General features: G+C 38.0%; 1 protein-coding gene and 1 pseudogene across 1 annotated transcript; both read left to right on the forward strand.

The window, feature by feature from the left end:
- Positions 1-28747: 28747 nt before the first annotated feature.
- On the forward strand, positions 28748-28847 carry LOC127109132 (uncharacterized; annotated as a pseudogene).
- Positions 28848-40272: 11425 nt separating this feature from the next.
- Positions 40273-43950, forward strand: LOC127105765 (auxin transporter-like protein 5). Its single transcript, XM_051042969.1, has 8 exons — positions 40273-40678; positions 40759-40944; positions 41011-41123; positions 41398-41581; positions 41706-41803; positions 42468-42675; positions 42773-43030; positions 43394-43950. The coding sequence occupies exons 1-8, from the start codon at positions 40517-40519 to the stop codon at positions 43658-43660; spliced, it is 1476 nt and encodes a 491-aa protein (XP_050898926.1). The 5' UTR covers positions 40273-40516; the 3' UTR covers positions 43661-43950.
- The last annotated feature ends 28139 nt before the right edge of the window (positions 43951-72089 follow it).

A 72089-nucleotide genomic window follows, 5' to 3' on the forward strand; every position in this document is an offset into this window, starting at 1 on the left:
ATAAGAAAACTTTGAGGAGATTATCAGGCAGTTTCTACCTCAATGGCGATGTGATTTATAAGAGGAATTTTGACATGGTTTTGCTCAGATGCGTGGATAGACACGAAGCAGACCTGTTGATGACTGAAGTCCATGAGGGTTCATTTGGTACTCATTCCAATAGACATGCCATGGCAAAGAAGATGTTAAGAGCATGCTACTATTGGCTGACAATGGAGTCTGAGTGCTGCAAATATGTGAAGAAATGTCATAAGTGTCAGATTTATGCGGATAAGATTCATATTCCTCCGACACTCCTGAATGTGATTTTATCACCATGGCGTTTCTCCATGTGGGGAATTGACATGATTGGCATGATAGAGCCGAAAGCGTCCAACGGTCACAGATTTATTCTCGTAGAAATTGATTACTTCACCAAATGGGTTGAAGCGGCGTCATATGCAAACGTGACCAGGCAGGTGTTTATGAAGTTTATCAAGAATCAACTCATATGCCGTTATGGTGTGCCAGATAAGATCATTACTGATAATGGATCTAACTTGAACAACAAGATGATGAAAGAGCTGTGTAGCGAGTTCAAGATAACGCATCATAATTCTTCTCCTTATAAACCCAAGATGAATGGGGTTGTTGAAGCTGCTAATAAGAACATCAAGAAGATTATCCAGAAGATGGTTGTTACGTACAAAGATTGGCATGAGATACTGCCATTTGCTTTGCATGGTTATCGTACATCTGTTCGTACTTCAACAGGGGCAACCCCTTTCTCCCTTGTATATGGCATGGAGGTTGTGATCCCCGTGGAGGTTGAGATCCCATCAATGTGAGTCTTGATGGAAGCCAAGTTGACTGAGGCTGAATGGGTTCAGAGTCGTTATGACCAACTGAATTTGATTGAAGAGAAGAGATTAACTGCCATGTGCCATGGTCAGTTGTATCAGCAAAGGATGAAGAAAGTCTTTGATAAGAAGGTCAAGCCTTGTGTGTTCCGAGAAGGTGACCTTGTGCTCAAGAAAGTTTTGTCTTTCGCGCCCGATTCCAGGGGCAAGTGGACTCCAAACTATGAAGGTCCATATGTTGTTAAGAGAGCCTTTTCAGGCGGTGCTTTGATACTTACAACTATGGATGGGGAGGATTTCACTCGTCCTGTGAATTCAGATACAGTCAAGAAATACTTCGCCTAAAATAAAAGCAGAATAACTCGCTAAGTTAAAAACCCGAAAGGGCAGCTTAGGCAAAAATGAGCGTCTCGGTGGATTGAAAACCCGAAAGGGCGATCCAGGCAGAAGTTAGAGACATGAAAAAATGAATATATCCCGCTAGATTGAGTACCTCACCATGGGGCAATCCAGGCAAAAATTAGGGATTTGGCAAGTAACTGCATCCTGACAAGACTTTGTTCTTCAGCTGTCTTCTGTAAGATTCTCGCTCAGTCATCGTCAACTGAAGCTTCAAATACATTGGATTCAGAGTTGGTGGAGAAAATGGTCATTATGTTCAATGTAGCCCTTTTCCAATATATATCACCAATTTCAAATTTGTAAAGATCCATGGAGTCTTGCCATTTGTAGACTACCATTCCATCAGATAAATTTGAGCCTTTATCCAATTCTTGGCACTCGTATTTGTTTCTATTTAACAAATGTTTACGTGTTTTAATTGATAAATATCATTGTTTTAAATAAATAAAATTTTTACAAACTATTTTTAAACAAAGTGAACATTCACAATGACTAAAAAGGATAGTTGGGACGTCTTTAGTGCTCTCCCAAGGATAGTATGATCTCCAAAAGGGTAAGACATTTGTTCATTATTCCTAGCATACTTGTATCCTCTTCATTATCTTTCAGGTTGTCTCCTCTGCAAGCGCAGAAGAAGGTTAATCATCACCAATTTCCCCAGAGAGTCTGAAGCTCTGGTCCTGATTTGTTTAGAGGAGTATATCTCTAACCCCCCCCCCCTAACTCCCCAAGGAGTCTGGTGTTTGGAGTTTGGCCTTGGTCTTCTAGCTCCCCAGTTGAGTTGAGATTTAGCATTTATGTTATCAAATATATGGTTGTCATCCCTTGTGTGGGGATTGACCTAAAATCCCTTATAGGTTGATAAATTGATATGCTATCTTTTCGAGGAAGTTGGTCTTCCCTCATTCAGATTTGGAATTCTCCCGCAGAGTGAGCAGGAAATCCCAACATGAGTTGAATTTTCAACAAGTGGGTTTGTAGCTTATCCTCAGCAGATTCACGTACTGTGATCTCCAGCAGGCTCACATCCCATTTATCCTCAGCAGGGTTGTTCATATTAGACTTCCCCAGTTGGCCGCCAACAGTTTATCTCCAGCTGATCGCCTTCAGGTTATCCTCAGTTTGATCGCCAACAATTTTACCCCAGGAAAGTTGCTTGGCCAGAGCCTGATTGCTGTTGCTTTCTCTTTGTTGGATGATTTTTCCTCCTAGCAGAGCGGGTGATGAAAGTGTTTATTTTCTATCCCCAATGGAGCGTTGTTTTCCCTTTCCTCAGCAGAGACTATTTCTCCAGCGTATGAGGAATTATGGTGGTTTTTTTTGAAATTTCTGTTTGGTGGTTGTTCCCCACAGAGTTTCCTATCTTGTCTCGGTAGTTCCCTAGTAGAGTTTCTTCTATAAAGGAATCTTATCCGTGTAGCTCCCCTAGCCGAGGCTCTGTTTGATCCTGACTTGGCGTTGGAACCTCTGAGGAAGATGTTTTCTGTTCCTTCCCCAGTGGAATGACTGTTTCTCCTTCTCCGTAGCAGAGATATTCTTCCGTGGCTAGGCGTGGATGTTTTGTTTGATGTGCTTCTATTTGGTGGTTGTTCCCCACAGAATCCTACATCACCTCCTGATAATAGCTCCAGTAGAGTTTTCTTCGCTGATCTTATCCTTGTCTCTGTATACTGTTGGAAGATCCCCAACTTTGGTGATTGTGATCCCTTGGCTTATTCCCAACAACAGTCCCTGATTCCCCGTGATCCTGTCTGTTCCCCTAGCAGTGATCTTTGTCCCTGGCAGCGACTTCGCTCAATTTCTCAGCTTTGGTCTTTATCCCCTGCAGAGATTTGGTGTTTCCTGGTATTGGTTGCCCCCACCAGATTGGATTTTCTCCTGTGGGCATGGCTTTCTCTTTTGAGATGTAGTACCAGATGTTTGTCCATTAATTCCTGGACCTATTTGTGTTAGATATGTCTGTTTGTCAGCATTCATCATACATAAACCACGCATATACATGCATAATTATAACATTTAGATATTCATGTTGCATTCTTTGCCATATATCTTTGTTTGTTGTCTTCTGCTATTCGGTGGTATATATTTCCCCAAGCAGATGCTTGTGTCTGATCTCTCCATATAGAGTCAGCTCCATAGGCAGAAAGTGTTTATCCTTTCTTCCATATTCCCCACTGAGTTATGTCCTCGTGGATGATTGATTGTTTCAGTTTCCTCTCAAAATATGTATTGGGATGGAATTACTCCCCTGAGTCATATCCTCATTGGGTGAGTCTTGTTTCATTGTGTCTCTCTAGTTTGTTCCTAGATTGACTACTCTTGTTATTTCCCCTGCACTTCCCCGTAGTTTAGATGAATGATTGCTCAGTGACCAGTAATTATCCATCTTTTCCCCGACGGATTTCCGTGGCCTTCTACCCAGTAACCGGTAGTTGTAAGTCCTGCTTTTGTGGTTTTCTACCCAGTAACCGATAGTTGTAAACCCCATTTTATCCCCTTTGCAGAGTTAACCCTTGATTTTGTTCATCCTAACCGACGACGATTACTCTCTTCTGTGGTTTTCTACCCAGTATCCGGTAGATGTAATCCCCTCTTTGTTGGTTATCTTTATCCAATATTCAGTATTGATATTCTTTCACCTTTTGAGTATATCTCCCAGTAACCGGTGATATATCTCTTGGATAATTGCTCTGATAAAGCAATTTATCCCCAACGAGTCATCTTTCATTTACCCTTTTGTTGGTAATGGTTGTTTCTCCTTTTGATTGGTCATCATTTTATACCTAGTATTCAGTATCCCAATGTCCTTTCTTCTCGGTCGATTTATCCTTTATCAACCCAGTAACCGGTTGTGAATAATCTTCCATGCGAGTATGTTATCTACATTCTGACAGTAATAGATAATATATCTCATGCGCTCTTCAGTCGAAGTCTTTTTCTTCCCTAGTCGAGTAAGATTCGTATTTCCTTATGGAATCGAATGTCCATCCTGTAATCGAGTTTGCTTTGTCATCCCTCTTTTCGGATGATGAGTGTCTTGGTAATATTCCCTAATTCACGCTCTGGTTGGTCACCTATTATATGCCCAGTAACCGGTATCCCTGGTGTTCCTTCCCTTTACGCTCCCTATTATGACTTTTTGTCCCTTGTGGAGTCAGATTTCCCTGAGTTGAAATATACCTTTTTAGGTCTTCCTCAGATGTTTTTTGGATGATTGATATCTCTCACCCTTATACCGGTCTTAGATATTCATTCTCCCCGAGCGTGTTGTGCTCTCACCCTTATACCGGTGTTTTGATCACATGTCTCCTTGAGCTTATTACCCAGTAACCGGTAATACCTCATTTTGTTGTTTCCTCAGCTGAGTCCTCTTTGGACATTCCCCATCGGAGTCCCTTAGTGGATTTTCCCCACCTGGGTCCAGATTTTTATCCGAAGTATCCTTTGTGGATAGTTTTGTTGTATTGGCATATTCCCCAATACATGCATCTTTGCGTCAGCTCGAGTCTTTCTATTGATTTATTTTCATTGAATCCCTTCGTGTCTCTCAGCAAGTTTCCATTCGTGACTTGCTCACGCATTTTATTCCCCTTTACTCCCCAGTGAGTTCCCAAAGTCTCTGCCCCATTTATGAGTGTATCACTCGTATGGATTTTCAGTTTCTCCTGATTTCTTTTTTCCTTTGTGGACATATATCCCCACAAAGCATTAACTTTTGCATACATACATTTGCATCATGAGGTCTCTTAGGGACCAAAATTCGTCTCTTTGTTATTATTTAAGCCCATTCTACCTCGTCGAGACGAAGATTTTAACCTTCATATCTCCGACTAGAATGACCTTAAATAGGGGCATCTGTAAGACCCTAATTTTGACCCTAAGATCCCTCATGGCATCATATCATTTCACGTTGCATTTGCCTCAAGGATCATAGCATCTTGGTTCCTTAACCCTAGGGTTGGGATTTGTGTGAGTTGGCTTGAGACCACCAAGCATGCTTGAATTGTATATTATTGCTTTTCTCATTTTTTTTACTAACCAAAAGCACAAAAATATGTCACTAACATCTTTTGTTTTGTAGCTTGAGCAATCATAAGATCCAAGGCTCCTAGGAGGCCCCTATGTTCAAAGAATGGCCATATGAAGTTGAAAGCAAGCATGGCAATGGTTCACAAAGCTCTCATTCATCATATATGCCTCCCAAGTATCTCAATTTATCAATTTGATCAAGATAAACCAAAGGGCTTGAGGATTGTTTCCCAAGGAAACCCCAATTCATCTATGCATCAACTGTGCCTTGCTCATGAAGCAACCTCAACCCATGATCAAATAAAATCAAGGGAAGTTGTTTCATTCATCATTTCATGCATATTTGAGCTTATTTGAGTGTCCTCAATCATCAATTCATCAAGATGTGAAGTTTGGACTTGAGAAGTTGATTAGTCAATTCATTTGACTATTTTGAAATCCACTGAGACCTAACTTTTGATGTGTTTGTCAAATGAATATGACCCCAAGATAAAAAATGTTCTTAATAACCATATGAACAACTTTTATTTTCATCAAAAATTTATTTGAAGCTTGGAAGGTCATCATACATTTCAAAACATTATAGGTCATTTTGACTGAAACCCTAATTGTGGGTCAACTTCCCAAGGACCTAACTCACTCATTTTTCATGATTTTGAGGTGGGATCAAATGCATTGGAAAGTTTAAGATGTCTAATTAAGTTTTTATGTTGAACAAAATTTCATAGTCCTAAAATAAACACATGTGATAATGCAAAACATTATAGGTCACTTTGGACCAAAGGCATTGAAATGTGAAAAAGTCCAACTTCAAGTGCCCATAACTTTCTCATCAAAAATTCAAATGATGCAAATTTGAGTCCAAATTTATTGTATTGAAAATATCTACAACTTTTATGTTTAAGGTTTTGTCATTTGAATCTTTCATCATTGAAACATAAGCGGATTGAAGTTGGTCCATTTTGACAAATTTCACATGCACATGTTTTGCACCTTGAACTTTATGATCAGTTTTCATTAATTTCCAAACTCCAAATGGATTTTTGTTCAACATAAAAATTGTTCCTCATGTCAAGACCTTTCCAACCATTACCCACAAGGCCATGTTTCATTTTGGGAAGATGCATTTTCGAAGAGGAGAAGATTCATGTGCATTTTTGGAAACATTGTTAAAACTTCATGCACACTCCAATTCAATTACATGTGCACGTCCAAACCTGCTCAATTACATTCCAGCATGCCAAATCAATTGGATTTGGGCCCTCCATGCGCCTGTACAGGCCCATGCATGGAGGCCCTCATCACACATGCACCTGAAATTCCCATGCCTTGCATCAGCTTCCACTATAAATAAACATGCTTAGCTTCACCATTTCTTAACCTCAAGGCACCTTATATGCTGCAATACTCAATCCGAACCTCACTCAAAAGGAATTTTGCAATTTCATTTCAATTTTTCAGATCCAATTTTCAACTTCCTTGGTTGATTATTGGACTCTAATTCCTTAGCCTAGCCCTATTTCCATCTCAAGAACAAGCTGCTATCAAGAATTGGGAGAGATCGTGCTTCATAGACCTACATTTCAAAGGTTGCTATCCAAACTTTTTCAATTCGAAACTCACTGATTATAGCTCATTTCTTGTGGTTATTGACTCCTCTGAAGTCCTCTCATAAGAGGCAATTGAATTGTGCATTTAATTTTATAAATCCATCAAATTCAGATTGAACACCATTATTTTCCATCTCTGATTTCTCTTCCTATGAGGATCTAGAGTGAAAACCAATGGCACAGGGGTGATGTACATCACCCCAGCTTTCCAATGATATGAGGATCGCTCGCTTTCATTAAGATTTTTGGACCTGCAACTTCCACCGGCGCTGGCATGTTCGCCGGAGAAAACGGTGGTGTACACCACCGTCCCTTTGCCAGATTGAATCCAGGCCGTCTGATTGAGTTTCCAGTTTAAATCGTGGCCTTCAGATCTTATGACTTTTAATAATTCATTGTGTTGCTCAGTTGACTAGAGTCTTTCATGCGCGCACGTCTCTCCACCCTTGGATATGCCATGTCATTTAATGAGATTATATCTAATGCGCCTGTTTTTTTTTTGCATTTCTGATTTATTCATTTTATTTTCTTAATTCTATTTTATTTCAAAAATTCATATCTCTCTCATTTTAAATCCAAAAAATATGGGACCAATTGCATTATTTCCCTTTTTAATTCTAGTTTCTGAAAATGATTTTTAATATTTTTAATTTTGTCATTTGATATTTTTTGTGAATTTTCTCTTTTCTAGTTATTTTTAATTCATCTTAAATAGTTTTCAATATTCAAAAAAATACAAAAATATTTTCTTAACCTCTTTGAATGATGATGGATCTATGAGAAATATTCTCATCAATTTATTAATTTATTTGAGATTTTAGTTCAATTAGGTTATTTTTTATTCATTTTTAATTGTTTAAAAATAGTTTCTGGTTTCTAAAAATGCTGAATTTTTTTGTCAAACTTTGTTTGACCTTGTTGAACTTAGGATGACCCATTTGGACTTTTCCAAGTTGTTTTGAAATGGATTTGAAGTTTGACCTTTAATTATTTATTTTAATTCAAGTATTATTTTAATTTTCAAAAATACCAAAAATATTTTATTTGTTTCTTGACTTTTAAGTTTCATTTTGCTTCTGTTTACTATTGTTTTGACCTTGATTCCATTTATCTTTGGTCAATGTACTTTGCTTATTTCATTTAAATTTCGATTCATGTACATTCTTATTCATCTTTTTCTTTTTCTTTTTGATCAATGAATTAGAGATTGGTGGTTAGCCTTGACATATGGGAGGCTTAACCTTCCTTGATTCAAATCTAATTCATCTTGATCATAGATCAAGTGAATGGCTTTGCATTGAGGATATGTTGCTTCTTGGTTAAGCAAAAAACCTAAATCAATACAAGATCATCCTTCTTTTCTTTTGGCATGGCAAGTTGTAGGAGCTTGGCTTACTAGTCATGGTCTCTAACTTGTGTTTGTTGCCTATAGTTTTATTGACCGACCTCAGATAGGTGTGACTACTACATTAGTCTACTTACGATTGCTTAACATAGCGCTAAATTGCCTTATGGCACACTAACACTAACTATTGACTATTAACTTTTAATTCAAGTCATTTAATTCTTGCAATTTACTTTAATGCAATTTAATATTCTTGTACATTATTTCATTTGCTTTTGTCCTTTGCTCACTTGAGCTCATGTTTATGTTAATGCAATTTGTCTTTTACTCATTTGAGCACATTATTGTGGATATACTATTGTGCTTGTTTTGTTTTGATTGTGTAAACCAAATGCAAATGGACAAAGGACTTAGATTTTAGGACCTTACCTAAGCTAATGGAGTTTGAAGAGCAACTAGGCCTCATGCCTTTAGAGTGCTTAAAATGTCAAAGAGCAACTAGGCCTTATGCCTTTAGAATGCTTAAAGCTTGAAGATGAACATTGAAAGGACCAAATTCTAAACTCCCTCTTGTCCATTCTTTATTTGTTCTGTGGAACTTTTTGATGTGTGTGTTCTTGTGCTAGGGATCCCAAATTTGAGCCAAGTAAAAGAACCATTATCATGAGCATCCAAAGTGAGAGATGCAAAAGTCATTGGAAGATTCCTAGGAGCTTGATTGATTTGTGTGCTTGATTGCTTGAGTTATTTGCTTATTGCTTTATAATTCCAAAGGATGGAGCTACTTGGATCATTACTATGATCTCAAGAAGGGAACTCCATTGTGGTTTTATTTCTCTTCCTTCATATTTGTATGTTTAGTATTTAGCCATTCTTCTTCTTCCCTCCATTCTAACCCAAGCCAAACTTTTGTACAAACATTAACCTTGTTTTCAAAACTAGAAACCTAAGCATTATGCTTTTGATTCTCCAACTTCTTTTCATAACACTTATTTTGAATTGAATCCTTAAGTCAACTTTGACCATACTTTGTGAATACTTTTCATTGGTAAATACAACTCACTCAATTGTTTTTGTGGTTTCAATGGCCACTTTTGCCAAAGCTTTTCATAAACATTAGCTATTAGGTTTGAGTTGTCCTAGAGGTTGATATAATACTCACCTATATCCTTAGTGATGGACTATAAGTTTTCCATGCTTATTATAGGGTTAACCCCTCACTAGCATGTTGAAGCTCTCCTCACATGGTGGATTTGTGGTTTTAGGTTGAGTTTTCTCCCTTTGATAACAAAAGACCTTAAGGCTTTTCGACCAATCAATTCACCAACTTCTTTGAGATTTTTACCCCGAACTACGAGGTTTTGATCCTAATCTTTTTTAAGATGGTACGTAGACAATGGGTTTATCCATTCAAACACAAAATTGTAAATAATTTGTATATTCTTCTCTCATCTCCCCAATCATGTTTGCACAAATATTTTTCACAAATACCAACCTACCTTACAACAATAGTGAAAAGGGCTCCCTTAGAGTACTAAGGATGTTTTGGGTGCTTAAAACCTTCCCATTGCATAACCAACCCCCTTACCCAGATCTCTGACATTTTTATTAGTTTTTGATTTGATAAAACTTCTCGGTTTTTGTTCGCTTTCTAACCTTTCCTTTGGATAAATAGAAGTGCGGTGGCGACTCGAATTGTATGATTTACTCTTGATTTAGTCAATAAATCTAAAGGTAACGAATACCCCGCTACAAAAACGATAGAGCATTTTTTTATTTTAGTATTTTTCTTTAAAAGAGCAATGTATCTTATGAGAAAAATATCACATATTCATCCAAAATTTTAAGATGACAAGTCTTCACATTTTTAACCAATGTAAAACTTCCCCGTACTACTCATATTTGTTTTTCTCATTAGTTAAATGAAAAGTCATTTATGAATATATTTATTTACAATATGTATGAAATAAATTTTAAAATATGGAATAGATAACCAAATCCATTATGAAATATGGAATAATAGTGTCTTAAAGGAGAATGAAAACTTGAGTAAACAAATGATTGTGAGAATTACTTCTAGGCTCATCAAAGAAGAAGAGTAGTTAAGATATTTGTTTTTGAAAGAAATCATCTAAAAATATTTGACATGACAAAATTTCTATTACATGCCACAAAATTGATAGTGTCAATAATATATTCTTGCAACTAATAAATGCTCAATTCAATACGAATCTATTCAAAACAATCCTAGCATATAATAGTCATCATACATTATATCATATTATATTAAAATATATTTTTTTTATAAAGTGTTAATCTTGTATTGTATGTATATTTTACGATACCGTATCAGAGATCAACAATACCGATTTAAAATTTCTCACCATCGATATACACCGATCTTTGTTCCGAAATAAAACAATTATAAATAAATATAATATTTTTTTGACATCTTAACCAATTCTATATTTTTAAAAATGAAATAAAAAGCACGCCTGTAGCAAACATACTTATTCATGGAAGTCAGCTAGGGGCCATTTCCTCTGTGAACTCAAAACTGTTGCAACAACAGCGTTACCCTTTTAAATATATGCTCTGAACTCTGAAGATCTTTTGTTTACATAAGTCTGTTGATTCAATATGCTTTTAATATCGATACTATTTTCCTTGATGAGCCATAAACAGCACAATTTCAAATATGAAATAATACCAAAGGACTTGGCCTAATGCTGTACATTCAATTAAATTCCCAAAATCTATCAATTGTAAAGTAGGCAAAGTAGCTGGCAAATACTGAAGAATATTTATTCGATCTTCATAGTGCAAAAAGAAGGAACTAAAGTGAAGTAAAAGTTGTTGTTTTTATGATAGGATTCTTTTGGACACAGGAGAGGTCCCAACATGGAGGCAATAAAGATGGGATGACATGATGGTGTTTGGGGATAAATTACTTCGTACAATTATCATGCATATGTAACTAAAGTGTAAACATCGACACTCGTCTTATCGGAATCACGAAGGAGTTTCATAGTGTTCGATACCGACACGACACAGACATATGTAATTCAAATTATTAATATCAGGTATGTGTTTTTGTGTAATGTTATTAGTACTAAGGACCTACGTTATAAAATTGAATCTTAAGTCAATGCATGTTTGATATCCCATGCCATAGCTAGCATGCAAAAAGTGCTAATGTCAATACAAGAAAAGAGAGACCCACAAAAATCTACCGGCAAGAAAGGAGATACGGAATTATGAATCACAAAAAGTATTGAGTATACATATATTGACATGTATTACAACTTTTAATCATTTGTAATGCATAATCATGAAGTAAGAAATCCTTCACATTGCCATTGTTTTTCTCATGTTTAAGTGTAGTATATAAGATGGATTAAATAAGTTGTAAAGATTTCTTATGGTTCTTGCTTATACTACATGCTTACAAATTTGGAGTGGATTCTATAGATGATTATGTTATCATCATGTTATAGACTAATATAAGTAAACTGAATGGTTAGCATCAACATTAATCTTTCTAAACTTTAGCCAAATAGAGCAAGAGTTTTGAAAATTTATTGCACTTTAATCTTTATATGTTTGACTTCCAAAACTCTTTATTACTTCCACAACTTTAGCAGGCATACCATATATTATTCTACGAGAAATGCAAAGCATGAAATTGAAAGATTGAAATCTTAGATTTTTTTATGAAGCACAGACACCTTTAGTAGGAGGAAGGTATATTGCGGTATTCGATAACGTATATTGTTATGTATCGATATCTGAGACGCGTTAGTATTCGATAATGTATTATTTTGTAGCAGTGTCATTGTCTTATGTTTTTAATATTATTAATATAGGGTTGCCTATTCCGTATAGTGTCCCGATATTCGTGTTAAATTCCGTTTTTTCATATTCTAAATGTTTGATTTCAAGTGTGAGTGGTAAAGTCTTACGTCGACTAATTACCAAGGAAATGTGAGTTTTATAAGAGATGTGACCCATACTCTTATTACATTATATTCTAGATGTTAGATTTTAAATTTGAATACTAAAGTCTCACGTCGATTAGGTAAGAAGGAATGCAGTTAATAGGTGACTTATATGATGTCAAAGTTTTTTGAACCGCGGGTTTTTAGCACATTAACACTTCCGGATCTCGCTCCTCGAACTTCCCAAACTGTGATATCAGAATCCAGTTGATTCGGTGGAGAAGCGGAAGTGAATTTTAGTATGAATCAAGACTAATGATATATGTGACTAAGCTTCCATTCCCTTGGACTTCCCTAACACTAATATGTAATTGAAGTTGAACAATTCAACTTTTCATTTATGTCCCCTACGCTAATTTAGCAATGTAATTAATACAAAAACAATTTGTAACAAAAATCACTCAAAAAGTCACTACAACTAGACGCCACAATTTGTCATATATGACGCATGAAATCAAGCGTAAACATGAAGCAAAACGTTGCTAGAAATGGGTTAGAAAAGGGTCATTATTGAATCAGAAAATGGAGTTTTTATAAAAATCATTTTGCTTAGAACTTGTTTCAAAACGTGCACAACATACTGAGAATGCTAATTATGCAGATTCCCACGTTAGTTGATCCAACATTGGAAACATAACAACAACATTTTTCTGCATCAGGAACACTAATACACCATCAAGAGCTTATATGAATGGAAGACAAGGATGCTTATTATGCTATTAACACTATATTTGAAACAAACTAGAATGTGTGGTCAAGGAGACACAAGACACAGAGAATGTTTCTGGTCCCATTGGCTTCAAATTGTGACAACACAAGAAGTGGAATGTGGGTTCTCAAAAATACATTATGCTTTTTGGACCCTATGTCTTCTTCTTTCTTATTTTTTATTTTTAAAATTTTAATTCTTTAACTCAACATCTTCAACTCGAATTCTGATTTAAACTCAACAATCAATTTTGATCATTGATTTAAGACCAAACAATTCAAATTATCAAATAACCAATATGTAAGGCTGAGTTCATCTAGCAAATATCGATATTGCTAGGTTTAATATTTTTCGATTCTAAACCTCAAAACTCACAGTTAAATATTTTTGACAACTATAAAACCTAATTCATTTAACAACTATCAATATTGTTAGGTTGAATATTTTTGATTTTAAATCCTAAAATTCACTGAATATGCGCATCACTTCGACATCTATAAATGTGTGTGATGAATTTAGAGTAGGGAATTTATCTCCCCGACTTACTTATGATAAGCAGCACTAGCCTAGGTGAATGATTTTCTTATCTCAACTCATAAAAAAGACAAACTCATCATGGTTTACCATCATGAGGAGAAAGAGAATAATCACTTACTAGCTCTTTAGCCAATTCATTCAAATTTTAAAGAAAGACAAAAATAAAAGCTACTAGTAAAAACTTTGGACCACTGTCAGATTAATATTTCAATGCATTGAAAACGAGGGGTGAAAAAAGAATGAACATTTTACCCTCTGACGAAAAATGAAATGTTAGTATGTTTTTATTTTTATTTTTTATGTTGGTAGTAATTTTAAAGCTTCAAATTTGCTCAATAAATATATGACAGAACTGAAAAAAGTTGGCTTTATTTGTTTGTTTTATTTAAGCTGGAAAAAAACAAGTGATACATTACAAAAGAATACAATTGTGGTAGCAGTTAAATTTGGAGTAGGAAAAAAACATAGAGAATCTACATGATTAAAATAAAATACAAACACTTTTTTTCTTTCAAAGAGACATTAGAGAATATTATAGTACCAAGGAAAATCATGAAAAAGATTAACTATTTATAGGTGCACATAATCTAACATATATACCTATTTTTTTTCTATTTATTTGTTCTATTTTAAATTATTTCCTTATGTCATTATATTATTATTTCTACATAAGTAAAAAAATAGGATGAAATATATCGAGTTGGCCATGTGATAAAAGCAGCTTTTTTTTCGACTTGCAAAGCAACCACGCCCGTTTGGCTGCAATCATGTGGTCTATAAAATTCATTTTTTTAATCATTTTATTCTCTACTTTGTTCTCATAAAAAATATAGCTTAATTTGATGTGCCGTGCTATCTATCCCTTATTTTTTCCACATTCCAATAATTATAGGGTGAAATACGTGTGCCATAAGAATATATATTAAGATAATCGAGTTAGATTCAACTTTGGCAATTGTAAAAATTGTGTTCAAGTTGATGGGTCAAATTGTTGCGTCTTGAGAACATTGAAGCAAGCAATTAAAGACAAATTGGCAGTAATAAAATCGAGTAATTGAAATATATCTAGACAATATGAATCAGATATATACTTTTTAGTCTCGGTTAAACAAAGATAAATGTTTAGATTTATTGAATAAATGATATATATTTGATCATTATCACATATGAAATACATCAATTATTTAAAAAATTGAAAAAATTATTATTTATAATAATGATCATAGAGTGTATTCATTATTTAATAAATTTAAAAAAAAATATTTTTTCTTATAAATAAAATATGAGGTGGTATTAGTTGTAACAAAATATATGGGGATGCGAGAGACTAGTTCATGCGGACAAGCCATCACGCTTCCTAAGTTACCTTTTACCCTATGGTTTAATAAATATATCTATGACAATACTTCTCAATTGTAATTTTTAGTTGTTTCAAGTGATAGATTTTAGAAAATATTTGTATGATAGAATAATATATCTCCGACCATTGTTGCAGTGTTGTGAGTGCACTGACTTTGATTCTTCCAAGCTCTTGCTCTCTCAATATAGATGATGTATTTCTTTTGCGAGGAGAGAAAGCTTTGGGGACCAAAGACTATTTATAGGTTTGATTCTATTATTAAGAATTTAAAGTCATTAAAACTCATTACCACCCAATTAAATGGTCATATCAATTTACATTAAAACCAAAATAAATCATACAATTTTCAGAACCAAAATCCCAAAATAAATCATACAATTTTCAGAACCAAAATCCCAAAATAAATCATACAATTTTCAGAACCAAAATCCCAAAACTATGGACCACATTAAAATTGGTTTTTTATTATTAATAATTATTATAATAAAAATAAGAAACCGATACATTCTCCCACTTGGTCCATAGAACTGATTATTGACATAAATGAATCATGAAAAACTTACTCAAGAAATAAATATGTGAATCATAGAGATAGTCCCTCTTAAAGCGAGTAGTCTCATCTCTGTATTACAACATGTCTATTTTCAAGTATATATCTGTAATGTGGTAACTAACTTGATGAATAAACCAATGTTTACTCTTGGTCCAGATGTAACATATTTTCTCAAACTGATGTGCGCATGAAAATGAGAAAACATCACAATATAAGAGTTTTATTAATAAACTCTATGTATAGAATCATAAGGAGGACCCAAGTCCCATGTTCTCTACATGATCCTTAAATTTTATTGGTGGCATGCCCTTAGTCAAAGAATCAACGATCATTAAATCAGTACTAATGTAATTAATAACTACTATTTTATCTTTAACTCTTTCTCTAATGGCTAAATACTTTAGGTCGATGTGCTTGCTTCGACTTCCACTTTTATTGTTCTTAGCCATAAAGACAACGACTGAATTATCGCAAAAAATCTTCAGAGGTTTAGAAATAGAATCCATGATTCTAAGCCCAGAAATAAAACTCTTAAGCCATACACCATGAGAAGTAGCCTCAAAACAGGAGACAAACTCGGCTTCCATAGTAGAAGTAGCAACCAAGGTTTGCTTAGTACTTCTCCATGAAATAGCTCCATAAGCCATCATAAAAATATATCTTGATGTTGATTTGCGAGAATCAACACAACCAGCAAAGTCGGAGTCTGAATAGCCGATCACATTAAGATTGCCTATACATTAGCATGTAATCTTTTGTTCCTTTAAGATATCTCAACACCTTCTTTGCAGCTTTCCAGTGATCCATATCTGGATTACTATGATATCTTCCTAAGATTCCAACAGCAAATGCAATGTCGGGCCTTGTGCATACTTGAGCATACATAAGACTTCCAACAACAGAAGCATATGGAATGTTCTTCATTTGTTCCCGCTCAAAATCATTCTTAGGACATTGATTCAAATTAAATCTATTGCCCTTGACAATGGGTGCAACACTTGGTGAACAATCTTTCATTCTAAATCTCTCTAAAACTTTATTGATGTAGGTTTCTTGTAATAGACCCAAAATTCCTCGAAGTCTATCTCTGTGGATCTTAATGCCAATGACATAAGATGCCTCACCCATATCCTTCATATCAAAGTTTTTAGAGAGGAATTGTTTCACCTCAAATGAGAAAACAAAATTTACCCCCACTGACCTTCTGGTATATACATTGATCCATGGGGTTTTCAATAAACCCAAATGAAGATATCGTTTCATAGAATTTAAGATGCCATTGACGAGAGGCTTGTTTTAAACCATATATGGATCTCTTAAGCTTACAAACCAAATGCTCACCGCTATTAGAAGAGAAACCTTCAGGTTGTTTCATATAAACCTCCTCCTCTAAATCACCATTAAGAAAGGCTGTTTTCACATCCATTTGATGGAACTCAAGGTCAAAATGTGCAACTAATGCCAAGATGACACGAAGAGAATCTTTCTTAGATACAGGAGAAAAAGTATCAGTGTAATTGATTCCCTCCTTTTGAGTAAATCCCTTAGCAACGAGTCTGACCTTGTATCTCTCAATGTTGCCTAATGAATCTTTCTTGGTTTTAAATACCCATTTACAACCAATGGCCTTTGCCCCATTAGGTAACTCTACAAGATTCCATACGTTGTTGTTTTTCATGGAATTCATTTCATCATTCATGGCATCATACCACAAATTTGACTCTTTGCAACTCATGGCTTGTCTAAAGCTCTTAGGATCATTCTCAGCTCCAACATTATAGTCAGATTCTTGTAGATACACAATGTAATAATTAGGAATAGCTGATTTTCTTGTCCTAGTAGATCTTCTTAATGTTTGATCAACATTTTCTTGTGGATCTTGTTGTTCAACTAATTGTTCATCATCTTGATGACTAACTTGATTTACTGGATCATCAATAGCTTGTGGAGTCTCGATGATTGGTTGATCAACATCCATTTGAACTTGAGGGATATTGTAAATAATATTCAATCTATTACTTGAAGTGGAAGGTTCATACTCTATATGATCATGCACAGAAATTGAATTTTTGATTTGATCGCTCCCACTAGTCAAATGATTTTCAAGAAACTTTGCATTTCTTGACTCCATAATCCTAGTTGTATGAGATGGACAATAAAATCTATAACCTTTAGACCTTTCGACATATCCAATGAAATACCCACTAATGGTCCTCTGATCTAGTTTCTTTTCTTGTGGGTTATAAATCCTCACCTCAGAAGGACATCCCCAAACGCGCATATGTCGTAAACTCGGCTTCCATCCTTTAAATAACTCAAATGGTGTCTTTGGGACAACCTTGGATGGAACCCGGTTTAGAATATACACAGCCGTCTTTAGTGCTTCATTCCATAATGATTTAGGAAGATTAGAGTTGCTAAGCATACTCCACACCATGTTCAATAATGTTCGGTTTCTTCTTTCTGCAACACCATTTTGATTCGGAGAACCGGGCATGGTGTATTGGGCAACAATCCCATGTTCTTGAAGAAACTTAGCAAATGGACTAGGTGCTTGTCCACTCTCAGTGTATCTACCATAGTATTCACCACCCCGATCTGATCTCACTATCTTTATTTGTTTTCCACACTGGTTCTCAACTTCAGCCTTAAAGACTTTGAAGGCATCCAATGCTTCATATTTATTGTTAAGCAAATAAATATTCATATATCGTGAGTAATCATCTATGAAAGTGATGGAATATTTTTGACCATGTGCATCCATATCAGGACATCATATGTCTGTATGAATTATTTCTAATATACTTGAACTTCTATTGGCACCTTTCTTAGACATGTTGGTCTGCTTTCCCTTAATGCAGTCAACACAAGTTTCAAAGTCAGCAAAATCTAGAGTATTAAGTACCCCATCTTTTACTAACCTTTTAATTCTCGATGGAGATATGTCCTAATCTCCGATGCCATAACATATAAGAATTCTCATTAATATTACACCGCTTAGTGCTAGTTTGAACATGCATTGAACTATAAATGAATTCGATTTGTAAATTAATATGATAAAGACCATCAGACAATATACCATTCCCAACATATTCCGAATTATAAAATGATTCAAACAAGGTGTCTTCAAAATTAAAGGAATATCCAAAAGGTACAAGTCTAGAAATTGAAATCAAGTTTCGTGAGAAACTTGGTACATAAAAGGTCCTTTCTAATTTCAAAACGAAACCATTATTCAAAATTAAATTGCAAGTCCCAATAGCTCCCACATGTGAGCCCATCCTGCTTCCTGATAGGACAGTCCGCTCACTTCCCACTGGCTTCCTTAGGTTTTGCATACCCTGTAAGGAATTTGATATATGGATTGTTGATCCAGAATCAATCCACCAGATGCTAATATTAACATCGGTCATATTAGATTCATAACAAACAAATGAGAATAAATTACCTTTCTTCTCAAGCCATTCTTTGAATACAGGGCATTCCTTCTTCATGTGTCCTCCCTTTTTACATAAGTAACACTTTGCTTCTTTCTTGATATCACCTTGCGGTGGTATTTTGAATCTCCCTTTCTGATTGGCTTATGACTTGTCAGTTTTGAAAGCTTTGTTCTTTCCGCGAGTGCTTGTCAGCAATGCACTCTCACTCTGTTCCATTACAAGCCTTTCTTCTTCCTGAACACACATGGTCATTAATTCATTGATTGACCATTTGTCTTTATGTGTATTGTAGGAGATCTTGAAAGGCCCATACTCAGACGGAAGAGAGTTCAGAATATAGTGCACCAGGAAGGAGTCAGACATATCAACCTCAAGTTTCTTAAGTTGAGCTGAAATGTCACACATTTTCATTATGTGGTCACGCACACCTTTCACACTGGTGAGTCGGTAGAAGGAAAATTTCATAATTAATGTGCTTGCCATAGCCTTTTCAGAAGTGATGAACTGGTCGTCAATGGCTTTCAGCAAATCACAAACATTCTCATGCTAATCAACAGAACCACGTATTCCACCTATGACCTTAGTCTTAATGAACATCACACGGAGCCGGTTGGATCTCTCCCACCGCTCATATAGTGCGATTGCAGATGGAGTACTTTCATTTGTAATTGCAGGTGGTTCGTCTTTCCTAATAGCATAATCTATATCCATCTATCCTAAATGGAGGAGAATTCTTTCCTTCCACACCTTATAGTTATCTCCTCTGAGCTCGGGAATATCACATCGGATATCAGAAAAATTAGCAGGTTGAGAAGCTAAAAAGATAAACAAAATTGATGTCAAAATTTGAGGCATGAATATTATCCAAATTGTATGTATTATCAATATAAATATACCATAAAATAAATCTTGCAACATAAAAATTACCTGTGGGCTAAATTTTAATGTAATAAGATTTAAAAAAAAATTGCGTTAGATTTTTCAAACCTCACACTTTACGTGCATGATATAATTTTGTTTTTCTATCCAAAATTAATACTTTATGATAAAACTATCAAATTATGTACCAATTCATAATTTCTGTGGGCAAGTTATGAAAATATTTTGACATTTTATCCTAATTAATCATGCATACAAATATAATAAAAATTCCTGTAGGATAAAATTCATTATACCACGTATAATTAATTATAATTTTATGTCTAATAATTTATGTGATCTCAAAACTTTAAAAAAAATAATCTCAATTAATTTAAGGATGTTGTGGCTAATCCAAATTAATCAAAATTATAACGATCACTAGACATAGTAACTCAATTATATGAGAGAACAAAAATAAATAAATAAGATCTCTTATACAATTGCTTAACAAAATAATAACATTATAAATCAATTTTAATTTATGCACAAATTTAATTCAAAGATTAAATAATAAGACATAATAATCAGTAAAAATGAAATCATATGGATATGAACAGAATCAAAATACATGTTTAACAAAGCAGCGTAGCGGTAACATTCATGAATGCCATGGATCAAGACCTGGTTTAATACCTAGCCATAGTAGAAATAGAAACCAAGTGTCATTCTTTCTATCTCAGACATTATCACTTTTCTCATATAGTTGAATTGTCAAGTTTTGCACCACAATTTTTGTCAGTTCCCATAAATTTGAGAAAGTTTCATCTCATTTATATTTGATTGATTTTAGTTTTATTAACCTTCATGAAGATACTCGAGCATCGACTAACCTCATTGTAATAAATTAGCATATCCGTCGTTTTCATGTTACAACTTACATTATTTTTAAGTGTAAACATATGCCTGATCGCTCGACTGTGTGAGTCGAGAATGGGATACAAACTGCAAGTGCACAGTTCTATCGCGTAGTTTTAAAAGATATCGATCCCACAGGGACTTATGAATCGGTATACCGTTATCTAAGGTTACTTCGTAAAGCTAAGGTGAAAAATGTTTGATTGTTTGGGGAAAAACTAAAGGCTAAACTAAGATCTAGATTAAATATTAATAAAACGGATATCGGTATGTAGTTCGTCAAAACTAGGGAATCAAGTCTTTGTCGGTTTCTTGGTTTTAAAATAAATCATTTCAGTTAACTTTACTGGTTAAAGGTTTTATCTCAAACTCTCGCTCTGTTGAATAGACCATGATTTTATATTAATGTAGCTGTCACTTATAATTAAGTCAAAAACCATATTTTGAAAGCAATAAAGTTGCAGAAACTCTTTTTAAGAAAACACTGACCGTTTTAAACACCCTTATCTCAAACTCTCGCTCTGTTGACTTAGGTTATATAATTAAATCCAAATGCTTAACTCTCGTCCTCACATTCAATCTTTAAAAATACTTTTTGGAAAAGGTCAGAATTTAATTAACTCTAAAACTTGCTCTCGCCCTGATCTAGAATTAATGCCTAACTTACACTGTCCAGTTAAAACCTCAAACTCTCGCTCTATTGATTTTAACTTCTTTATGTCCTTTACTTTTGTAAAAAAAATCTTGTTATTAAACCTGTAAGTTGAGACCGTAAAAAGATTGATTTCAATTTTAAGTTTAAATAGACCGACTCAGTCTTGATCCCTTATTCTGCTTACTTTACATACCGATATCTAGGCGAATTAGCCAGACATGCTAAATAAACAAGAATACATATCATGCATAAACAGACTCATTCCAGGCAGATAATATAGATAAATAATAAAACAAAACATTAAATAATGATTAAAGAACCTGAATGCGTAATACAATAGTCTTGAACACTCCACCACAAGCCGGTAGGATTTGTTCTTCGATTCTTCAATTAAACAATAAATTAAACCAAGGAAATAAAACTAGAATCTAACGTAAGGTTAGATCCGATAAAAAGTTGCACAATAGTTTCCGGTGTAGAAACTATTATGCGAAAAATATCTAAATGCTAAAAAGGGAAAGGTAAATTGCAAGGGAAAAAGAATGTAGAACTTGCAAAAGAAATAAATAAATAAACAATGTTAAGTTGCTGGAAAAGAAAAAATAAGCAAAAGCGTAAAAAGAAAGAAAATTGGAAGAGCTTCGGCAGTATGAGCGTGGAAAAACCGAGGAACCCTTTTAGGTTTTTGAAGTAGCTATTTATATTGGTGCTGGCAACTGCTTTTCGTTTCCCAAGGTCTTCAACGTGGCTAAATGCACGGCGTGGATATAGGACACAAACTCCTCAACGTCTCTTCAAGTCTTCTGAGGGCGTTACTTGCGCCAAAAAAGTAGTGGAATGGTGTGACGCTCGTCACACCATGTGTGACGTCCGTCACAAGGCTGCTTTGCGTGACGCTCGTCACGCCCCTTGTGACGTCCGTCACAGGTAGTGCCTTTGTGTTTTGCGCTTTGGGCTGGGCTTTGGCATTTGGTTCTTTTTCTCTCCTTTTTGCACCTCCTTTTCTTCCATTTTCACTTGTTCTTCAAAATAGACTACCTGAGACAAATAGGAAGAAAATACCACGTAATATCTCATAAAATGCAGTAAACCGAAATAAATAGTCATAGAATTTAATGGAATTAAGTCCTAAAATGTGATATAATTTCGTGTTATCAAACTCCCCCATACTTAGATCTTTGCTTGTCCTCAAGCAAAATTCAGCATAGAAATCGTTTTCAAAAATTTAGCCAGGCGAAGTTTCAAAACACACATCAATTCGTAATAGGTTGCAAGTGGATTTTGTTTAGAAGCAACTTGAGTTTACTCTTGACATCAACAACTACCGTTACAACTTAGATAACCCTACCTTATGCAAATCAGTTCAAGTAATGCCATTATAGCTATCCTAGTTCCTTTACTTTTATTTCACCCGCTTTCATTCTAGCGAAATCACATTAAGCCCTTTACCTTTTCGCGCACATAGTGGAGTAACCGGTTAGTGATTATGATCCGCTTTTAGCTAGAAGTTCTGGTACATAAGTCGGATAACTTCGTTATTCAGTCCATTGCAAATTGTGGGGGATCGAACCGTAGTCCGCCCTACCGAGTTCAGTACCAGATACCTACTGAACCAACTCATAATGGATCTTTCATATTGTGTTTTTGCATGATCTGCAACCTTTAGATTAAATGATCTGGTAAGGATCACCTAATTTAATCAGTGCATTTCCTGATGTATTCATATATTTTATGTTACTTTGGGGATCATTCACTTATATTCATCGGCTCTCCACGTAGTTTGCTATTAAGATGGTGTTGACTTCTCGTATAAACTACTCGGGGTTATTATAAAACTAAAAGTTCGAGGAATCGGTATAATAGGTACTTATCCTGATCTAACATGTTGAGGTTCTCAGAGCGTTGTTATGGTAATGATTTTTTTTGTCTTGATTTCACTCAAGTTTTATAAAGTAAGCGACCTTTATACTTATTGGGTGTGTTAAATTTTTGTTATGGCTAATGAAAATTTTTGAGGGAATAGATAATAGAAATTTTCACACTCGGGACTTAACTTAAATTTTTTTTTTTTTTTTTTTTAATAATAAAGGGAAATAACAATGAAAGGGAAAATAACATACTTGAGAAATGGTGAAGTCTCTAATATTAAATTGGTACTCCATGTTGAACATTCTGAACTGGATAAAACCTCTGCTAATTCCTTTTCCATGGTTGGGTAGATAGATTAATGAGCTAAGGAATTCTAGTGTGAGTCTCCGGTAGGTGGTGAAATGTCTCAGGATAGGGGAGGTCTCCCATCCTATCTGATTCAGCAAATACAGGACACTCTGTCTCAGTCCAAGGGCAGTCATAGCCCAATCATCAGCATATAAACTAGGTAGCATCTCTCTAGTGGCTAATTCTTCAAACTTTTGTTTCTGAGCCATTCCTCTGAACTTGATACCCATACGATCAAAATGTCCCATCTGGTTAGTGTTAGCTAGAGAAAAGAAAACATGAGTTTTAGTCAGGATTTGGCCAAATGCCGAAAGAAGAAAAAAATTATTATTATATATATATTATTATTTTTTTTTCTCTTTTTGAATAAATCAAGAATGAATACTAAACAGAAATTAAAAGAATAATTAAGAAAGAAATAGGGAAATGATAATAATAGAATAATAAAATAACAAATTAATTTGTGGGTTGTCTCCCACTAAGCGCTTTGTTTAAATGTCGCAAGCTCGACAAAGAAACTGTTAAATATAATCTATAGGTCCTGGGGGCGTTTCGTCTAAGTGTAGGATTTGCGAATCCTCGTTGGTTTCCGCATAGTGATAGTGTTTCAGACGTTGCCCGTTTACGGTGAACGGTTCTGTAGATTTTCCTTTTATTTCTACCGCTCCACTGGGAAAGATTTTAGTGATATGAAAAGGCCCTGACCATCTGGATCGTAGTTTTCCCGGGAATAACTTTAGTCTAGAGTTAAATAAAAGTACTGCGTCGCCGTGCTTGAAGATTTTCCTTGATATACGCTTGTCATGCCATTGTTTTGTTCTTTCTTTATAGATTCTGGCACTTTCATAGGCGTCTCTTCTGAGTTCCTCTAATTCGTTTATGTCAAGGATTCTCTTTTCACCGGCGGCTTTATAATTCAAATTTAGATTTCTAATAGCCCAATAGGCTTTATGTTCTAATTCTACCGGGAGGTGACAGGATTTTCTATAAATGAGCTTAAATGGGGTCGTCCCTATGGGGGTTTTATAAGCAGTTCGGTATGCCCACAAAGCTTCTGGTAATTTTAATGACCAATCTTTCCTTGAAGTGGCGACCGTTTTTTCTAGTATTTGCTTGATTTCTCTGTTAGATACTTCCACTTGTCCGCTGGTTTGAGGGTGGTAAGGTGTTGCTATCCTATGTCTCACTCCATACTTAAGTAATAATTTTTCGAGTACTTTGGATATAAAGTGCGATCCACCATCACTGACTACTATTCTTGGGATGCCAAATCTCGGGAATATTATATTCTTAAAGAGTCTAGTTACTACTCGGGTGTCGTTTGTTGGGGAAGCTATAGCTTCGATCCATTTAGATACGTAGTCAACTGCCACGAGTATGTATTTGTTACCGAAAGAGGATGGGAAAGGTCCCATGAAGTCTATCCCCCACACGTCAAAAATCTCTACTTCCAAAATACCTTTTTGTGGCATCTCGTCACGTCTAGATATGTTTCCCGTGCGTTGACATCTGTCACACTCCTTAATAGCCGCATGTACGTCCTTCCATATAGTTGGCCAACAAAAGCCAGCTTGTAGGATTTTAGAGCAGGTCTTGGATGTACTTGTGTGTCCACCATAAGGAGCGGAGTGGCAGTGTTGGATTATATTTTCTACCTCTTCTTCGGGTATACATCGACGGAAAATACCATCGGGGCCTCTTTTGAAAAGTAAGGGATCATCCCAGTAATAGTGTTTTATGTCGTAGAAGAATCTTTTCTTCTGCTGGTAAGATAAAGTAGGTGGAACTATTCCTGCAGCTAAATAATTGACTAGATCAGTGTACCATGGTGTGACGGATATAGCTAAGGTGGTTTCTACTCGCATGTCGGAGTTGTTCTCTTCCAAAGTAGCTATAAGTTTGTCGTACGAGAAATCATCATTAATTGATGTTCTTTCCGGTTCAAGGTTCTCAAGTCTAGAGAGGTGGTCTGCTACTACGTTTTCAGTTCCTTTCTTGTCCTTGATTTCTAAGTCGAATTCTTGTAGCAGCAAGATCCATCTTAGGAGTCTAGGTTTAGCGTCCTTTTTTGTTAAAAGGTACCTGATAGCAGCGTGATCAGTGTAGACTATTATTTTGGCTCCTACCAAGTAAGAACGAAATTTATCTAGCGCAAATACCACTGCTAGGAGTTCTTTCTCGGTAGTGGCGTAATTCATTTGCGCTTCATGCAGGGTTCTGCTTGCGTAATATATAACGTGGAGCTTTTTATCCTTTCTTTGTCCTAAAACAGCACCTACAACATAATCACTGGCATCACACATTATTTCGAATGGTTCATTCCAGTCTGGTGTCTGCATTATGGGTGCTGAGATCAATGCTTGCTTAAGCTTTTGAAATGCTTTTAAACAGTTATCGTCGAATATGAATTCAGCATCTTTCATTAATAGTCCGGTTAGAGGTTTAGTTATCTTAGAGAAGTCTTTGATGAATCGTCGGTAAAAACTGGCGTGTCCTAAAAAGCTTCGTACTTCCCTCACGGTTCTTGGGGGTTGAAGATTTTCGATTACCTCTATTTTGGCTTTGTCTACTTCAATTCCTCTGTTCGAGATGATGTGTCCTAAAACAATTCCTTCTTGTACCATAAAGTGGCACTTTTCCCAGTTAAGTACTAAGTTTACTTTCACACATCGCTCAAGGACTCTTTCTAGGTTTTCAAGGCATTCTTCGAAACTTTGTCCGTATACAGAAAAGTCATCCATAAATACTTCCATGATGTTTTCGAGAAAGTCGGCGAATATTGCCACCATGCATCTTTGAAAGGTTGCAGGGGCATTACACAGACCAAACGGCATTCGTCTATAAGCGAAGGTACCAAAAGGGCACGTGAACGTTGTCTTTTCTTGGTCATCAGGGTGAATTGGTATTTGAAAGAAGCCTGAATAACCGTCTAGATAACAGAAATGTGAATGTTTTGCTAATCGTTCTAACATTTGGTCAATGAATGGTAAAGGGAAATGATCCTTTCGGGTTGCTTTGTTTAGTTTCCTATAATCAATGCACATTCTCCATCCCGATTCGATTTGTTTAGTTATAGTTTCTCCTTTTTCGTTTTCAATAACGGTTATGCCTCCTTTCTTTGGTACAACGTGTACAGGACTAACCCATTTGCTATCAGATATAGGATATATAATACCTGCTTCCAATAACTTGGTTATTTCTTTTTTTACTACCTCACTTAGGATCGGATTTAGTCTTCTCTGGTGTTCCCTAGAGGTTTTACAGTCTTCTTCTAACATGATGCGGTGCATACAAATAGAAGGGCTTATTCCTTTAAGATCGGTGATGTGGTATCCTAGTGCGGTGGGGTACTTCCTTAAGATATGTAGGAGTTTTTCTGTTTCGAGTCTTCCTAGATCTGCATTAACTATCACAGGTCGTTCAAGTTCTAAGTCTAGGAATTCATATCTCAGATTTTTGGGAAGTGTTTTCAGGTCAGGGGTTGGTTTGTTAAGACATTGCGTAGAGTCCGGTGTTATTGCTAAACATTGGTTAGATTTGTCTTCTAAAAGATAGTCTGATGATTTGTCTTCTCCTAACTCTGCTTCTTTTATGCATTCATCGATGATATCCATGAAGTAACATGTATCTTCTATTGCGGGTGCTTTCAAGAATTGGGAAAGAATGAATTCAATTTTCTCTTCACCTACTTCGAAGGTGAGTCGTCCTCGTTTTACGTCTATGATTGCACCGGCAGTTGCTAAGAACGGTCTTCCTAGTATAATAGGTGTAGTATCATCTTCTCTAATGTCCATAATTGTAAAGTCAGTGGGAATGTAAAACTGACCTATGCGTACGGGAACGTTTTCAAGGATTCCTACAGGATATTTGATGGAACGATCTGCTAGTTGCACAGACATTTTGGTTGGTCTTAATTCTCCCATTTCCAGTTTCTTACATATGGATAAAGGCATAACGCTAATTCCGGCTCCTAAATCGCATAAGGCTTTGTCGATGACAAATTTTCCTATGTGACAGGGTATAGAGAAACTACCTGGATCCTTGAGTTTAGGGGGCATGTTTTGGATTATAGCGCTACATTCGGCAGGGAGTGTAACGGTTTCGCTATCCTCAAGTTTCCTCTTATTAGAAAGAATTTCTTTTAAGAATTTAGCATATGAGGGCATCTGCGTAATAGCTTCGGTAAACGGAATTGTAATGTTTAATCGTTTAAGGAGATCAACAAATTTTCTAAATTGGCCCGCATCTTTGGTTTTAACAAGCCTTTGAGGGTAAGGGATAGGTGGTTTGTAAGGTGGTGGAGGTACATAAGGTTCCTTCTTTTCTAGGGTTTCCTTATTTCTCTCTTCCTTTTCCTTAGGTTCACTTTCCTCAGTTGATTTCTTAGGGTTTTGGTTTTCTATCCTTGGGTCAAACGGTCCTTCCACTTCCGTTCCACTTCTTAATATAATTGCATGAGCTTGGCTTCTCGGATTAGGTTGGGGCTGTCCAGGGAATGTACCAGTTGGGGCAGCAGTAGGTGCTTGTTGTTGAGCTACTTAAGATATTTGTGTTTCCAGCATTTTGTTATGGGTAGCCAAGGCATCTACTTTGCTTGCTAGTTGTTTAAGTTGTTCGCCAGCGTGTATGTTCTGGTTTAAGAAATCTTTATTGGTTTGTTTTTGGGAAGCTATAAAGTTTTCCATCATGATTTCCAAGTTGGATTTTCTAGGGGTATTATTGTTAGGCATGGATGGATTCGGTTTCTGATATCCCGGAGGTATAGATGGGGCTTGATTTGGAGACTGTCCAGGTGCGTACAAAGCATTATTACTCTTATATGAAAAGTTTGGATGGTTCTTCCAATTTGGGTTATAGGTGTTCGAATAGGGGCTTCCTTGAGCATAGTTCACTTGCTCTGCTTGGATTCCAGTCAAAAGTTGACAGTCCGTAGGAGTATGACCTTGGATTCCACAGACCTCGCAATTCTGAGTTATAGCAACCACGGCGGCTGGAGGAGATACGTTTAAACTTTCAATTTTCTGGACCAAAGCATCCACTTTTGCATTAACGTGATCAAGGTTACTTATCTCGTACATGCCAGTTTTCGTTTGAGGTTTTTCCACCGTTGTTCGTTCGGTTCCCCACTGATAGTGGTTTTGGGCCATGCTCTCGATAAGCTGGTAGGCATCAGCATAAGGTTTGTTCATTAGTGCACCACCTGCAGCGGCGTCTATTGTTAACCTTGTGTTGTATAAGAGACCATTATAAAATGTATGAATTACTAACCAGTCTTCCAAACCATGGTGTGGGCAAAGTCTCATCATGTCTTTGTATCTTTCCCATGCTTCGAAAAGAGACTCGTTGTCTTTCTGTTTAAATCCGTTTATCTGGGCTCTTAACATAGCTGTTTTGCTTGGCGGAAAATATCGGGCAAGAAAAACTTTCTTCAACTCGTTCCAGGTGGTGACTGAGTTGGAAGGGAGAGATTGAAGCCATCTTCTAGCGCTATCTCTTAATGAGAAAGGAAAAAGACGAAGTCGAATTGCCTCTGAAGTGACACCATTAGCTTTAACAGTATCGGCGTATTGGACAAATACGGATAAATGAAGGTTTGGATCTTCGGTAAGATTTCCAGAGAATTGGTTCTGTTGCACAGCCTGCAACAGCGAAGGTTTGAGTTCGAAGTTGTTTGCTTCGATTGCGGGCGGAGCAATACTTGAATGCGGCTCATCTTGCGATGGAGCGGCATAATCTCTAAGAGCACGAGCTGGTTCTGCCATCTCGGGTGAAAGAAGAAGATCTTTGAGATCAGGAAATTCGATAGGAGGGAGATTGTTTTCAGCACGGTATTCCCGAATTCGTCGTAAGACTCGGAGATATAGTTCGATGTCGTTGATTCGTAAATAAAGTGGTTCGCCTTGTGAGCGAGTGCGTGGCATACAAATCAACGAAAGAAAGAAATAGAAGAAAGAGAAACCTTAGTCTCTACAGCGTAACGGAAGAGTTACGATATCGATTAAATAAAAGTCCCCGGCAACGGCGCCAAAAACTTGATCGCTCGACTGTGTGAGTCGAGAATGGGATACAAACTGCAAGTGCACAGTTCTATCGCGTAGTTTTAAAAGATATCGATCCCACAGGGACTTATGAATCGGTATACCGTTATCTAAGGTTACTTCGTAAAGCTAAGGTGAAAAATGTTTGATTGTTTGGGGAAAAACTAAAGGCTAAACTAAGATCTAGATTAAATATTAATAAAACGGATATCGGTATGTAGTTCGTCAAAACTAGGGAATCAAGTCTTTGTCGGTTTCTTGGTTTTAAAATAAATCGTTTCAGTTAACTTTACTGGTTAAAGGTTTTATCTCAAACTCTCGCTCTGTTGAATAGACCATGATTTTATATTAATGTAGCTGTCACTTATAATTAAATCAAAAACCATATTTTGAAAGCAATAAAGTTGCAGAAACTCTTTTTAAGAAAACACTGGCCGTTTTAAACACCCTTATCTCAAACTCTCGCTCTGTTGACTTAGGTTATATAATTAAATCCAAATGCTTAACTCTCGTCCTCACATTCAATCTTTAAAAATACTTTTTGGAAAAGGTCAGAATTTAATTAACTCTAAAACTTGCTCTCGCCCTGATCTAGAATTAATGCCTAACTTACACTGTCCAGTTAAAACCTCAAACTCTCGCTCTATTGATTTTAACTTCTTTATGTCCTTTACTTTTGTAAAAAAAATCTTGTTATTAAACCTGTAAGTTGAGACCGTAAAAAGATTGATTTCAATTTTAAGTTTAAATAGACCGACTCAGTCTTGATCCCTTATTCTGCTTACTTTACATACCGATATCTAGGCGAATTAGCCAGACATGCTAAATAAACAAGAATACATATCATGCATAAACAGACTCATTCCAGGCAGATAATATAGATAAATAATAAAACAAAACATTAAATAATGATTAAAGAACCTGAATGCGTAATACAATAGTCTTGAACACTCCACCACAAGCCGGTAGGATTTGTTCTTCGATTCTTCAATTAAACAATAAATTAAACCAAGGAAATAAAACTAGAATCTAACGTAAGGTTAGATCCGATAAAAAGTTGCACAATAGTTTCCGGTGTAGAAACTATTATGCGAAAAATATCTAAATGCTAAAAAGGGAAAGGTAAATTGCAAGGGAAAAAGAATGTAGAACTTGCAAAAGAAATAAATAAATAAACAATGTTAAGTTGCTGGAAAAGAAAAAATAAGCAAAAGCGTAAAAAGAAAGAAAATTGGAAGAGCTTCGGCAGTATGAGCGTGGAAAAACCGAGGAACCCTTTTAGGTTTTTGAAGTAGCTATTTATATTGGTGCTGGCAACTGCTTTTCGTTTCCCAAGGTCTTCAACGTGGCTAAATGCACGGCGTGGATATAGGACACAAACTCCTCAACGTCTCTTCAAGTCTTCTGAGGGCGTTACTTGCGTCAAAAAAGTAGTGGAATGGTGTGACGCTCGTCACACCATGTGTGACGTCCGTCACAAGGCTGCTTTGCGCGACGCTCGTCACGCCCCTTGTGACGTCCGTCACAGGTAGTGCCTTTGTGTTTTGCGCTTTGGGCTGGGCTTTGGCATTTGGTTCTTTTTCTCTCCTTTTTGCACCTCCTTTTCTTCCATTTTCACTTGTTCTTCAAAATAGACTACCTGAGACAAATAGGAAGAAAATACCACGTAATATCTCATAAAATGCAGTAAACCGAAATAAATAGTCATAGAATTTAATGGAATTAAGTCCTAAAATGTGATATAATTTCGTGTTATCAATGCCCCATGTGATGCATTATTTATTAACCTGATTTGAGAACTCATGCAACACAAATATCAATTATTGTGTGAGTTGTGTAATGATTACGTTGAAAATAAAAAATTTGTTGTAAAACTCGTTTCTGGCTCACGAATGAGTAAAAACTCACTGAGCTTGTCATATCAATTACCTAAATGGTAGTCTAGCTTTTATTCAACTAACTACAACGCTTAGTTAGCCTTATTATATGTTAACCTCTTCTATAAATAGCCTTAGTTGATCTGAGTTTTTGCCAACTAGTTTATTTATTGCATTCTTCCTCATTGCATTCTCTTATTTCTACTTCGATTGAGGTTTATGCTTTCAAATATCTCTATCCAACAAGGTATGTCATGTCTTTCTTTCTTATCCAAGATCATCTTACCGTCCATCCTTCTACTTCTAATTTATCTAGAGAGATAATCTTTCTTGAACCTTGCCCTCACCTTGATGATCTTTATCTATTACCAATCTCACGTGATTAGACCATCTATAAATGAAAATCCAAGTTATTTTAGAGCCTACCCACATTCAATGAATGATTATTTAATGTGGATGGATTAAATGGAGATTCATAAGACTCGACAATGGAATATCTCGAATCTTTATAATATGATCATGTTATCCAAAATTGACATTAAATACAACATGATCATAGGCCACCATCTTGTAGGAACTAAATTGTTTGTTTTCCTCTAGGGTATAAAAATATATACCCTTCTTGATGTGATTGGAACTCTTTGCTTTCCACGCATTCGTTATGAAGATACTAAAAGCTATGATAATCTCATCTTTAGGTTTAGATTTTATTTTTCCAATGGTAACTCTAGTTATTCAAAACTGTTGTAAAATTAAAAGATTCAATCACACTAAGGATTTCTCATAGTGAAATTTGATAATATCAAAAAAAGAAGAATAATGATGTGTGGGAGAGAAACAACAATAACAACCCAAATAAATTGCCTCAAGGAATAAAGTAATCTGACAAACAGTGTAAACAAATCCACAACAAGCAAGAGAAAGATAAAAGATGAGTACACAAGGAATTTGTTTATCCAATTCGATAAAGCCGATCAACTCTTGGGAGAGAGAAACTCTTTGAATCACTATACTTCTAAGAATTGTAACAAGAGATTACAAAACAATTACAACAAAATAGTATTTCAAGTTTCCTAAAATAAACCTTATTTTCTATTCCCAAGTGTTTTTCAATCTCTTCAACTCTCTCTATATATGAACCACACAAGTCCAAAGTGTTTAGAAGTGTTTCCCAATCCTTTTAGATACCTCCAAATATTTTCCAAATTCCAATAACTCCAAAGAGTTTTTTTAACCATTTCTTCTATAACGAGGATTACAACCTTTTCCCCTTATCTTGTACTCCTCATGTTCTAATAATAAAAGTGATAGAGATATATGTTTATAACTACTGAAATCTAACAGATCTATAACAGGCCCAAAACATGACCTATCACTAAATGAATCAGCCAACATACTAAATTAAATACCTAACCAAATATGTTTTTAATGATACTTTTATTTGAACTTTTTTTTGAATTCTATATTACCCTAAACACGTCTGACATCATTCTTGCAATCAATCATTGACAAGGGGAAAATTTTTGGAACAAATTTATGGATTGACACCGAAACTTGAGGATTCTCCTCAAACATGAGAAAAAGTTATATGTCTTAGAGACATTTGTTCTTGAAGAGGAGCCTCCAAGTTCCGCTCCTAATGCTAAAAGAGATGCTTATAATAAGCATGTTGATGATGCCTTAGTAACTTCCCGCTTCATGCTAGCTACCATGAACTATGAATTGCAAAAACAACATGAAAACATGACAACTTTGGGTATAATCGACACATGAAAATAATATATCAAAAGCATACTAGGCATGACAGTATGAAGTTTCCAAAGTCTTTTTTCAAGGAAATCTAGCCAAAGGGGTCCTTGTAGGTTCCTAGGTACTCAAGATGATTAGGTATGTGAAGGACCTTGAAATTTTGGTTTTTTTCTAGGAAAAGAGCTTGTGGTTGATTTGATACTTCAATCATTGTCAGAGAGCTTCACTTAGTTTACCCTTAATTTTAATATGAATAATATGGACAAAACTCTACCAGAGATGCTTGGCAAGTTGAGAAGTGATAAGCAGAATATGAAATAAAAAAGGAAGACCAATCTCATGGTCAATAATAGAAAGAAGCAGAACATTAGGCCCAACAAGCATCGTAGTAAGAGGAAATGCAAGGAAGTTTGCATGCTCAAACCTACTGCTCGTGCTTTGATTCCTAGCAAAAATATAACTAAGAATGACACTTGCTTCTACTATGGTAGGACTGGACATTGGAAGAGAAACTGCCAGAAATACCCGAAAGGTAAAAAAGAATAGAATGAAGACTTCAAGTTTAGGTATTTTTATTATAGAAATAAATTTATCTACTTTTGTATAATGAATATTGGATACTGGATGTGGTTCCCACATTTTTTACTAATGTGAAGGGGCTAAAAAGAGTAGAGAATCGGCAAAAGGTGAAGTTGATCTACGAGTTGGAAATAGAGCAAAAGTCGTTGCTTTGATCGTAGAAACTTATGTATTAACTTTACTTAGTTGTTTATTAACTCAGTTAGAGAATTGTTATTATGTACTTGAAATTAACAGGAATATTATTTATGTTTGTTGTTTGAATAGGTTTGGTTTTTCATTTATGATAAAAAAAACTTCTCTATTTGTTTAAATGATATATTATATGTTCCTATATAAATGAATAATAGATTACACATCATTGATCTTGAAATACCAATTTATAATATTAATACTAAGAGCATGAAACCTAACAAGTTAAATCTGACATACCTTTAACAATGTCGCTTAGGCCACATAAATGAGAAACACATTCCTAAACTCCATAAAGATGGATTCTTGGAATCTTTTGATTATGATTCATAAGAGACATAAAAGTATTGTTTACTTGGAAACATGACAAATTCTCCATTCACAGGAAAATGTGAAAGGGCTAGTGATTTAGTGGCCCTAATACATACTGATATATGTGAACCAGTGAACACACCAGCCATAGAAGGTTTTCAATACTTCATCATATTTAATGATGGTTACAATAGATATGGTTATGTGTATCTTATGAAACACAAATTTGAATCCTTTGAAAAGTTCAAAGAATTTAAAAATGAAGTACAAAACAACCTAGTAGAGAATATTAAAACCTTTTGATCAAATCGATATGGTGAATATTTAAGCTTAGAATTTGATGGCCATCTAAAAGAGTGTGAGATTCTATCCCAACTTACTCCTCTTGGAAAACCACAATGGAATGTTGTATTTGAGAGAAGAAACCAAACCTTGTTACACATGGTCTGATCCATGATGAGTCACTCTGATCTTCCAAACTACTTTTGGGGACATTCTTTATTGGCAAAAACTTACACAATTAACCATGTACCGTCCAAAAAGGTTTAGAAGGCACCATATGAGATATGAAGTGGCAAGATACCACATATGTATTACAAGAAGATTTGAGATTGAAATGTTTATAAGAAATGACAAATTTCATTTAAGCTTGAGCTGAAATATGATAAATACTTCTTTGTGGGGTATCCTATAGAAACAAAAGGGTATTACTTATACAATTCTTCTGAGGGAAAAATGTTTGTCGCTCAAACTAGAGTATTCTTGGAAAAAGGACTTTATTTCCAAAGGAATAAGTGGGAAGAAATAGAGCTTGAAGAAATTAAAGAATCATAAAGTATTGACACACACCTATGGAGGAATTAGAGCAGGAAACACAAGACATTATGGAAGAGCAACCTGCTCAAGTAGAACAAGATCAATGTAGGTCAAAGAAGATATGTCATCAACCTGAGGGATATCGATATCTCATAACTAACAAAGGTATTTTATTTCTCATGGATCAAGATGATCTCGTGACCTACCAAAAGGACATCACTGGTCCTGAGAGTGAGAAGTGCCTAAAGGCCATGAAATCTGAAATGAATTCCATGTACGCAAACCAGGTTTGGGCCTTGGTAGAGCCTCATATAGAAGTTAATCATATATGATGCAAGTGGGTATTCAATAAGAAGATTTACATGGATGGTAAGGTACATATCTATAAGGCATAACTGTTTGCTAAGGACTATAAGAAAATTCATGACACTGACTATGATGAAACCTTTTCACCAGTTGCAATGCTCAAATCTGTTTAGATTTTATTTGTTATCATTGCATATCATGATTATGAAATATGACAGATGAATGTCATGACCGCTTTCTTTAATGGGAATCTCCTTGAGGATGTGTACATGACACGACTTAAAGGATTTCACATACCAGAAGAAGCTAAAAAAATATGCAAGTTATAATGACCAATATATGGATTGAAGCAAGCTTCCAGATGTTGGAATCTTTGTTTTGATGAAACAATAAAAAGTATGAATTCATTAAAACAAAGATGGACCTTGTGTCTAAAAGAAGCTTAGTGGGAACATGACCGTATTTCTAATATTGTATGTAGATGACATATAACTAATTAGAAAAGATGTCCATACCTTGTAACATATGAAAACTTTTCTAGGGAAATGCCTTTCTATGAAAGACCTAGGTTAAGCACTCTATATATTAGGAATCAAGATATACAAAGATAGATCACAAAATTTCTTGGCCAAAGTTAGAGTACATACATAGAAAAAGGGTTAGACGCTTTAATATGCATGATTCCAAGAAATGATTCATACCTATGTAAAATGGCTCATGTCTATAAAAAATAGAATGCCTTTCAACTAAGATAAGAAATGATCACGTGAATAAGATCTCATACGCATCTGCAATAGGATTAATCATGTATGCTATTTTATGTACTCGCCCAGATGATTCATATGCTTTAAGTGCAACGGGTAGGTACTAGCCTGATCCCGATGATATTCATTGGATTTTTGTCAAGAATATTCTTAGGGACTTGAGAAGTAATAAGGACTCATTTTTAGTATATGGAGGTCAGAAGGAGCTTGTTATAATTGGATACATTGATGCTAATATCAAGATAAATAAAGATAATTTTACATCATAATCTAGTAAATTGTTTTTCTTAAATGGTGGTGATGTGAGTTAGAAAAGTTCAAAGTAGGATACATATGTTGATTCTACAATCGAGGCTGATTATATTGGTGCATCAAATGCAATAGAGAAAGTTTTTTAGATCAAGAACTTCATCAATGAACTTAGCATAGTCCCTAATATTATGGATCCCATTGATTTATATTGTGGTAATAATGGCGCCATTGCACAAGCTAAGGAGCTTAGATATCACAAACGATTCAAGCACATACTTAAGAGATATCAACTCATTTGAGAGATAACAGATATAGGAGATGTAAAGATATGCATAATACCGACACTTAAAAATGTCACTAACTCACTGATAAAACCTTTTGTGCATCAGAAAGATGATGGTCATACTAGATTTATGAATATTATATGTATGTCTGATTGGCTATAGTACTAGTGGGAGATTGTTGGTGTAATCTCTAGTGGCCAAGAGTTTTATTAAAACCTGGTACTTGTATCAAATTATATATTAATAATAACAAGACATTTATTTATTATGTTTGTTTGTTATTCCAAAGTAATAAAGTTCCTAGAATAGCTAGTCCGTTTGATAAAACATTATGTGTGACTTAATAGTGATACCCCATTAAACATAGGGAAAATATTCTTAAAGTATTTGTAGTCTAGATTTATTATGAAGTGAGATAACAATAACACATTGAGAATATTATGTGGATATAATGATGATCATATCTCAGGGGTCATGGATAAATAGTTATCAAATCTTCACATATGTATAAATATTATGAGTAATATTATACTGGATTGATCCACCATGAGAACATTACATAAAATGTTATGCAAGTGTAATAAGTTATTCTCAAGGTGATAGTGGTGCATAACACTCCTCGAACTGAAACCATGATGGACCCTAGATATGGAATCAAGTACTTTAGTTCTGATCAAACATTGTCTAGTATGGCCATAAAGATGGTAGATGGGTACTACATAAATCATGTCGAAGGACATGAGTGACCTAGATGAAATTCGTCTATCCTGCGTAAGAGGATAAATGTCCAAGGCTCCAATATTGAACTAGACAATGGTGACACAGTCTATATTGTGTGTTCAATGTAGACCTGAGAGAAAAAGATAATTATACTCATAAACTTTATCACGAAAATATTTTGTCAGATCACATGACTTTTTCTTGAATTGGGTAGAAGTTATATGTTGATAGATATCATTCACTGTTTATTATAATAAATGTATGATTTGGTATAATTATCAAAGTCACGAGAAAATACAAGGTCACACACATAACGATAAATTAAGGGGAGAAAAAAAAGCTTATTAGAGAGATACGGTACAGCGTAAGATACAATGTACTTAAGTGAAATATGAAACATCATATAAGGTGTATTTAAGTGAAATAAGGAACATTATAAGGTACGATGTAATTAAATAAAATATGAAATGCCATAAGATACCATGTACTTAAATGAAATGCATTACACTATAAGGCACATTGTGCTTAGTGGGCTTGTTCAACTTTCATTCCACCCAAGTGGTTCTATAAATAGAACCTTTGTGTTGAAGTATTTGATGTTTAACTAAATTCAATGTGTGAAACTCTAACCCCTCTCTCTGTCTCTCTCTCTCTCTCTCTCTCTCTCTCTCTCTCTCTCTCTATATATATATATATATATATATATATATATATATATATATATATATATATATATATATATATATATCAGAGTCTTCATTCGTAGTAATTATCACTGATATTGAAGGCACTTTATTCGTTTAATGCTCGTGACCGTTCTTCGAATTCTACATCAACTATTAATCACCACAAGAGGTAAATATTCTATTTTCGTAAGGATCAGGTAAGCGAATTGTTTTTTATTTCCCGATACGTTGTACATCACAATTTCCCTTCAGTAATTATGAAGGGGAAACTCTCAAATGGTTAACGCTCACCTTAAAGTCATTGAAAGGAAAATGGTGGCATGTTAAAAAAAACAAGCATTCATGAAAAGGGATAACACACCCTTCAAACTTTATGCATACCCTCTTATCTGCTTGTGAAAGAAGCACACCCAGCTTGAGGGAGAAACCACCTCGGTGAAAGCATGATCCAAACCATCCTCACATATAAATATGGACACAACATCCAACATTTCCTAATCTACCCACATAGTCAAACTGTCATTCTTCACGTTTTAGGTTTTAGGACGAGCGTGACAGTTCATTGAAGGATTACTACTAACACACAAAAAAGAAAGATAGTAAGTATAAACACAAGATTGAGATTCTAACCACCAAATTACTTCGCTATCTATGGGATCACAACCGAAAGCACGACAATGCACTGTAATTTAGGTATGGGCTTTGCGTTCATGCTTGAAGTCATCCATAGTTGTTGGATTTTTTAGAGGTAAATCGAGAAAACCAAAACTCCTAGCAACCTCCATGAGATCGAGGCTACCATTTATCCTTCCATCTTTAGCTGTAACTCATTCCTTCAAATCCTCCACAAACATCTCCCCAAGAAACCATGGTAAAGGGGAAATAAATATATAAGAGAAAAAGACTTTGGTAGTTACCTCGAAAGAAGTGATATTGATAGACCGCACAAATAAAGGCCACCAGAGAGATACAATAATACAATAAAGACATCAGAACAATGATCAATATGAAGTGTTTGCAGAAACTATAACCAATTAAGGGAAAAATAAGAAAGAGTTTCCAGACCTCAAGAGTGGTGAAAAGGGAACAAGCTATCCTTGAACCCCTTATATATCCCTTGTACATGTGTCACATGATCAACGTTAAATAACACTAAAAAGGACAACCTTGACACCAACAATCTTGACCTCGCCTCGATTTACCCAAGCACTTAAGCACAAAAAAAAGAGGGTCATCATCACTGTTTAATCTAGAATCACATGCCAAATTCGTCCCTCGAAGCGTGACAATTATGTGAACAACATTCAATGCGCATGTTCCCAATGCAACCAACTTTCCCTCAAAATCATTCCATTTTTTTCAATAGGAGATCGACTCAAAGATTTGTTGAATGGTCAAGTGTAGTCTAAGCCACACAACCCTCGATTCAACACATAGTAATAAGGGTTTGGGGGCAACTATTTTGGGTCGTTCATAAGGAACATGGTCAAATGCTCAATCATGAGGCCCAATACGGAAGGTGCAGACAACAAGCATAAACAAGTGAGATCTCAACCAAACACGAAACGTGTGATTCCGACCTCTAACCTATCTCCTACGTCAATCTAATCAAACGACGATCCTCACAACACGTCGGGTTAAACATGAGCGGTCTTAACCGCTCACCCTATATAAACTCCACACATACCAATTTCAAATATCTTTTTCACTTTCATCCTAAATTGCTTATAAAATATTTCATTGACTTAGACGTTGAAGTGATAACCTTGTATGTCCACATTGCTCCACTGTATCAGAAATCACTCACCACTCACCACTGCGATCTCGTTCTCTATTCTCGATTCCATAACAAAACATTGCTAATTCATAATCAATGTCGAACTAATCACTTACATTTAGCCGAAAACTAATTTACAATTTTTTTTAATAATAATTTTCCCTATTGTAGTTTTAATTCTACATAATATCATATTTAAATAAAGATAAAATTAAAATTAACAAGTTATACATCATTTGATTATATCCAACTTTTAAACTAACATAAGAAACGGTTTCCTTTCACTTAGTATTTAATTTCAACCGATTATAAAACATCCAATAGATAGGTAAATTACAAAAACCGTAATTACAAAAAGGGACTCCAAAACCAATGAGATATCGTGAAAACACCTCTGGAAGAAGCTGTTTGTTTAATTAAATTTATTCAAAAAGCGATTTTACTCGCTTCCCAAAACACCTCTCTACAATACCTTTCATACCAGCCTTCGAGAACCCCTTTTGTGTTCTGTCTAGTATATATATACCACCATTCCAACACTCCTTTTTCCCAATCTCAAACACTATCACAAGCTATATTGTGAGTGTGAAAAATCCACTATCACACCATAGAGAACAACAACAACAACAAAAATAGTGTGTGAAACCACACAAAAAACTAAGAGAGTGGAAGTAATATAGACATTTTGAAGAGAATGGAGATGGCTTCAGATAAAGTTGTGGAAACAGTAATAGTTGGAAACTATGAAGAAATGGAAAATGAAGGAAAGCCACAAGACATAAAATCCAAGTTATCAAACTTCTTATGGCATGGTGGTTCTGCTTATGACGCTTGGTTTAGTTGCGCTTCCAACCAGGTTACTATATTTCCATAATGTACTTTTCCAACAATATATGATGTTTTATTAATGTTTTACATATATGGTATTTGACTCAGGTGGCTCAAGTTCTGCTTACGTTGCCATACTCATTTTCTCAACTGGGAATGCTTTCTGGCATTCTTTTTCAACTCTTCTATGGCTTACTTGGTAGCTGGACTGCTTACCTCATTAGCATTCTCTATGTTGAATACAGAACAAGAAAAGAGAGAGAAAAAGTTAATTTCAGAAGCCATGTTATTCAGGTAATTATACTCATCTTTGTACTTAATTAAGGTTTATAGAACTTAATTAACATATTGCATATGCAGTGGTTTGAAGTTCTTGATGGACTCCTCGGGAAACACTGGAGAAACGTCGGCTTGGCCTTTAACTGCACATTTCTTCTGTTTGGATCTGTTATCCAACTTATAGCTTGTGCAAGGTATTATCCTTACCTTTTCATTATTTGTTACAGACACGAGACATAACACTAGCACTGATACACAGACATTGATAATAACTTTATTTGACGATACTTGAGACTTACACAATTTCAGCATTTGATAGACTTTTATTCTAAGGTCGGTGTTATGGAAATTAAATTACTTGTTGAAGCAAGTAAACAACATCACATGCATCTATGTGATTCATTGGGTTTAAGTAATGAATATGAATATTATCTTAATGGATTAAGTAATGTTGTCTGTTTCTTTCAGCAATATATATTACATAAATGATAATCTGGACAAGAGGACTTGGACATACATATTCGGAGCATGTTGTGCAACCACTGTCTTTATTCCCTCATTTCACAACTACAGAATCTGGTCCTTTTTGGGTCTTGTTATGACCACTTACACTGCTTGGTATCTAACAATTGCTGCAATCCTTCACGGTCAGGTAATTAATTAATTCATATATAATTATCAGAATCTTAATTATGTACAATATCTTAAGAGTATCATTAGCAATATTAATTAACTAATGACAAAGTTTTGGATTATATGTTGTTGTTATTATTTAGATGGAAGGAGTTAAGCACTCGGGTCCAAATAAAATGGTGCTATATTTTACTGGGGCCACAAACATTCTCTACACATTTGGGGGCCATGCCGTTACTGTGTAAGACAATCTCAGACATTTATTTAGATTCGTGTCCTTTACGTTTTCACCCCTCAGGGTAGTACTATAGTTGGTAGAGGTTAATTGATTAGTTAGTAATTAACTAAGTCATTAATTAAGATAGTACTATTAGAACAATATCAAAATAACAATTTGGACTTAAAAGTCATTTTGATTGTGACTCCACCTTAACTTCTATAGACATAATCTGAACATGGATCTAATCACATTACATATGTACTTCATTTTAATTCTCTCACTTTCTTTTTGAATATAAATTGTAATTCTATTTCGCATATCATCATCAGTGATGGAAAAAACAGTGACAAAATTTTTACTGAAAAATATAGTAACTTTTTAACCCCAAAATACCCTTGTTAGGCGTGGGAGGCAAAAAGTGTCTCTTTTCTAGAGAATCCATGAGTTTTCTTTTAGCATTTAGCTAGAAAGCCAAGGTTCTTTCTTTCAAATGGTTCTATCATGCTTTTATGCTTTTATGCCTTTTATCATGAGGAAGACCCTCATACCCTCATAGATACATGAATCCACCTTTTCACACTAAATAGTGATATTTATTTTCATGAGAACCATTATTCATGGTAGCTATAGTCTTAGAAAATGAAGGAAATTAATTAATGCTAATAAATAGTATTGATTGGTACAGGGAAATCATGCACGCTATGTGGAAGCCACAAAAGTTCAAAGCCATATATTTAATGGCTACCCTTTATGTTCTGACACTGACCCTTCCATCAGCAGCAGCAGTTTATTGGGCATTTGGTGACATGCTTCTAAATCACTCTAATGCTTTTGCTCTACTCCCAAAATCACCCTTCCGTGACATGGCTGTCATTTTAATGCTCATTCACCAAGTATGAACACATTCATTATAATTATATTTAACTTCATCCATAGTATTTTATTATGTAACACAATTTTATTAAACATGTTGGAAATTTTGTATTGCAGTTTATAACATTTGGATTTGCATGCACTCCATTATACTTTGTTTGGGAGAAAGCAATAGGAATGCATGAGTGTAAAAGTTTGTGCAAACGTGCATTGGTGAGATTACCGGTGGTCATTCCAATTTGGTTCTTGGCTATTATATTCCCTTTCTTTGGACCCATCAATTCCACCGTCGGATCTCTCCTCGTCAGTTTCACTGTTTATATCATCCCCGCCCTTGCTTACATCTTCACCTTTAAATCCTCCTCCGCTCGACAGGTATAACATCATGTCTCTGACTCAAACTTTATAAAAGTCGGTGTGTGAGTTTCTGATGGTTATTATCATTTTGTCACAGACAAAAAAAACATGTAGATATTTTTGTCAGGCATTTACATATATTTATATTTTCCTAAAAAATTATCTTGATGACATTGATTATTTCGTGAGAGTGTAGCAATATGTGAAGCTTTAATTAATTGTAGCAATATTTAAGTAAAGTTAGTAATTTGGCAACAGAAAGAATAGGGATGTGTAAAGGATAATTGAGTTAGCGTATTGTCACCGTCTAGCAGACACTAGACCAAACCCAAGAAATTCTGCCGTATTAATATCATACTTTATTTATTTTTTGTGATGCAGAATGCTGTGGAACAACCTCCCAAATTTGTTGGAAGATGGGTAGGAACATTTGTGATCAATGTATTTATAGTGGTGTGGGTCCTAATTGTGGGATTTGGATTTGGTGGGTGGGCCAGTATGGTGAATTTCATACACCAGATTGATACATTTGGGCTCTTCACTAAGTGTTACCAATGTCTTCCTCCACCGTCGTCTCTTCCAACCATGCCGCCGCCGCATCAGGTGAACGCCACCGCGCCTTCTCCTCATCACCACCACCACCACTGATGGAGAGTTATGTTGTAATCTTGATGAGGCTTTGATGAATTGATTAGTGCATGATGAAGTTTGAAGTGCATGCATGTTCTGATTGTTATATGGAGAATGGTCAATTAGAAAGTACTTGATCAGTCACATCATGCATTTGTTATGTATTGGTTGTGTCTTAAGTTAGTTATAATCCATGTATTCTTCTTTAATTTCTTTTGTTTTATAGCTTTAAGGTAGTTGAGCTTTTTGTCATGGTTAGTTTCATAAGAAGATAAATGAAAAAATAAAAACAAAAAAAGTTCATGAAATTGCTGTTTGTTTACTAGTTAGTATTATTGTTATTCGGTTATCTTATTAGTGACTTGCCACTTTGCTCTTTGAAATATTTTAACACATGGTTCCTATTTGAGTTTACAATTAAGAGAAAATATAGATGAAATTTCAAGGTTAATTATATCATTGATCAATTGAATTCTACAAGTTGTGAGTTCATCAAAAATAGTTAATGTTCAAACTTTGATGTTTTTGGTACACTAATGGGTGTGAATTGTGATCTTAATGTCTTGATTTTTGAGTTTGACGACAGTTTACATGCAAACACTCTCACTATCAAGTCATGTCGAAAGTGAGAGCTTTTTTGGATTTAAATAGTTTGTACCTCTACATGGATCCTTAGTTAGACTTTTATGCGAGAATTATAGGATTTGGGTCATTAGAATCTTCTATTATGGACATATGACTCAGAGAATAGATATCAATTTGCTTTGATATGACAATTAGACTTTCTTCAAGAAACATTTGAACTTTTGTTGTCTTGGCTGCTCCCCTGTTGGGCCTTCGTAGAGTGGTCACCCCGATCTAGAATTCTAGTCCCTATTCTTGGACTATTATCTTGTTATTCTAAACACACATCAGACTTTATGCTTTAAAAAATTATTTTTCAGAGAGGATTAATTTTTGGAGTTCGCCTTGACCTTTATTTGCTTTTCGATTTCTTTACTTTTCTCTCTTAGAATCTGATGGAACATTAACAACTTTATCGCCTTTCTCTTCCGTCACATGGGGCCTATTATCATTAGGGTGATGATCTATGAACATGTGTGCCATGATTACTTCCTGAGAATGGTAATTGATGTTTTGGCTTAATGACATGTTCCCTAATGACTTGGAGTCCAAAGATAGATGAATGTGTGGTCCCGATGATCTTTAATTTTAGTCAGTTGAGTTTCTTCTCCTTTCACCTTTAGGATATGATCTAGGTATATAAATAAGAGGAAATCGTCTCTGATGCTCTCTATAGACGTTTCCATATTCAAAGTGCATTATTCCGTCTTTGAACATATTCAGGCTCTCCTTCACTAGTATGTTTCTGTGCACTGCTTTATTACTTATCTCTATTTTATTTTATATTTTTCCCATTCTAGATTGTGGTGGAAGCCACCCCTCTTTATGGTGGTTTTGTCCTCTTAAGGGCGTTAGTCTCCCCCATTCGTTCTCTCCATGTGATTGGTCGATCAGATGAGAGTTTTAACTATTCGTTTGGGGATTGATTATGAGGGATTAATGTCATAAAATCTCATCGTTCAACACTTTCATGCGAAGTGAAAGGGTGGGTAAACACAGTTCCCTTTCTCAAACTCATTCTTTCTCTTTGAGTGGATATATGTGATGGAAAAAACCATCAAATGTCCTACTTTGGGACCATTGGTGGACCAATGTATGCTTGAGAAATACCTTTTGGTTTAAAATGGTTGTATGTCATTTTCTTCAGGATATAATGATACAAAAGAGTTGTGATTGTATCATATGACCATACATATAGGAAGTCCTCTCAGTGACTGCATTGCCAAATCTCCCTTATCCTATGAGTAGATTCGTTCTAAATATCATCACCCCCAATTTCTTGATGTATGATGTGGTTTTTAGGGAAATGGATTTTGTCTTCCTTTCACTCAGTTTGAGCAACAAATCTTAGGGTATCTCATGGTGGCACTGTCACATTTATACCTTAACTGATATACGTTTGTCCGTGTTTTCAATATAATGTGTCTCCATTTAGGTGTCAGAGAATCGACTATGCCATTCTTTTTTGTATTATCTATTACATGTGATTCCACCGCACTTCCTTATGAGTTAATTTCCTTCAAGCCGTCCCCTAAGACTTTTGAAGTTTTTATAAGTCCCTTAAAAACTTCAAGTTTAGATATGTAAGTATGCATCCCGAGAATGATAATGTCCACTGGACCATATGCAAGGCTAGAAAGGGAATACCTATTGGCGCTGATATACTTGTCTATAAGGCCCTATTTCCTCTCTATTGGAACATATATTGTAACACTCCGATAAAAATAAGATAATTATTTAAAGTAAGTTAATAATATATTTATTAATTTAATTAAATAATTGGATTATTATTATTGGATTATTTTATTATTATTATTATTGGAATAAAAGTTGGAATTAGAAAAGGTCCCATTTGGTAAAAGGGTTATTCTTCACGTGAAAAGGAAAGGAGACAGAAAAGTGAAAAAGGGCAAAGAGCCAGAGAACAAGGGTTGAAGAGAGGAAGAGCTTGAAGCTGAAGGATTGCCGGATTAACTCAGGTAAGGGGAGTTTATCGTCGTTTAATGGGTATTATGGGATAACATGTAGTGGGTAGTGATAAACCATTGATTTGACTCTGATTAGAATGATGTATGCTGAAAATTGTGAAATATTGGATGAACGAAATATGGGTTAAAATTGGAGAAATTCGTAAGAATTAGATGGAATAATGTTAGAATTTGTGAAATTGAATAGGGTATGATTCGTGTTAGATGATATTTATAAATTATGTGTAAAATTGGACTGTGGGAGGTTGGATTTGGAAGATCTCGTAGTAGAGAAAACCATAGCAGATCTGGAAATCTGGTTCTGGTCATACGCGTATGGCACTAGGCAATACGCGTATGAGATGGTCTGGTACGCGTATGGCCCTAGGCAATACGCGTATGGATGAAGAAGATGATGTTTCTAACGTAGTTTTGTCTCTGTTGGTACGCGTATGGGAGAGATGTTACGCGTAGCATACGCGTATGAGATGGTGTTACGCGTATGGGATTTGGTCAGGAGATGGGCCATACGCGTATGGGCATGGGGCATACGCGTATGGGCAGAATTGTGATTTTTCTGAGCTGTTGTTGTGCAGTTTTTGGTCGTTTCAGCTGAGTGATGTAATTTAGCTGATGTATGATAGAGTAGGGATCATTTCCCGTTGTTTTGAGCAGTATAGGTATTAGTAGAGTGTGCTAATACTGTGATTATTAATTGACATGATATGATTTTGTGATAATATGCTGATGATGTATGATGACATGCATAATGCTGTGAATGTATGTATTATGTATGCTATTGTGGAATGGACTGTTTTATGGCTTAGAGTGTGAGCATATGTCCATTGTGAATTGTTGATGTTTGCATGCTAGTTGATTTAGCTTGCATATTGTGGCCTTTATGGTGGTAGCTAATTCCCATGGTGAGGAATTAGTGAGTTAGTCATTTTGGACTGTTGTTGGTGTTTGCATGCTAGGTGATTAGTGTGCATATCATGGCCCTTGGGGTGGTAGCTAATTCCCATGGTGAGGAATTAGTGAGTGAGTCACTAGGTCTCGAATGAGTGGGACTAGTGAGCTTGGTAGCCGTATCTGGATTTGATCGGTGAGGTTGAACTATATGTTCACGAATAGTCGGTACCGCATGCATGGAGTCTCATTGCATAATGTATGTATGGCGTATAATATGAATGGATGTATTCCAATATTATACGTGTGTTTGTGTTGGTATTGAGTATGAGTATGAGTTGTGTTGGTATTGAGTATGATATTTGAGTTGATGTGCCGTTACTGAATGCGTGATATGATTAGGGTGATTAATGTGTTAAATTACTTAACATTACATGATATTTTATAATGCTTATTATATCGATTGAGGAACTCACCCTTACAACTATTTTTCAGGTAACGAGCAGTGATTGAGTAGAAGCTAGTGCTTGAAGTCTAGTGTAGTCTCCTTAGTGGGTCATGCTCTGATAGGTGTAACATCGGGACGGGATGTTTTACCTTGTTGAATAATTTTACATGTAATGTGTTACATGTTTTGCATGATTGATTTGATTTCTATCCGCTGCGAATTATGCAAATGTTATTTTAAAGAGCATGACAGTTATTATGGTGTGAAGTGATTGTGTGACACCCTTAATTGCATATCTACTCTGATATATGTTTGTTGTTTTAATTAAATTTTGGGGTATTTTAGAAGGGTGTTACATTAGTGGTATCAGAGCATAGTCGGTCGAGTCGAGTCGTAATTATTCTGTTTCCCTGTACGTGATAGGTGTTGTGTAACCCTATCAGTACTTATTGTTTTAGCTTGTTGGGATTTCAGAATAGAGATGGCTGGAAGAGGTAGAGACGATGCTGCGATTGCTGAGGCTCTGGGTATGCTAGCTGGAGTACTTGGAGGGAATCCGAATGTTGTGGGATTGGGAGCTGCTCGTCAACTAAGTGAATTCCAGAAGAACAATCCTCCAATGTTCAAGGGAGCATACGATCCAGATGGTGCTCAGAAGTGGTTGAAGGAGATCGAGAGGATCTTCCGAGTGACTGAGTGTGCCGATAACCAGAAGGTCAGGTTCGGTACGCATATGCTGTCAGAGGAAGCAGATGATTGGTGGGTTGCTACCCGCACTGAGTTGGAAGCTGCTGGGAATGCTGAGATCACTTGGGCGGTGTTCAGGGAGAGATTCCTGAGGAAGTACTTTCCAGAGGATGTCAGAGGAAAGAAAGAGATAGAGTTTTTAGAATTGAAGCAGGGCAACCGGTCTGTTACTGAGTATGCTGCTAAGTTCACAGAGCTGTCGAAGTATTACACTCCCTATAACGAGGCTACTGGGGAATTTTCAAAGTGTGTGAAGTTTGAGAACGGGTTACGTCCCGAGATCAAGCAGGCTATTGGGTATCAGCGGATCAGAGTGTTCTCTGACTTGGTTGACTGTTGCAGGATTTTCGAACAGGATACCAAGGCCAGAGCGGAGAGCTATCAGCAAAGGGTTGATAGGAAAGGCAAGAATCAGAATGATCGTGGAAAACCGTATGCAGCTGGCAAAGGTTTCCAGAGGCAGAGTGGAATGAAGAGGCCTAGTGGGGGAGACTCCAGTGCTCCTGCTAAGTGTTACAGGTGTGGTCAGGCTGGACATCGTATCCATGAGTGTACCAGTAATGAGAAGAAGTGTTTCAAGTGTGGAAAAGGTGGTCACTTGGCTGCAGAGTGCCGGTTGAAGACTGTGACTTGTTTCAACTGTGGAGAGGTGGGTCATATCAGTCCACAGTGTCCTAAGCCGAAGAGAGAGAACCAGTCGGGAGGCAAGGTTTTTTCTTTATCGGGTTCTGAGACTTCTGCAGATGATCGTTTGATCCGAGGTACGTGTTATATTAATGGCTTTCCTCTTGTAGCTATTATTGACACAGGTGCGACTCATTCCTTTATATCTTTGGATTGTGCTGTGAAACTTGAATTAGAGATATCTGAGATGCATGGTAGTATGGTGATTGATACTCCTGCGAAGGGTTCAGTGACTACTACTTCAGTTTGTTTAAATTGTCCTTTGAGTATTTTTGGTAGAGACTTTGGGATGGACCTAGTGTGTCTTCCACTAGTGCAGATTGATGTTATCCTGGGTATGAACTGGTTGGTGTTTAACCGAGTTTATATCAACTGTTTTGATAAGACTGTGATCTTTCCTGAGATTGAGGAAGGGAAGAGTTTGTTTCTATCAGCAAGGCAGGTGAATGAAGCAGTAGCAGATGGGGCAGAGTTGTTTATGCTGTTAGCGACTTTGGAGGCTAAAGATAAACTGGTGATTTGCGATCTAGCCGTGGTGTGTGATTTTCCTGATGTGTTTCCTGAAGAAGTGAATGAATTACCGCCAGAGCGTGAAGTTGAGTTCTCGATTGATTTGGTACCTGGTACTAGGCCGATATCGATGGCTCCGTACCGTATGTCTGCTGTTGAGTTAACTGAATTGAAGAGTCAGCTGGAAGATCTGTTGGATAAGAAATTTATTCGTCCGAGTGTGTCGCCGTGGGGTGCACCAGTGTTATTGGTTAAGAAGAAAGAAGGTACTATGAGGTTGTGTGTGGACTACAAGCAACTGAATAAAGTGACGATCAAGAATCGGTATCCTTTGCCGAGGATTGATGATTTGATGGATCAGTTGGTTGGTGCGAGTGTGTTCAGCAAAATAGATTTGAGATCGGGGTATCATCAGATACGTGTGAAAACTGAGGATATTCAGAAGACTGCTTTCAGAACAAGGTATGGACATTATGAGTATACTGTAATGCCTTTTGGTGTGACTAATGCGCCTGGAGTATTTATGGAGTATATGAATAGGATTTTCCATCCGTACCTAGACAAGTTTGTTGTGGTGTTTATTGACGATATTTTGGTGTATTCGAAATCTGAAGAAGAGCATGCTGAACATTTGAGAGTGGTTTTAGGAGTTCTACGAGAAAAGAAGTTATTTGCTAAACTGTCTAAGTGTGAATTTTGGTTAGAAGAGGTTAGTTTTCTTGGTCATGTGATTTCAAGAGGTGGTGTTGCTGTTGATCCTTCTAAGATAGAAGCGGTATCTAAGTGGGAAGCTCCGAAGTCAGTTTCTGAGATAAGGAGTTTTCTTGGACTTGCAGGTTATTATAGGAAATTTATTGAGGGATTTTCTAAGTTGGCGTTACCGTTGACGATGTTGACTAGAAAGGGGCAAGCGTTTGTTTGGGACTCAAAATGTGAAGAAGGTTTTCGAGAGTTAAAGAGAAGGTTAACTACTGCTCCTATTCTGATATTACCGAGTCCGTCAGAACCATTTGAGGTTTACTGTGATGCTTCATTGTTGGGTTTAGGTGGTGTTTTGATGCAGAATAAGCAGGTTGTAGCTTATGCTTCGAGACAACTGAAGGTTCATGAGAGGAACTATCCGACACACGATTTAGAGTTGGCAGCTGTGGTATTTGTTCTGAAGTTATGGAGGCATTACTTGTACGGGTCAAGATTTGAGGTTTTCAGTGACCATAAAAGTTTAAAGTATTTGTTTGATCAGAAAGAGCTGAATATGAGACAGAGGAGATGGTTAGAGTTCCTGAAGGATTATGACTTTGGTTTGAATTACCATCCGGGTAAAGCAAACGTAGTGGCTGATGCATTGAGTCGGAAATCATTGCATATGTCTATGTTAATGGTTAAGGAATTGGATTTAATTGAACAGTTTAGAGACTTGAGTTTGGTGTGTGAGAGTACTCACAATAGTCTTAAATTGGGAATGTTGAAGTTAACGAGTGGTATTCTGGATGAGATTAGAGAGGGTCAGAAATCCGATGTGCTTTTGGTTGATAAGTTGACTCTAGTGAATCAAGGTCAAGGTGGTGAATTCAGAGTTGATGAGAATGGTGTTTTGAAATTTGGTAATCGGGTGTGTATTCCGGATGTTACCGAACTTAAGAAGAGTATTCTTGAGGAAGGACATCGTAGTGGCCTGAGTATTCATCCTGGGGCTACGAAGATGTATCATGATTTGAAAAAGTTATTTTGGTGGCCGGGAATGAAAAGAGAAATTGCGAGTTTTGTTTATTCTTGTTTGACTTGTCAGAAGTCAAAGATTGAGCATCAGAAGCCGTCTGGGCTAATGCAACCGTTGGCTATTCCAGAGTGGAAGTGGGATAGTATCAGTATGGATTTTGTTTCTGGTTTACCGAAGACAATTAAGAATTTTGAAGCTATTTGGGTGATTGTTGACAGATTGACAAAATCGGCTCATTTCATTCCGATCAGAATGGATTATCCGTTAGAGAGATTAGCTGAGTTGTATATTGAGAAAATTGTAAGTTTGCATGGTATTCCGTCGAGTATTGTTTCGGACAGAGATCCTAGATTTACATCGAAGTTCTGGGAAGGTTTGCAGAGGGCTTTGGGAACTAAGCTGAGATTGAGTTCTGCATATCATCCGCAGACTGATGGTCAGACTGAGAGGACGATTCAGTCACTGGAGGATCTTTTGAGGGCTTGTGTTTTGGAAAAGGGAGGTGCTTGGGATTGTTATTTACCTTTGATTGAGTTTACCTACAACAATAGTTTTCATTCGAGCATTGTGTAACACCTCAAAATTTGCCCTCCTCTCTTGGGACTAGCTTAACATATTGCATATCATTTTAGGACATTAGGCATTGCATATTGCATATCATGTGGTTACATTGTGCAAGCCATTCTCCCAAGTCTTGGTCAGAAGATGAGGAAGTCAAAGTGCAAGCTAGGGTTTCATTGGACTGGTCATTAATCATCTGAGGATGTGGAAGTCCAAATTAGGGTTTTGTGGTTCTCAAGGAGATTGGTCTTCATCTTGTTTGAAATGATACGTCATCATCATCACGGTTTGTCATCATCAAGTGTTGGAGCACATTCCTTGAGATTAGGGTTTTGACCACTGGTCAACCCTAATCAGTTGCATTGGGCCAATCAGGGCATGATCAGGAGATGGGGTCTATGATGTACATGGGGATCATTCCATGGTTTTATTGAGATTATTGAGGCTAGGGGTTTCATCCTTGAGCCATTTCATCAGAGGATTGGGGCTCAATTTGATCAGTGCATGGCCAAATTCATCTATCAGTTGAAAAGTCAACTGTGGTCAACTGTGCTTGATTTAATGGATTTGGAGGTGGAGATGAGTTGGATACACTTCATTCATGTTGAAACAAGTGTTATTTGACATGTCAAAGCTCTAGAATGGAGAAAATCAAGTCAGGACAAAAATTGCCAAAAATAGTAAGTGACTTGTAATGGAAGTTTCCAAAAATGGAAAGTTTTTGACCTTAAAGTTACGTGTCCAAAAAAGCCTCAAATGAAAATTTGTTCAACATGAAAGTTGTAGATCTTGGTCTCACCTTTCCAAAAAGTCCAAGAACATGAAAATCTCATGTATGGTTGGCAAGTTATGGTCCATTCAATTTCAAAAATGATCCATAATCAAAGTGGCATAACTTCCACATGGAGTGTCCAAATTGAGTGATCTTTTTGTGTGCAAACTCCATTTGACATGTACTTTTATGGTGCATAATTGGAATTCATCAAAAAGGGTCAATACAAAAAGTCAATTTTCAAGTGTACAATTAAAGATCCAAGGGCAAAATGGTCCAAGTTGAGAAATAATGAGAATTTTGGAATGGGGATTTTTGCAACACCTCACAAATGACAATTAGAGATGGTTTGAATGGTCATAACATGTTGAGGTGCAATATTTGACCAAGTCACTTTTGAATTGCACTTGAAAATATACCATTTAGCATAGCATAGTGGAAATGCAAATTACAAGGCCAATGACCATGGGACAAGTTGCAACACATCACACATGGCATTTTGAGAGTGTGTGAGCTGTCATACAGCTGTCACAGGGCCTAGGTGAAAAGTCCATTTTGCCCTTGCTTAGTAAAATGCATTTTTGCTAGTCACATATGGTTTTGTTAATTGGATGATTAAGAGTGGATTAAGCAAGAGTATATAACATTAATCATAACTAACTTTGGATCAGAATCACATTTCACAAGAAATTGCAACTGTTTTTCCCTCCAATTCTCCAAATTCATCAAGAACATTCAAGAACCAAATTCAACAAAACTTCCTCAAATCTTCATCATTTGGCATGATTTTTGTTTGGTTGATCTTCTACAAGCATAGGCTACAACTGTTTTGGTGATTTGAAGCAAGAAAGTGCCAAGATCGTGACTGTTGCAAAGGAGCTCATCAATGGCAAATTTCAATTTCTCATAATTGGAGCATTCTCGAGCTGTTCTATCTTCTCCAATTACCTTGCTGAACTTCAATCTACATCTGTTTTGGACTTTTGCGTGCAATAACATCGAGATTCCTCACTGTCTTCGAATTAAGGTGCCAAATCGAACCTCATGATTCCTTTAATTGTTGTATGCGTTTTGTAGTGTGTTCAACATAGATGATCATGATGCCTTTAGTTTTTGGAATGGTTGATTGAAGAGAGAGATATTTCGATTTGAAGAGTTGATGTTAAAACCTAATTTGGTCGATCCATGAGATGTAGTTAGAATTAGGATAAATCATGTACATATTCGTGATCCTCTTGTTTAGACCTTTCCATTGGTTATACGCATGATGATTTTTGTTGAGATTCATTGTTCTTGATGTTCTTGCCATTTCTGGAAAAATGATGAAGATTTCTGGAAATTTTGAGCGTTTGATCTTCATGTTTGCAATGCCAGTTTGAATTCGTGTTTACCGCCTGTGTGGACCAATAGAAACATTTCGTTCCTAAGCTCAAAACGGCGTCGTTTTGAGGAAGCCCAAGTTATTTTCAAAAATGCCACTGGCGCCATTTATTTATTTAATTATTCTATTTCATTTTTTTCTTGTTTTCCATTTAATTACATAAACTTCAAAAATTAATAACTCCTTCATTTTTGATCCAATTTGAGTGAAACTTTTTGTGCCATACTCATGAAATTGTGTAAAATTTAATGGACATTTTTTGGTTTTTTTTGCATGAATGGAAAAATAATGAGCCTAGGGTTTGTAGAATGTGTCACAATTTTGTACATTTTGCCATTTTGATCATGAAATGCTCATACTCTTAAATAAATGATTGAAATTTTTTGTGCTTATTCTGGACATGTTGATGGTGATTTTCATGTAGAGTTTGTGAATTTTGGATACTTGATGATTGAGATATGATTTTTTGAATCTAGGTGTGACAATTTGTGTCACACCTAGCTAGGTCAACTTTCTGAATTTTTTTGTATGACCTATGATTGTTGGATTGGATTGAAATTTTGTATGAATGATCATTGATATGTTGAGATGTCATGTGAATTGTTCTGGAATTTGTGATGGTGTTTTCAATTTGATTGATAATTTTCTTCACTGTTGGCTCATTTTGAAGCATTGTGTGACACATGTTGGTATATTGTTTGTGAAATGCTCATATGGTATTGGATGGATGTGAAATTTGGTATGTTGATGCTAGACACATTATAGGACATCATGCTTTTGGTCCCATTCATTTCTAATATGTTGTCACTGCTTTATGAATTTTTGAAGTGAATGCATGTGTTGATGCTATGAATTGGCTTGAATAATTGTGTCTGGATTTCTTGATTTTTATTGACTTAGTTCCTTTTGTCCAATTGAGCTGAAAATTGACATGCTATACCTTGAATATGTCCTGTTTAGGTGTGAATTATTTGAGGATTTTTGGAATTGTTTTGGTATGCTTTTGATTGAAGTCATTCTGTTTGGATATTTGGTGTTGCATTTCACCTAATTTGACTTGTTTTGGTCATGAAATGATGATGGAGAATGGTATGAGAATGGGATCAATTGCATTTGCTTTCTATTTGTTTGAATTTGATTTTGGTTGGTTTACACTTGCTGTTGAGGATTTTTTTATCCCTTTTGGACCCTAGGCTTGGCCTAGTGGTCTTGTTTCTCACATTTGGTTTGACTTTTCAGGTTAAAAATGCACAGTGCTTAAGGAGATTGCTTCAAGGCAATTTGAATTGAGTTTGGTTGATGTTTGTGAACTAACTTGACTTTGTGTTGTAGGTTGTGAAGTTTGAGCTTGAGCTTATAGCTTGCACTTGTGTGCATTAACCTGTGTTGTGTGTTTGTACAGATTAACTGATTAACATTTGTTGTTTATTGTTGATTTGTCTGAGTACTGATGATACTTGATTGATTTCAGGTACATTAAGTTGCTTATAGTTCTTTAAGAACTTGCTTGCTGCTGCTTGGTTTTTAAACCACTTGAGGTAGGACTTCTATTCTTCATGTAGTCTGGGAGACCCGGCCTGTTACTTGGTCGGGCAAACTATCTGAAGTCCTCCTTAAGAGGCGATGTTTGTGAGTGTTTAATATTGTGCCTAAGCAGGTAAAGTCCTTGATTAAGGCAATTGGTGGAAGCCAAGGGATATGCAATCTATCCCCCACTATTCTGTTGAGTCGTCCCTCTGCTCACACTGCTGTGTGTTGATGCATTGGGGCACAAACCCAAGATCTTGTACTTTTGTACAGTTGTGTCAGAGTCTTGAGCGTAGAAGGGTTCCCTCCATTCTGGACCCACGCTCCTTTGTCTGAAGATCTCCCTGGACAGGGATAAGAGCTGTGAAGTCTAATCTTCACTCACCTTTCATCTGGCTTCACCTTAGCCCCTCAATGGCAAGGTTAAGAGCTAACCCTAACCTTGTACAGATGACTTGCTTAGGCAGTCGAACCCTTTGTTTGAGCCTCACTTGACTGGTTATAGTGTGTGCTATGTGAATATTTGTTTGCTTTGATTTGTATGCTTGTATGCTTGCTTTCTTCCTGGATAGGGTTAGCTTGCTGTTGTGCAAGTAGGTGGAAACCTCAACTTAGGGCAATGATGCATGACAACACTAGGCTCGAGTACAGCTCCCTGGTAGTGTGTCTTCCCTTTGTTTCTGGTTAGGAGATAGTCTTTCTCCCCTGTTTAGGGGAACTACATCGCCCTGATCCTTGTTCCAGACGAGGTATGTAGGCAGGTGGTCGTGCGAGACCGCTCCGGGCACTTTTTTTCTTTTTTGCGTGTGTTTGCTTGTTATATGCTTGTGTGTCAGGATACGGACGTAAGCCCAGCGATTGGCTGTACGTATCCTGATTGTATTGCTTGGTTCGGAAGCTGACGTAATTCCATCGAGTGGTTGTCAGGTTCCATGTTTGCCTGAGTTTGTGTGTGTTGTTTGGCGTGCGTGAGCCGAACTACAGTAGCTCTGATTCTCGTTCCAGACGAGATATGTAGGCATAGGATGCGATGTCCTATCGAGCTCCCTTCTCTTAACCCCACCTGCGTTCCTTGTGTGTGTGTGTGATGTTTTAGCAACCTATTCTTTTCTTAGAACGTGGATCCCGTCGAGTACGACGGACGTGAGGGGTGCTAATACCTTCCCCTTGCGTAACCGACTCCCTTACCCTTTCTCTTTGGTCGCGAGACCATTTCCTTTCCAGGTTTCTCTGAGCGTTTCCTTTCCCTATTTTGGGATAAAAAACGCGCAGTGGCGGCTCTGTTTGTGTTTTTGTTTTAGCCCGCCGGTTGTTTTTTCGCGGATGCGACAGCTGGCGACTCTGCTGGGGATTACCATAGATGTTGACCTGCGCTGGTCCATCTTCCCTAAGCGAGTCTCTCCTAGCGGTATAGGATAGTTTAGGTTGCTTGTGTTGCTTTATTTATGGCATTTATTATTCTAACCAATGTATATATTTGCATTAAATATTTGCATGCATCATTCTATCATGTTGCTATCCTCTGTGCAGGTGGTTCCTCTGTTTGGGGTGGTTGTTCTGAGTGGGGCTAAAACCCAGGCCCGAGTATACACCTAGGACTAGTGTGGTCTCATGTCGCCTCTTTCGTGTTAGGTTAACATGTGCCTGGCAGCATGATGTACCACAAGCCGGACGAGGTTCATTTGATAGTGCTTTCCTCTGTGGGGTACTCCACTTTGGCTTAGTCACTTCATTTGAGTTGTTGACTCTGGTGACCGATCATTTCCCGGATCTTTGGTTTAGACGATCTCAGGAGAGCTACAATGGCACACCCGAAAGGGCAAACCCATTGAGTATCTCTGCCCGATTGTCGAGACTATTATCCGCCTTAGGGTGACCTGATTAGAATTTACCTGTGAGGGGAGGGTGGTTCTTTCAGATGCATGTTCAGATGGTGACGCAGATGGTGACTTTTTGTTCCGCGGATCAGAGTCATATTTATAAGTCGGATTTATGGCCATTTATTTCAGAGACGCCGGAGTGCTGTCCGAGTTGTTTATCAGTGGGGATCCGTTTATTTCGGGATTCCCCGGGCCGATTCAGAGGTTGTGGTTATTTGTTCAGTGGATCTCTGATGATGATGATGGTGTATCTGTCTTCCGTTTATTTCGGAACCCTTGAGATGGATTTATGGTTACATATTCCTTCAGATGGTTGTGATCAGTTCAGAGATCCGAGCTGTGATTCAGAGCAACAGATGATCAGATGGCTTGGAGGAAGGAAACGCATTGCATTCATTCATCAGCATCATTAACATTGCATTTACCTGCATCTAACACATGTTTATCCATATGCAGGGACATTTTCGATTGAGATCCTGGTTGAGAGATTTTCTGCTCAGACATGAGAACCGGTTTGAAGCACGATGTGGCCTACAGTTTCTTTGATCCAGAGATTGGTGTGCTGAAGGATATGATAGCATTGATCACACCCGACCATGTGGGGATGTTCAGAGAGGCATACGGTAGTATTCTGAAGATGGTTTTCAGACTCACTGATAGTGACAGGAGCGCCATTCATACTCTTCTTCAGTTCTATGACCCGGGGCTGAGATGTTTTGTGTTTCCAGACTATTTGTTGGGACCTCTGATGGAGGATTATGCTAGCATCTTGGGTATACAGATCCGTGATCAGATTCCTTTCCATGTTACTAGGGTGGAGCCTGATGTCCTTGGGATTTCCCGTGCTCTTTATTTGAGTCCGGAAATGGTCAAGGAGGGTTTGAAGGAGAAAGGAAAATTACCCGGATTTCATTTGAGTTTCTTGGAGGCTAATGCCAAGGAACGTGCTGCTATGGGTAACTGGAAGACGGTTTGTGCTTTGATTGCTGTGAGCATTTATGGGATTGTTTTGTTTCCTAATCAGAAGAATTTTGTGGACCATAATGCTATCAGATTATTCATACAAAGGAACCCTATTCCTACTCTGATCGGAGATGTTTACTACTCGGTTCATAACCGGAACGAGAAGCGGCGTGGTGGTCTGATCCAATGTTGTGCTCAGTTGTTATTCAGGTGGTTTATGGGGTATTTGCCGTCTCGAGGTGCCTTTGCTCATCTTGATCCTTCTGTCAAGTGGTCCTTCAGGTTGATGGGTTTGCGGGCTGATGATATAGCATGGACTCATAATGGTTTGGCTGGTCGGGATTTTATATGCAGTTGTGGGAGTTCACCTAATGTGCCTTTGGTGGGAGTTCAGGGTTGCGTCAATTACAACCCGGTGCTTCTCAGGAGACAGATGGGGTTTGCTGTAGAGGGTCCTCCTCTCGGGTGAGAGATCCAGGAGTCCTTTTACTTCCCGATTGATGGCAATCAGGCTAAGCTGAGGCAAGTATTGGATGAGTGGCGAGATATCCAGAGGAAGGGTAAGATTCCTTATGGTAAAGTTAGCAGTCGGTATTTTCCTCTATTTGATGATTGGTTGCGGAAGAGAATTGAGATTACACTTCTACCGTTTCCTGGAGGTGATCCTGTGTGTCCTAGGATTGAGGGTCCAAGTTCTTCTGTCAGTATGGAAGAGTTCCTCGAGATGAAGAGGGCCAGAGATCAGTTGCTTGCAGAGAAAGCTGAATTGGAGAGGAGTGTTGCTCGGTTTCAGACAGCTAATCAGGAGATCAAAGTGAAGATGGAAGATCAAGACAAGCGACATGCCTTGGAAGCAAAGCGCTTCAAGATGGATACTGCCTATTATGGGAAGATCAGTCAAGCCTTGACATCTTCAGCAAAGGAGCATGACATCACCAAAGAGAGATTGGCTAGAGCTTCAAAGGTCATTGAAGATGAGAAGAGGAGGCAAATCTTGGTAAAGGATCAGAGGGATGACAGAGTCAGAGTTCTCATTGCTGAGTGGGAGGCAAAGCTGAAGGCCAAGGAATCAGAGAATGTGAAGATCATCGCCGAGAGAGATCACTACATGGCAGAGAGAGATCACTACTTCAGACAGATGAAGATTCATCAGAAGGAAGTGGGGAGATTGCGGCAGGAGAACACCGAGCTCAGGTTCGCCGTAGAATTCGCAAAGATGGAAGATGAGATAGGGCCATCTGTGGGACCCTCATCAGGCTAGCCTTTCATTTGTTGTGGATTACCGTCAGGCTTGTTGACGGAATCTACTTGCTTGTATTTCTTTCCCGATTCTGGAGATTTGTATCTGATTTGATGTATGACTATGGCACTTATTGTGCACATTTTGTTATGTGATGGTGATTTTTCGTTCAGTGATCAATCTTCAAGCTTTATTTGCTTTACTGTATGCACTCACACAAGCACACACATGGTTGGGGGTATCATGCTAAATCACATATCTCCGATCTGCACGATGAAATCAAATGATGAATGACAAAATATTGATGCCGGATTATTATTTGTCTCAATGAAGCCAGGATCAAGAGACAACGTGTCCCTCATGGGGATAAACACTGCATTCATGCATTGCACATAATAACTTGTGTTTTATTTTGCAGGTATCTGTTTCTAACGTGCGTGATTGATGCAGGAATCATTGCTCGTGCTCGCAGAACTGCACCTTTGCACTCAACCCGACCTCACAGATACTACACCAGACGCAATACTCCTAGACTCATGGATCTTCCCAATACAGACATCCTCGAGCTGAAGGACAAAATGAACGAGCTGATCAACATCATGCAAGGCTTTGCAGTTGGTCAGAAGGCGTTAGCAGACAAAGTTGAAAAGCTCGAGCGGGCTTCTACAGCAAACAGCGGGGTTAACCTGGATGGAGTCTCCAACCAAGGGTTGGGGTCTCGTGACGGCGGTAAAAGGACAACTATTGGTGTGGTGAATAATACTGGTGCTGGTGGCCAACCGGGGCAGAATTTGAAGGATAATTTTGTGCCTCCATTCTATGGCTTCGATGAGGATAGGGAGGAAGACAGAGAAGCTGATCAGTTCTCAATGCACAACGAGCCTTTGGGTCAGTACAATGTTCAGCCTCAAAGCAAGGAGATTCAGCTGCTGGCTGAAAAGATTAAAGTGTTGGAAAGTTATGCCACTCCTGGGGTGGTGAATATGTCTAATATGGGGCTTGTCGAGGGGATTGTGATCCCACAGAAGTTCAAAGCGCCCACTTTTGACCGATACAATGGAAGTTCTTGTCCTGAGACGCATTTGCAAGCGTTCGTTCGCAAGATCTCCGCGTATACAATGGATCAGAAACTGTGGATGTACTTTTTCCAGGATAGCCTGTCCGGAGGTTCCTTGGAATGGTACACCAAGCTGAAATCCTCGGATATTAAAAACTGGCAGGATCTTGGGGACGCGTTCTTCAAGCAATATCAGTTCAATGCTGACATGGCTCCGAGCCGTACCCAGCTGCAGGGTATGTCTCAGAAGAACAATGAAGGGTTTAAGGAGTATGCTCAGCGGTGGAGAGAGTTGGCTGCAAGGGTACAACCTCCTCTGGTTGATAGGGAGATGTCTGATTTGTTCATGGGAACCCTGCAGGGGGCGTTTGCTGAAAGAATGGTTGGTTGTCCGGTGACCAACTTTTCTGATATTGTTGTGGCAGGGGAAAGAATTGAGAGCTGGCTGAAGCTCGGGAAAATTCAGGGTACTGCTTCTGCTTCTTCTTCAGGGTCAAAGAAACCATTCGGTAATGGTGGGCAGAGGAAGAAAGAAGGGGATACCAGTGCTGTGTACTTACAACGAGGACCCAGTAGGGACCGTTACTTCCAGCACAATGCTGCAGTAACCATTCCTGCTGAGTCTCAGCCTGCACAATCGCAACAGCAGCAACAACCACAACAAAGACAACCTTTTCAACAGAGGCCACAGAGGGCCGGGTACCAAGTCAGGGGCCGGATGAATGATAGGCAGTTTGACAGGCCTCCGGTGACCTATTCTTTTCTGCTGAAGAAATTGCAAGACCTTGGGCTGGTACAGTTGAGGACGCTGGCACCTTTGAGGCCTGATCAAAGGCCAGCTAGTTATAATGAGAACGCAAAATGCGAATTCCATTCGGGTGCTCCCGGACACAACGTAGAGGACTGCAAAGCTTTTAAGCACGTAGTCCAAGACCTGGTGGATTCGAAAGCGATCAACTTTGCACCATCTCCCAATGTTAATGTTAATCCCATGCCCGCGCATGGTCAAGGGGGAGTGAATGCCATTTCTGCAGAGAGTAGGTTTGGGCTGTCTACTGTGGATCAGTTGAAGACTCCGTTGGCTGAGGTTAAACGGCAGTTATTGTTGAATGGGGTCTATCCGGGCTGTGGCCATGAGTGTGCTGAGTGCATTGACTCTATCAATGGGTGTGAGCTTTTGAGGAAGAATGTCCAGGGTCTGATGGACGAGGGGAGTATCTTGATTGAGAGGGTTGATAAGGAAAAAGAAGAAGTCTCCACCATAACAATCTATTTCGATCCGGTGGATTTGTCGGATCTTGCTGAAGCGGCTCCAGTTACCATCACGGTACCTGGACCAATTCCTTACGACAAAGATGATGCCGTGCCGTGGCATTATGGTGGGGAAGTGTATTGTAATGGTGAGAAGGTAGTGGAAGAGCAATCTGCAAGTGAAACCACCGTGTCAAAGGTGGATAATGCCGGTACCAGCGGTTTCACTCGCAGTGGGAGATTGTTTGCTCCTGATGCGTTGAGGAGAGGAGAAGAAGAAAAAGATAAAAAAGAAAAGGCCGAGGCTTTAGCCAGGGCAAAAGGAAAAGCTGTGGTGAATAGTGGTACTTCTGATGTGACACCGGCGCCTGCGGGGTCGGAAAACAAACTTGATGATGATGCAGAGGAATTCTTGAGAATCATCAAAAAGTCAGAGTACAAATTGGTTGACCATTTGCAGCAGACCCCTTCCAAAATCTCGATTCTATCATTGCTGTTGAGCTCTGAGGGGCATAGGGAGGCTTTATTGAGAATTCTGAAGAAGGCTTATGTTCCTCAGGAAATCACTATAAATCAGTTGGAGACGGTCGTGTCCAATGTGCATGCTAGCCACGGGCTGGGCTTTACGGACATGGACCTGACAGTGGATGGAAGGAATCACAACAGGGCGTTACACATAGCAATGGAATGCAAAGGGGCCGTGCTTTCGCATGTGCTGGTTGATACCGGCTCCTCATTAAATGTGTTGCCGAAGAAGGCTCTGGCGAAGCTTAACTGTGATGGGTTGATTCTCACCCCGACGGATTTGATTGTGCGGGCATTCGATGGATCAAAGCGGGCTGTATTCGGGGAGGTTGAGCTGCCAGTGAAGATTGGCCCAGAGGTGTTTAAGTCAACATTCTATGTCATGGATATTCAGCCGGCATACAGTTGCCTGTTGGGTAGGCCATGGATTCATGCTGCTGGGGCAGTAACTTCGACTTTGCACCAGAAGCTGAAATACATCTGGGAAGGCCAAGTTGTCACTGTTTGTGGAGAGGAGGACATCTTTGTCAGCCACCTGTCCTCGTTTAAATATGTGGAGATGGATGGTGAGATTTGGGAGACGCCTAGCCAGGTATTTGAAACTGTTAAGGTGGAGAATGCTCTGTTTGCTAAACAGGAAGAGGAGAAACCGTCCATTGCTTCATACAAGCAGGCCGCTGAGGTGGTAAAAAGTGGAGAAGCTCCTGGTTGGGGCAGAATGATGGAGGTCCCCGCGAAGAAGGATAGATTCGGGGTTGGATATCAGCCGGGCCGAGGCTCAGGGCAAGGAAGAGGACGTCATACGTCGGTAACCTTCACAAGCGCCGGAATGCTGGATCTGGATCACATTTGCATGATGGGTGAAGATGCTGATAGTGACTGCGACATGGACCGGTGGATAAAGCCGTGCGCGCCAGGGATGGGAATCCAGAACTGGAAGGCTGAAAGGATCATCCGGGTCACTCTCCTTGAAGAGTAATATTTTTCTTGTTTTCATTTTATATGCATGAAAGCCATACGTGTTGCCCGACACATAATGGTCCATTGTAAGGGCCACCTCATGTTCATAAATTTGCAAATTCGCATCATTAATAAAAGGATGTTTTTCAGTAAAAGCGGTGTTCCCTGTTTTTCATTTATTTTTGCAGTTTAAAAATAATAAAAACAAAATAAAAATGGCAATGTTTTCATTTTTCTTTTTTCAATTTGTCTCACACCGGTTCTAAGCAATGCATGAATCAACATTCATGCAGATGCGATTCCTCCCCGGATCTCATTGATAACAATCCTGTTACACCCTTGTATGACTTCGACAATCCAATCTATCTTGCTGAGGAAGAAGACGAAGAAGATTGCGAACTGCCAGGGGAATTAGCCAGGTTGTTGAAACAAGAGGAGAAGGCGATTCAGCCGCATGAAGAACAGATTGAGGTGGTGAATCTGGGTACCGACGAGGTCAAGAAAGAGGTGAAAATCGGGGCTGCTTTGGAGGAAAGTGTAAAGAGCAGATTGGTAGTGTTGTTGAAAGAGTATGTCGACATCTTTGCCTGGTCTTATCAAGATATGCCAGGGTTGGATACCGATATTGTTGTGCACAAGCTACCATTGAGATTAGATTGTCCTCTAGTGAAGCAGAAGTTGCGCAGGACTAGACCTGACATGGCAATGAAGATCAAAGAGGAAGTGCAGAAGCAGAGGGATGCTGGTTTCCTTGCTGTTACTAATTATCCGCCATGGGTTGCGAACATTGTGCCAGTCCCGAAGAAAGATGGTAAGGTGAGAATGTGTGTGGACTACCGAGATCTGAATAGAGCTAGTCCGAAAGATGATTTTCCACTACCTCATATTGACGTGTTGGTAGATAATACCGCTCAATTCTCGGTGTTTTCCTTCATGGATGGCTTTTCTGGCTATAATCAAATCAAAATGTCGCCAGATGATATGGAGAAAACAACGTTCATTACACCATGGGGCACCTTTTGTTACAAGGTGATGCCATTCGGTCTCAAGAACGCCGGTGCTACTTATCAGAGGGCCATGGTGACTTTGTTTCATGATATGATTCATCATGAAATTGAATGCTATGTTGATGACATGATAGCAAAGTCCCAGACAGAAGAGGGGCATTTGGTAGATCTGGCCAAGTTGTTCGACCGGCTGAGACAGTTCAGACTGAGGTTGAATCCGAACAAGTGCACTTTCGGAGTGCGGTCCGGTAAATTGCTGGGGTTTATTGTAAGTGAGAAAGGAATCGAGGTCGATCCTGCAAAAGTAAAAGCGATAAGAGAAATGCCTGAGCCGAGAACTGAGAAAGAGGTTCGTGGTTTCTTAGGTAGATTGAACTACATTTCGCGGTTCATATCTCACCTAACAGCCACGTGTGAACCAATTTTCAAATTGTTGAGAAAAGATCAAACGGTCAGGTGGAATGATGATTGCCAAGCGGCATTTGAAAAGATAAAAGAATATTTGCAGGAGCCTCCGATTCTGATGCCTCCTGTGGAGGGAAGACCGTTAATTCTGTACCTGACAGTCCTCGAGGGGTCTATGGGGTGTGTATTGGGGCAGCATGACGAGTCTGGTCGAAAAGAGCATGCCATATACTACCTTAGCAAAAAGTTTACCGACTGTGAAACAAGATATTCACTGCTCGAGAAAACTTGTTGTGCTTTGGTCTGGGCTGCTCGCCAACTAAGGCAGTACATGCTGGTTCATACCACTTTGTTGATTTCCAAGATGGATCCAATCAAGTACATTTTTGAGAAGCCAGCATTGACCGGACGGGTTGCGAGGTGGCAAATGATTTTGACTGAATATGATATACAGTACACTTCTCAGAAGGCGATCAAGGGGAGTGTATTGTCTGATTACCTCGCTCAGCAACCCATTGATGATTATCAACCGATGAAGTTTGAATTCCCTGATGAGGACATCATGTTTCTCAAATCGAAAGATTGCGAGGAACCAATCCCGGAGGAGGGGCCTGACCCTGAATCCGAATGGATTCTGATGTTTGATGGGGCCGTTAACGTGAATGGAAGCGGTGTTGGTGCTGTTTTGGTTACGCCGAAAGGATCCCACATTCCTTTTGCTGCCCGGCTAACATTTGAGTGTACCAACAACGTGGCTGAATACGAAGCTTGTATATTGGGGATTGAAGAGGCGATTGATTTGAGGATCAAGAACCTTGTCATATATGGAGATTCAGCTCTGGTGATAAATCAGTTTAACGGGAAATGGTATACGCATCAATCTCATTTGGTTCCGTATCGGGATTATACGAGGAGATTGTTGACGTTTTTCACCAAGGTGAAGATGCAGCATGTGCCCAGAGAAGAGAATCCTCTAGCAGATGCTTTGGCTACTCTGGCCGCCTTGATTAAGTTGCAGAGGTGGAATCAGTTCCCCAGTGTTGAAGTAGGTCGTCTGGATAGACCGGCTTATGTGTTTGCTGCTGATACAGCGCCTGATGATGAGAAGCCGTGGTATTATGATATCAAGCGCTATCTAGAGACTCAAGAATATCCTGAGGGGGCATCTAAGAAGGACCGAAAGACTCTGCGGAGGTTGGCCATGGTGTTCTACCTGAATAAGGATGGGGTTTTGTATAAGCGGAATTTTGATTGGGTCTTGCTCAGATGTGTTGATGATAGAGAAGCAAGCCAATTGATGAAAGAGGTCCATGAAGGGTCGTTCGGTACCCATGCCAGTGGGAATGCTATGGTGAAGAAGCTGCTGAGAGCAGGTTATTATTGGATGACAATGGAGGCCCAATGTTTTAATTTCGTGCGGAAGTGTCATAAATGCCAGATTTATGCTGACAAGGTGCACGTGCCTCCAAATCCGTTGAGCTTAATGTCGTCTCCGTGGCCGTTTGCGATGTGGGGCATTGATATGATCGGGAAGATTGAACCTACGGCTTCGAATGGACACAGATTCATATTAGTGGCTATTGATTACTTCACCAAGTGGGTTGAAGCAGCCTCTTATACGAACGTGACGAAGCAGGTCGTTGCCAGATTTCTCAAAAGAGACATCATTTGCCGATATGGGGTTCCCGAGAGAATCATTACTGATAATGGTTCTAATTTGAACAATAAGATGATGGCAGAACTGTGCCGGGAATTCAAGATTGAGCATCACAACTCTTCTCCTTATCGTCCGAAGATGAATGGGGCGGTTGAGGCAGCCAATAAGAATATAAAGAAGATTGTGCAGAAAATGGTGGTAACTTACAAAGATTGGCATGAGATGTTGCCGTTTGCGTTGCATGGGTATCGAACGTCGGTGCGTACCTCTACTGGGGCAACTCCTTTCTCATTGGTATATGGAATGGAGGCTGTATTACCTGTTGAGGTTCAGATTCCCTCTTTGAGAGTCCTGATGGACGTGAAATTGCAAGAGGCAGAATGGGTAAGGACCCGGTGCGAAGAGTTGAGCCTGATTGAAGAGAAGAGGCTAGCAGCCATCTGTCATGGGCAGTTGTACCAGCAGCGGATGAAGCGTGCGTTTGACAAGAAGGTGCGACCTCGGGTGTATCACGTTGGTGATATGGTGCTGAAAAGGATCCTTCCTCCTCAAAACGATCGAAGGGGCAAATGGACACCGAATTATGAAGGTCCATTCGTGGTCAAGAAGGTTTTCTCTGGCGGAGCCTTGTTGCTGACGACCATGGATGGTGAGGATTTTCCATCCCCTGTGAATGCAGACGCAGTTAAAAAATACTTCGTATGAAATAGACCCGCTGGACGAAAAGAATAAAACAGTCCAGGCAAAAATGGGCATCCCGGCGAACCAAAAAACAGAAAGAAAAGGTTCGGGCAAAAATTAGGGATAAAGTGAAAAAATGTACACCCGGCAAGTCGAAAACCTGAGAAGGGCGACTTGGGCAAAAAAGGGTATCCTGGTGGACTGAAAACCCAAAAGGGCGGTCCAGGCAAAAGAGGGATTGAAACGAACAACTGCGTCTCGCATGATTGTTTGCGCTTTGGTTAAAGCATCATGGAGAATACCCGGTAGGGATCAATCGGAATCGTCTTGTTCAGAAGGCAGAAAGCATGGAGAGTCTGAGGACATATGGGGTGTAACCGAGTTGGAACTCGATGAGATTACGGGTTTCACATTGCCATTAGGATAGATTTTTCCTTTTGTGTGCAATTACCTCTTTTCAGGAATTGCTTCCTTTGTATTGCTCGATTTGAGCCACACTTTTTCCAATCAATAAAATGCATATTCAGTCAAATAATTTTGTTTTTTGTTTTTCATTACTGCTTTGATTGCAAAAACATCCGATTATTTTGATAAAGAATCTTGCATTTTAAGACATACAGGTCCCTTCCAATGCATGTTTATAAGATTGAAAGCTTGAAATATTATTCGGAAGGATGAGTGACCCAAGTGTTGAAATCTTGACACGCCTGGGGCACGGTTTTATCTAACGATCTGTTTTGCCGGAATTGTTAGGTATTTTTTCACTTACTTGCAGGTTGTGATGTGGAAGCTTTGTAACGAATCCCCAGAGAGTTCGCTCAGGAACGAATGAATGAAGGAATGACGAAGTGATGACGAGGCGTACGACGATCCTGAATGTTAATCAAGAAGACTCTTCAAAATCTGAAGATTTGAAAGTTTGTAAAAATTCCCTACAAAGTCTGACCAGAGACGGATGGACGATGGAGAGACGTCAAGACGTATGACGATCCTTGATGATAATCAAGAAGACTCTTCAAAATCGGAAGATTAGAAAGTCTGTAGAAATTCCCCGCAGGGTCTGTTCAGGGACGAGGGACGATAGAGACGACGTCGGGACGTTCGACGACCTTTGGAATTAATCAAGAAGACTCTTCAAAGTCGGAAAATTGAAATTTCTATATAATTCCCAGGAGTACGTCTCGTCGAGCGCGGCGCGACCTTGGAATACAAGATGATGGAGCAGAAAAGGTCCAGACGAGTCTGGGAATTCTCAAAAGTGAAAAGCTGATGCGAGATTGGGAGGTGGATACCATGGTTCGACGAGTCGACGGGTGTTCTATACCAACTTCTCTCATTTCCCCAGCGAGATCCCCAAGCAGAATTAAAGGACCAAATCCCTAGCAGATCAAGGTCTGTGGATTCCTCAGCCGAGTCAGGATGGTTATCCTCGGCAGGTTTAACCTGGTGTTTCCTCAGCAGCCAGGCCTGAAGGTTGCTATTCCCCGAGTGGAGCGGGTTTCAATGAAATATATCCAGCAGTGTTCATCCTACCAGTGGATTGGATGAGTTCGCGTAGCAGACCGATATTTGCATCCCTAGCTGAGTTGATTCTACCTATGGATGGCGTGGGTTGTCCCCAACGGAGTATCATTCGTTTCCCCTAGCCGGGTCAGGATGGTTATCCCCAGCAGGTGTCAAATTGATGCTTCCCCCCAGTCGCCAGGTCTGGAGATTGCTGTTCCCCAGCAGAGTATCTGTGAGCATTTCCCCAGTGAAGTTGCCAGGTATCTGTGAGGGTTTCCCGAAGCAGAGTCGGGATTGATATCCTCAGCAAATCGAAGACTGTTATATCCCCACAGAGTGTTGGCGGTGCTTATCCCCAGCAGTTCTCGAGTGGATCGGGTGCAAAGGAGGTTTTTTCCCCAGCAAGGGTTACCTTTTCCCAGCAGCAGTGTTATCCCCCAGCAGGGTGGAATCGGAGTATTGGCGAGTTCCTCAGCAGAGTGTCTCGTATTCCTCAGCAGAGTGTCTCGTGCTCCTCAGCAGAGTCCCTTGAGGGGGATACTTTTTATGCATTCATCATAAAAAATAATAGCATAGCATGTTGCATAAAAATAATAATAAATCGCGTAGCATTTCCATGATTATGGAGCATTACGCAGAAAAAATCGATCATGCATCATGTTGCAAGCATAAGCTAGTCTCAAGCCGTGGTTACCGTTTGAGAAGTGGTTCTTGCCAGACAGTGAAGATGTTACTCTGAGGAGTCTAGCATTATGATTGAATCGAAGATGTTCCCCAGTAGTGCGATATTGGAGGAAATGTTTCCGTCGGACAGAGATGGAGATAAAATCAGAAGACGTTACGCGGTCAGCGCGATTCCGGGGTTCAAATGGAGAAAAGGAAATGTGGATACATTTTCTGGAGATCGGGGTTCAAACGGAGAAAAGAAATGCTGAGGCATGTTCTGGGGTCTAAATGAAGATTGGAGTTGAAGATTATATCCGGGATGAGGTCCTCAGGATTATCTTCTGTTCATGTGTCACCTTAGACTCTGGCTGAGGCCAATGGAGGTCGTTATAGGTGTCTTCTGAGGAAGAGATACGCATGTTACCTTCTTTTGTGAAGGTCTACCCTCTGACATGTCGCCCTCAGAGTGGTTTGGTGTTATTTCCGGCGTTGCCAGCGGAATTATCACGAGAGATTGGAGATCGGGGTTCAAATGGAGAAAAGGAAGTGTTGAGGCATTTTCTGGAGATGGGGTTCAAATGGAGAAAAGGAGATGTTGCGGCATTTTCTGGAGAACGGGGTTCATATTGGCGATCGCAAGTTATCGTCAGGCGACTGGGGTTCAAACTAGAGAATGGGGTTCATTATTTGGCAAACAGGAGAGTGAGGTTCAAATGCGGTGATCTGAGGATCATTTGCGCAAGAGAAAAATTTCGGGGTTCAAGAAAATGAAAAAAAAGCAAAGAAGAGGAAAATTTCGGGGTTCAAGAAAAAAAGAAAAGCATAGAAAAAAAAAGGAAATAATAATCCCCAGCGGATGTGTGGTGTTCAGGCCATGGTTATCCCTGTGTTGCCATTTATTTTGGTATCCAGGTCGACGTTGCTGTTTCGGTATTCAGGCCGACTTTCTCCGTACCAGACGGATTTTTGTTTCAGAGGTTGTTTCTTCGCCGATTCTGACAGGCGTTGTTAATTATTTTCCCATCAAAGTGCAAATTGTTCGTCTGTTCTTGGTATTCAATCACTCTTCATCCTGATCATCTGAAAGCCGAGGTTATTCATATCGACAGGTTCACAGTGGATTGAATAGGGGCAGCTGTAACACCTCAAAATTTGCCCTCCTCTCTTGGGACTAGCTTAACATATTGCATATCATTTTAGGACATTAGGCATTGCATATTGCATATCATGTGGTTACATTGTGCAAGCCATTCTCCCAAGTCTTGGTCAGAAGATGAGGAAGTCAAAGTGCAAGCTAGGGTTTCATTGGACTGGTCATTAATCATCTGAGGATGTGGAAGTCCAAATTAGGGTTTTGTGGTTCTCAAGGAGATTGGTCTTCATCTTGTTTGAAATGATACGTCATCATCATCACGGTTTGTCATCATCAAGTGTTGGAGCACATTCCTTGAGATTAGGGTTTTGACCACTGGTCAACCCTAATCAGTTGCATTGGGCCAATCAGGGCATGATCAGGAGATGGGGTCTATGATGTACATGGGGATCATTCCATGGTTTTATTGAGATTATTATGGCTAGGGGTTTCATCCTTGAGCCATTTCATCAGAGGATTGGGGCTCAATTTGATCAGTGCATGGCCAAATTCATCTATCAGTTGAAAAGTCAACTGTGGTCAACTATGCTTGATTTAATGGATTTGGAGGTGGAGATGAGTTGGATACACTTCATTCATGTTGAAACAAGTGTTATTTGACATGTCAAAGCTCTAGAATGGAGAAAATCAAGTCAGGACAAAAATTGCCAAAAATAGTAAGTGACTTGTAATGGAAGTTTCCAAAAATGGAAAGTTTTTGACCTTAAAGTTACGTGTCCAAAAAAGCCTCAAATGAAAATTTGTTCAACATGAAAGTTGTAGATCTTGGTCTCACCTTTCCAAAAAGTCCAAGAACATGAAAATCTCATGTATGGTTGGCAAGTTATGGTCCATTCAATTTCAAAAATGATCCATAATCAAAGTGGCATAACTTCCACATGGAGTGTCCAAATTGAGTGATCTTTTTGTGTGCAAACTCCATTTGACATGTACTTTTATGGTGCATAATTGGAATTCATCAAAAAGGGTCAATACAAAAAGTCAATTTTCAAGTGTACAGTTAAAGATCCAAGGGCAAAATGGTCCAAGTTGAGAAATAATGAGAATTTTGGAATGGGGATTTTTGCAACACCTCACAAATGACAATTAGAGATGGTTTGAATGGTCATAACATGTTGAGGTGCAATATTTGACCAAGTCACTTTTGAATTGCACTTGAAAATATACCATTTAGCATAGCATAGTGGAAATGCAAATTACAAGGCCAATGACCATGAGACAAGTTGCAACACATCACACATGGCATTTTGAGAGTGTGTGAGCTGTCATACAGCTGTCACAGGGCCTAGGTGAAAAGTCCATTTTGCCCTTGCTTAGTAAAATGCATTTTTGCTAGTCACATATGGTTTTGTTAATTGGATGATTAAGAGTGGATTAAGCAAGAGTATATAACATTATTCATAACTAACTTTGGATCAGAATCACATTTCACAAGAAATTGCAACTGTTTTTCCCTCCAATTCTCCAAATTCATCAAGAACATTCAAGAACCAAATTCAACAAAACTTCCTCAAATCTTCATCATTTGGCATGATTTTTGTTTGGTTGATCTTCTACAAGCATAGGCTACAACTGTTTTGGTGATTTGAAGCAAGAAAGTGCCAAGATCGTGACTGTTGCAAAGGAGCTCATCAATGGCAAATTTC

The sequence above is a fragment of the Lathyrus oleraceus genome, chromosome 7 (genome assembly GCF_024323335.1).
Source record: "Lathyrus oleraceus cultivar Zhongwan6 chromosome 7, CAAS_Psat_ZW6_1.0, whole genome shotgun sequence".
Lineage (NCBI taxonomy): Eukaryota > Viridiplantae > Streptophyta > Magnoliopsida > Fabales > Fabaceae > Lathyrus > Lathyrus oleraceus.

Coding starts and splice junctions, on each gene's coding strand:
- LOC127105765 (XM_051042969.1), top strand. CDS start 40,517: ATGGAGATGGCTTCAGATAAAGTTGTGGAAACAGTAATAGTTGGAAAC. Junction 40,945..41,010: donor TCAGAAGCCATGTTATTCAG/GTAATTATACTC, acceptor TTGCATATGCAG/TGGTTTGAAGTTCTTGATGG. Junction 43,031..43,393: donor AATCCTCCTCCGCTCGACAG/GTATAACATCAT, acceptor TTTGTGATGCAG/AATGCTGTGGAACAACCTCC.